The following is a 72,089-nucleotide window of genomic DNA, read 5'->3' as shown; positions in this document are numbered from 1 at the left end:
AATCCATAGCTCAATCTGCAGGAAGAGGCCTTCCTGAAAGGCCTCTGACTGCAAAATGCAGTCCAGAGCTCCATTCTCAGCTGCAGAGTAAAGCTGCTCCTTCGGGCGCAGAAGTGAGCTGGCTGGGTGGGGCTGTTGATCTCGGAGGTGAGTGAAAAAGACCCCTTCCCCCCAAAAATAAGACCTGGTGCTTATTTTTGGAGGAAAAAAAATAAAATAACATTGTGTCTTATTTTTGGGGAGGCATGGTATATACTCAGGCTGTGCATGCTTCAGAAATTATTTAGAAGAATTATTTCAGAAGGTATGTGTGTACTTTACCACTAGGTAATGCAGCCATCTATTTTTTTTTCAGGAATTCTCATGAACCTACAAAAAGGTAGGGCTGCTTTAAAGAGTCAATTAATCTAACCCTCAAAGAAACTATATCTTTTTTTCAGGCTTTATAAATGAATACCAAAGAAATGTTGTGCTCATGCATACTGTATATGAGCCCTAAAGCACTTCTGCCAAATCATTTTTGAAGCATATGTACCTCTAATAAGCATATACACGGAATTGTAGTTGTTTGTTGCATATCCCTTTTGTTTTGCGGAGAGACCTGGTGGCTCAGTGCTTAAAGGGAAGCATTGCAGGCAAATGTTGCCCACAGCCTGGAGTTTGATCCTGATGGAGCTCAAGGTTGACTCAGGCTGCCACCCTTCCAACATTGGTAAAATGATGATGCAGATTGTTAGGGGCAATTGGGGGCAATAAGCTGACTTTGTAATAATGCCACTGGGGGGGCCGAAAGCCCTAATAAGGAGGCATATACATAGAATGAAGGCTATTGCTAAGCACATTGGTTTGTGCTTTAAATTGTAAGCCACCCTGAGTCTTCGGAGAACGGCGGGATATAAATGGGATTAAAATAAATAAATAAATAAATAAATAAATAAATAAATAAATAAATAAATAAATAAATACTTCTACATTGCAAAATGCTCAGAGAGTGCTGTAAAGCACTATGGGGCGGCATATAAGCCTAAAATAACTAACCTGTTTTCTTTTGTTTTTCAAATTAGCATTGTGGGAAAAACAATAATATTTTTTTGTCTTTTTTATTGTAGGAAGCTTACTGGAAGCTTGAAAGTTAGAAATGTCAGTATGTAAGCTGAAATTTATAATACAGACCTTCTAATATATGTGGTTAGTGTTCAATATTTTACACAGAAAAATGGGGTAGGAGAATGTGTATACAGTATCTCTCTCTCTCTCTCTCTCTCTCTCTCTCTCTCTCTCTGTGTGTGTGTGTGTGTGTGTGTGTGTGGCTTATTTTGAGGTGCAGCCATGATAAACGAGAAAAACACTTTACATCTTGCTTTCAGTGTTTCCTTAACTATTCCTTTTAGTATAATGGCTGTTTTAATGTAGAAGTCTTACAACCCCCTCCCTACCCCTAGAAATATATCTCTTGGAGAAATGGATTGCATCCAAAGGTGATTTTTGAATGTTTAACAATTGTTTTACTTAAATGAGTATATTGCTCTCTCTCTCTCTCTCTCCCCCCCCCTTCGTGTGTGTGTGTGTGTGTGAGTGTGTGTGTGTGTGTGTGTGTGTGTGTGAGAGAGAGAGAGAGAGAGAGAGAGACAGAGAGACAGAGATCCCAGGCAGATGTTACTCTTTCATGCATGACACTAGCATGGTAAAATGATGAAAGGTTCCAAATATAACATTTCCATAAAGATTTCACACCAAGTGGGTAGATCTGTGGTAGGCAGCTGTTCTGGCTTCTGGACTGCAGCTTTTAACAGAAAACTCATATTAGTTACAGTGCATATAAAGCTTCTTCAAGAAAGTCCCACTGAGTTCATTGGGGATTATTTCTGAGATAATCACATTTATAATCACATTTACATATTAGGGATTATTTCTATGTAATATGCAAAAGAACACACTACTAAATTCTTAAATACTGAGTGTTATGTACTGAGCTTTTGGGAAGACCTTATCACGTGTACGCTGGAAAGCTAACGGTTCTCCAGTAACAGGGAGAACCTTCCAGTAACAGGGACCTTCCAGTCCAGGCTGCAGTCAACTTGGCAGGAATGATGGGTTCAACCTGATTGGTTGTTCAGACTATAGGAGACTATATAAAGACTGCATGGATACCCCTAACCCTCAGTACAGTTACAGTTATGAATAAAGCAACTATTCTTCTGTACTCATCTGCCTGGCGTCTTTCCTGCTCGTCCGAACCCGAAACATAACACTGAGGAAACAGATTTTAATGAGTTAGAAGCTTTGATTGCTGTGTATCAGATTATGGGATGCATATATTTGCTTCCTTTCTTTAAAACATGTGCTACTGTATATAATTTTAGCCGAAGTAAAATATTCAATAATCACCTGGTTTTTTGCAGAATACAGTATATCCTAAATAAGATATTAGTTATCACATATTACAAAATTTGTGCTCTATAATTTTAACAGAAGTAAAATGTTCAATAATCATCTGGCGTTCTGCAGAATATGTCCTGAATGAGATACTAGTCAGCATGCTAATCCATAAATCATTAGCAAAGTAATGACTCATCATCATAACACAGAGAAGTAAAATATATCAAAAAAATTTGTATGTACACCATTATATGCTTTTAATGTCTAATACTCAATAATTCAATATTTAGGGAATTCTAATCATTCTACTAGAATTAAAAACAATTCTTCTATTGTTATTTGTCCCTTTTCCACCTTCATGGGGATAGAGGGGAAATTGGTCAACTTTACTATTAAGCTACTCACTCCACTATCAGGTATGTCATCATGCTGAGTCCTACCAATTGCTCTCTGACTTCCTCAAGCATCCACTTTATTGTACCTAGGATACATAACTCTCCAGAATGGCTTTAAACCTGCTTACCACAATAAAGCTTGAAGGAGGTTGTCGTCTTCTTTTCTGAGAAGCTGCATTTTCTGATCCGTGGTATATATGTATGTAGGCAAGCGTATCTCAATGTGTGTAATTTTTTATGTACAGGTAGTCTTTGACTTAAAATCCCAATTGGGACCAGAACATCTGTAGCTAAGTGATTCAGCTAAGTGAGTCGCACCTGATTTTATTGTATTTTTGCCACAGTCATTAAGTGAATTACCACAGTCGTTAAGCAAATTACATGGTCATTAAGCAAACCTGTCTTCCCCCATTGACTTAGCATGTTGGAAGCCCCCTGAAAAGATTGCAGTTGGCAATCAGGTGACCCTGGGATACTGTAGTCTTCATGAATACATGCTGATTGCCAAGTTCAGGACTACCTGTATTTGTATGTGTTGTATAGCCGGTTCTTTGCAGGCAATAAGCGAGACGGAAGGTTGCAAACAGGAACATGCTTTATTGAGGCAAACAGGAACAGAACTGAAACAGTGGCTGCTGCGCAGCTACTTATATGATTGGCCACTTGGTGGCGGCCAATAGGTTTAAAGGAACCCATTCCCGCCCCAAATCATCCAATGATCTTCTTGGAGACAACAAGTCTGGCTTAGTCAGTGACCTTTACACAGACACACCACTGAGCAACCTTTAAGCAGCATTCAAACAGACATGTGAATCAGTACAAGTAAAAATCCCAATACATTACAGTATGTATAAGGTTATCCAACTCTATAATGCCTCTCAGTTGCTTGCAATAAAAATACTAATTTTAATGCAGCACATTCAAATCCTTTCCTGTAACTATTTACAAGTTTCCCAATAGAGCAGAATATAGGCAAGCCCTAAAAGGTAGATTGTGATTACTGTGAATTCTAATAATGCAATGTTCAACTTAATGCAAATTTTAAATTGATACCAGGCCACATTTAATGTGACCCCAAATGTAATAGTGCTTTACAGCCCTCTCTAAGTGATTTACAGAGTCAGCATATTATCCCCAACAATCTGGGTCCTCATTTTACCAACCTCAGAAGGATGGAAGACTGAGTCAACCTTGAGCCTGTCAGGATTGAACTCCTGGCAGTCAGCCTGCAGTACTTCATTCTAACAACTGCATCACCACGGCTCTTGGATGTTGGAATGCCTGAATCTAGGGAAGAATTTTGTTTTGCTTTATTTTTACAGGTATCCCTTGACTTACAACCATTCATCAGTGACCATTCAAAATTATAGTAACGCTAAACAAAGAGACTTATGATCTATACTTGAAGTTACAGTTGCTATACTGCCCCCATGATCACATGAACAAAATTTGGGCATTTGGTAATCTGCCCTCCCTTATGATAGACCCCACTCATCCCATCCCATGATACCTCTTGGATCTGCTTCCCATCTCGGTGGGTCCCCACAGGCCTTAAAAGCCTGCTTCCCATCCACACTGGGTCCCATACTTTGTCCTTCCTACCTCCATTTTGTCTTGCTTCACTTATCTTTTCCAAAGAACACCTTCTGAAAGGACAAGTGGCCGATCCACCACGCGGCCTTCCTACAGAGAGGTCACATGGTGCTGACCAGGAACGGGGAGTCATTTTAGGAATAGTTTCAATTCTCAGATTCCTCTCCCGTCCAATCACTGCCATCCTCTGACAGGTTTCTTAAGGTTCAGACAGGTCCATAACAAAAGCAGAAACTTCTCAGAAAATTAAGCAGAGCCATTTAAAGCTATTTAAGCCAACATTTTAAAATGGGCACTGAAATAAACCATTAGTGAGCACAAAATTTTCAGGGGACAAGGTGATGTGATCCCCAGTCCAATATGCAGCCGCACTGCAGCATTAATGTTGTAATGTAAAAAAAAGAGGAACATGGCAAAAATGAATAATTATAAAAAGCATGAATAAGCAAGAAACTTACAAGCATCACAGAATTAAATACTGTAAGACTAAATTTATTATATAAATATTTTTCATATTTCATTAATTAGGTTTATATAGTTGAATATATTGTTGAATTTATTGATAAAAACTGCAGATTTGGCTAAAATCCAATTAATTAATAGTAATAATACACTATAAATAAAAAAAATATATAAAAATACAGTAATCACAAGAGACAGGTTGATATTTAACAGATCGTTTAGAATTATCTTAGAATATTAAGATTTTATGTTAGGAGAAACTCAAATTTTGAATGAGGTACAAACCTATGAAAGGAATTATAACCCTAAAATCAATGGGACTTACTCTCTGGTCTATGTTCCTAGACCAGGTGTTAATGTCAGTTCTATTAGATTTAGCAATTAGAGTATTAGAGTAGGAAATGATGAAGTTAACCAATTATTGTAAAATTTAGACCTATTAATGATTAAAATACGTACATATTTACAATAATAATTGCATGGCATTATAGCAACAATTTATATCAGTTTGGACAAAATTGGATTCATGAAATCACTGATTCAGCTATAATATCATATATTACAATCAAAAACTTATTTAAGGAATTATGATTCTTATCTCATTGGAGGCCTCTAAAGCATCTGCTGAAATTGCTCCTTTATGAAATAATGAGCACATATGCAAAGATAAGGGGACTACTTTTTTGTGTATTAATTGTACAAATATTAAAATCTAAGTTACTATGTGACTGTGGGAGACTTTGGGATTTCCGTTATGAAAAATCATGAAACGTGGACTTTCATTGTCTCTCCTGCTTTTTACTTTGTTAATGAGCCTCTTGCTAAATGATTGTTTTCAAATGAATTCATGGTGTTAGAATTAAAGATAGAGAGCAACAATAATGCATTTCTGTAAGAAATAACACTTGCCTACACCAAGAATTGGTGGGACCACAAAACAGGCAAAATAATAAAAAAATGAAGGTATCCCCATTTGCTTCCTCAGCTTGGAGAAAAAATGGTTGGACTTTGGAAAACTACAGAGAACTTACTGTAAATGAAAGCCTGGAGAGCTGAGTTTGAAAAAAGAGTGGGGTTTACCATCTCCTCAGCAGCCTATAACTGAGGTGCAATCTTCCCCCAAATGGTGGAGGAAGTCTATTAAATGGAGTAGAGAAAATATTTGTTTCTGGAATCTTCCAATTTTGTTGCTGTCTAGCCAGAAATACGTACTGTGCTAAGTCTGTTCTGTTTTCTATGTGATTCTGAAGTTTCATTGTCTCATGTTATTATTTCCTTGTCCAGGTTAGGACGTTGCCTTTATTTCATACAGTACTTCAGGTTGTCCACGAAGCCAGAAAGATTTGTAAAATATTCTTGTAATTGGTCATACCAACTTGGAACTTTCTGTCTTGTGTTACTATGGAGCAAAACAGCACATTCTTGGTGGTATGCTGGAACATATTTTCTTTGGGGGCTTTATGTTTTAAGTCATTGATAAGCAGCTCATCGCAACTGAGTTGCTAGGTAATTTTTTTTTCAAGCACTGAATGGGTTTTAATAAGTAAAATATGATTTTTGTTAATTACTTTTGAGAGTAGTCTATTTTGCAAGGAGAGATGGAAGGGTGATACCTTGCCAAGATGTGATATTATTGAAATTATTTCAGTTTTTGTTCTTTGGCTTTTTATGGCAAAGACAGGCATCATGAGTTGCAGAGAGTCCAAAGTCTCTCACACACTAGGGTTAAGAATGAGGTGCCTGTCCAGCCACTCCCTGGCAGCCAAATTATCAACCATCTCAAAGCAGGAAGTATGGCTAGAATCTGAATCCCCAGAGAATTTCTGGTGAGCAAGATGTCTTTCACCATATGGGTTCAGCCATTTGCTATACCAGGGGTAGGCAACCTCGGCTCTTTTATGACTCATGGACTTCAAATCCCAGAATTCTTGAGCCAGCCAAGCTGGCTCAGGAATTCTGGGAGTTGAAGTCCATGAATCATAAAAGAGCCGAGGTTGCCTACCCCTGTGCTATACCAATATATTCCCTATACAGATTGTACAAGTTTTTATTTTTTAAAAAAAGTTTGAATTATTTTACAATGGTCTTGGGGACGAATAAAAAACTTACTTAAGCCATGCTGTAAAAAAAATAATTCGACTACTGGAACTCTTATTCTCCTCAGAAGCTCATCTTTTTAGTCTAGTGAAGGGGTAGGCAACCTTGGCTCTTTTATGACTCGTGGACTTCAACTCCCGGAATTCCTAGTTCAGGAATCTGGGAGTTGAAGTCCCCGAATCATAAAAGAGCCAAGGTTGCCTACCCCTGGCTCTAGTGTTTCTCAACTTAGCAATTTTAAAATGTGTGAACTTGAGCTCTGGCTGGGGAATGTGTGAACTTGAGCTTTTGGCTGGGGAATTCTGGGAATTGAAGTCCACACCTCTTCAAGTTGCCAAATCTGAAAAATACTGTATTGGCTGAGTCATGTGATCCAATTTACAGTTTCTCCTAAAATACATGTTTCTGTGCATAAATATATTAAAACTGAAGATGGAATGGAATTGCAATCCAAATAATGCATATTTGTTATCAAGAACTTTGATGTAGTCTGTTTGGGCAATTAACAAATATTATGTGTTGGCACTTGCGTATTGGTTAACAAAATCGGTTGACTCTCAGCTTTGGAATTAACTCTATCAGTAGAGAGAAAATTAGTCAATATGATTTAATAAATAAACTTCTTTAAGAATTAACTTACTGCAATTTTATAGAGCTGTAATAATTACAATGCTATTGTAATAATATGAAATAATTTTCTCCTCTTGTAACTAGGCTAGCTAATTTATTAGGATTGCTATATTTTATTTTATTTTATCTATGTTTTGAAAGGTATTAATATCTGTTTCCCAAAGGATCTATATATTTTTTTGTAGTTGTATCCATTGCACACTTATTTTCTGCAAATATTACAGGGGTAGGCAATCTTGGCTCTTTTATGACTTGTGGACTTCAACTCCCAGAATTCCTGAGCTAGCATCTAGCTCAGGAATTCTGGGAGTTGAAGTCCACGAATCATAAAAGAGCCAAGGTTGCCTACCCCTGGTTTAGGAGGTAATTTTTCCATAGAGAGTTAATTAATTTACAATAATTTAAAGCATGCAAAATAAATACTGCTTTTTCAAATGTCAAAGAAAAACTATAATAAGGAAATTCCTGGCTGGAAAGTAGTTCAGAAACTTCAGAGCAGCTTCCTAACAAAACGTTTTCAGGAGGACTTTGCATAGTTCAAAACACTTAAGTGTTCAAAGTAACTGTTGAGTTATTGTTTTTGTTATTGTTGAGTTATTGTTATTGTCGAGTTATTGTTAAAACAAAGGGGGATATTATTTCTTTCTGAGGTGAACTATTAAAAAACAGAAGGAGGTTTTCTTAAACTGTGACTAAATTGCTAAATGGATTATAAGGACACACAAAATTACTACCGGTAAATTGAAAGAACTACAAATGTTCTTACCATACCTTAGAAAAGATCTTCAACTAGTTCAAGAAGAAACACAGCGCCATCTAGCGTCTTTTATCCAAAATATCATCATGTAACTTGTTCTAAGAGAAGTTTGGTTCATCTGAAAGTGTGCCAGCAGTGTGCAGCTGCCACCAAAAAAGCTAATACAATCCTGGGTTGTATAAACAGGTATAGAACCAAGATCACGCAAAGTATTAGTACTGCTTTATAAAACCCTAGTAAAACCACACCTGGAATACTGCAGCCAATTTTGGTCACCCTATCACAAAAAAGATGTTGAGAGTTTGAAAAAAATTCAGAGAAGAGCAACTAAGATGATAAAAGGCTTGGAGACTAAAACATATGAAGAATGGCTGCAGGACTTGGGTTTGGCTAATGTAAAGAAAAGAAGAAATAGGGGAGAAATGATAGCAGCATTCCAGTATTTGAGGGGCTGCCACAAAGAAAAAGGGGGTCACGTTATTCACCAAAGCATCAGAGGGCAGGACAAGAAACAATGGTTGGAAACTGAACAGAGAGAAGCAACCTAGAATTAAGGAGAAACTTCCTGACAGTGGGACAATTATTCAAGGTGCTGGTGATGACCTATAAAGCCCTACATGGCATGGGTCCGGATTATCTTAGGGAGCACCTGCTGCCAGCATCAACTTCCCATCGTCCTGTGCGCTCCCATAGAGAGGGCCTCCTTAGGGTGCCGCCGGTTAGGGAGTGCCGGCGGGTGATCCCCAGAGGGAGGGCATTTTCTGTGGGCGTGCCTGCCCTTTGGAATGATTTACCTGTGGAACTCCGGACTGCCCCCGATCTGCGTTCATTTCACCGGGACCTGAAAACCTGGCTTTTCGATTTATCAGGCCTGGACTGAAGGGGTTTTAGTTTTTTAATATTGTTTTAATTGTTGGGCTTTAATTAATTTAATTCATTTTAATTTTATATTATCTTTTTATATTGTCTTTTATATGCTGCCCTGTAAACCGCCCTGAGTCCTTCAGGAATAGGGCGGTATAGAAAACTAATTAAATAAATAAATAAATTAACCAGTGGAATAACTTGCTCCCAGAAATCGTGGGCACTCCATCATTGGAGATTTTTAAGAAGAGACTAGACTAGTCACTTGTCTGAGAAGGTATAGATTCTTCTGCTTAAGCGGGGGGTTGGACTAGAAGACTTCCAAGGTCCCTTCCAGTTCTATTCTGTAATAAGATTAGATTACCTTTATTGTTATTTTTTACAATGGCACAAATTAAAAATGAAATTTAGTTTTTTCACATTTTTTTTTACAAATTTACCATTTTCAAACTCCACTAACTTTCTCTTTTATCCCTATCATCCTACTAAATAAAAAACTCTGGGTGAAAAAAATCAACAAATGTGGATTTGAGGTGCCATCTTGTGTTCATTTCATAGAATATCATTTATACTTAGTACACAAAATTCATGTATTTTCTATTGCTACACTAGAATTATTTCTCATTTTCCTTGACTGGCTAGGTTAATTACACATGTATAAATAGCCTATGTGATTAAAGTGTAATTAATTATTAAAGTCTTAATTTTTTCTTAATCTTTTCTTCAAATAAAATGCAATCAGATATGCATTTTATATTAAGTAGAGATTAAGATTAATTTTAAGATTAAGAAAAAATGTAATGATGATACAACAGAACAAATGACTGGACATTTTCTTTCTCTTCTTAACAGAACTGGCATTATTTTTCAGAGCTTTCGAGACTGATGTAACATCAGAATCTCAATATCTTTAAATATCTTTCATTTTATAGTTCATCTGTTAAGTGTTTTGTGCTCTCTTCAAAACATGAACATTTTTAAGCCTGGAGTATATCTTCTGGAAGGGACGCGGTGGCTCAGTGGGTTAGGATGCTGAGCTTGTCGATCAGAAGGTCGGCAGTTTGGTGGGTTGAATCCCGAGTGCTGCATAACAGAGTGAGCGCCTGTTACTCATCCCAGCTTCTGCCAACCTAGCAGTTCGAAAGCATGTAAAAATGCAAGTAGAAAAATAGAGACCACTACGGTGGGAAGGTAACAGCGTTCCGTGCGCCTTTGGCGTCTAGTCATGCCGGCCACATGACCACGGAGATGTCCTCGGACAAGCGCTGGCTCTTCGGCTTTGAAACGGAGATGAGCACCGGCCCCTAGAGTTGGAAACGACTAGCATGCATGTGCGGAACCTATCTCTTCTGGATCAACTCAAACCACATGAAATTCCTGCATTACTTTCTTTCCAATTGATGTATGAATTTCACAGCCCCACAGTTCTGATAGCCCCAACCAGGGCTTTTTTTTTTCATAGAACGTTCAGAATGGAGTTCTGGCACCTTTTTGGGATGGAACCTTGTAGGGTAGGCAAGGTGGGTTGTATGACATGTGTGAGTTCCGGCACCTTTTTCTTTTACAAAAAAAGCCCTGGCCCCAACCATGAGTTTTTAAAAATAATATTTTAAATATTTTTTAAGGGGAACCATTCTCATTCTCCTTAACTATTATTATGGTTGGTCACACAATCAGACAGATGTTCAGACTGGATTTGGCATTTTTAGCCACCTATCAAGTCCTTCCCAAGGACCTGGGATATGCAGACTTGGTTGTTTGATAGTGTTAAAAGGTATCCTTGCAGGATGTAAGATCTTCCAACTAAAGCTGCCTTTGCAATTGACAGGTGATGATATTATTATTATTATTATTATTATTATTATTATTATTATTATTATTATTATTATTATTATTATTATTATTATTATTATTATTATTATTATTGGAGTTTAATTCTGGAAGGCTGGTGGGCAGATCAATGCTGCTTGCTCTCTGTTAAAGAGAAAAATACAAGATTATACCGAGTTGTTGTTAATCTCATATATTTGACTAATCTTCAGGGTTTCAATCAAACCTATAGGCACAGTTTTCCTTGCACAGTAAGCCTCCCTTTAGCTTTTCCAATTTCCCACTTAAATCAGGGGGCATCAAACACGACCGCCTTGGGCGACATCATGCCTGATCCTTCTCTCATTTCCCTAAGCGACTTTCTGCTCAGTTTTGCAAGCTGAGCAACTCTCCAGCAAACGCTGCACGGCAGAAGCGGCGGCCGCTTCCGAATAAATTGCAATATAACGCAGCCCCTATCCCCCCCCGCCCCAAAGGGAAAAAAAAAGCCAACAAGCGTCTTTAAGGTGCCCTCGGAAGAGAGAGAACCTGAAGCGGGACAAAAAGGAAGGGAAGGAAATAGGGATTGGAAAAGGGAGGAGCCCATCAAGTCACTCGGCCAATGCGGGAAGCCAACGTAGAAAGGAAGGCGGGTATCCGGAAGAGAAAAAGTAGTCAGCTGTAAATCTTCCCTTCCGCTTGGAAGGGACGGGGAGTGACAGCTGGCAACCATGTTTCAGTTTTTGGTAAGACTTTGGCAAAGGGAGGGGCGGTCCGGCTGAGGGGAGCGCTGCAAAAAAGAGAAATTTTAGGTGGCGACGCCCGGCCGATTTTGGGTGTTGTTTAGAAAACTACGCAGGGTCAAGTCTAGTTAGCGCTTGAACGGGAATGCTCCAGGGACTGGAACTTTTTTTAAAAAAAACACCTTTCCGGAAGGCTTTCTTTGTTTTTGGAATCTGTCCAGCAAAAAAATAATTTATTTAAATGTAGCCTCCCACCTCTCATCGTTACTACTACTTATACTTGCTTGTGTTACTAGTCCTTCTTGTCAGATGTCATTAAGCCAACCTCCTGAAAATTGATGCGCTTTAGGGATGTTGGACTTTAAGTCCTATAAGCTGAATGGTATTTCTTCAGCTGAATTTCCATGCGACTCTTAACTGTGCAGCTTCTTTCCAAGGATAGGTGTAAGTTTGGATTGTAAGCATCCCTGCCTGTAAAAATAATTTTTCTTCTTCCCCACCTGCACCTCCTATATTTTGCATATGTTTCTACTTTTCAAAAAAATAAAAATAAAATGCAATCCTCATACAAACTTTTTTCTATCTTTTTCTTGGAAATCTCCATTGATGGAGCAACCACAATTTCAGGAAGCGGGGCTCTTCTGCTGCTTAACAGTTCCCACAGTCAGGAAATTCATCATTATTTCAAGTTTGGGTCTCTGTTAAGCTTCCACCCATTAATTCTTAATCTTAGGTGTTCTGGAGAATAAATCAGTGGTTTCTGCTCTGTGACATTCGTTCGTGTATTAGAAGATTGCTGTCTTGTCTCTCCTTAGACTAAACTAATCATTCACTATGGAATTTAATCTCCAAGCTCCTTACTTTCTTTGTTCTCTTCTCTACACTCTTTCCAGTTCGTCAGCATCCTTGTGCTATGGTGGCCAGAACTAGACATAGTAGTTTAGGTGTGGTCTGACTAGTATGATGTAGAGGAGTATAGTCACCTTCTGTAATGATAATACTATTTCTGTGGATGCAGCCCAAAACATTATGACTCTTTTGGCAACTGTGACACATTGCTGGCTCATGTTTCATCCCAGATACTTTTTGCTAGTACTATTGCTAAACCAGGTACCACTTATCTGTGCATCCATGCAACTTGGTTTTTCTGCCCAAGTTTAGAATAACTTATAATCCTGGGCAGGAAAACTTCTGCTACCATCATCCTGCATAATCAGTGGTTCTTGCTGTTTTGTAAAAAAAGATATTAGGATGGTTTGCAGAATTTTAAAAGCATTTGATTCTATGAAATACAGATTCTATGAAACTTAATGTGCTAAACTGTGGTTTGTTTAAAGTACAATGACTGGGTCTACCTGTAAGCCATTATAGGTTTCTATAATGCATAACGTATTTCTATATTTTAACAATATAGAAATACAACAAATAATACTACATTTTTCATAAGATCATAATCAGGTCAGGTTCTGGTATGAATTATTGAGATCCAGATATAAGGTTGATGTAAACAAGTAGTAGTAGTAGTATTTTATTTCTATTCTGCCTTTTTAATATGAATTCTTATTTTAAGAAGTATGGAGGTAATCAGGATTTGTGGATAATATTTCTTTACTCTATTCCCCTGGGGATGTTATAATTAAGATTAACTTTTGAAATACTATACAGTTTTGCTGAATTTATTTTTAATAATATGTATATAAGATATGTATTGGGCATAAAATCCACATCAAAATGCAATTTCAATTAGAATACACAAAGCCAGCTGCACTGCAATTCTCCTGGGACAAATTTTAGATGTGTGAACTTCAGTTCCCAGAATTCTTCAGGCAGTTTGGTCATGGCTAAGAATTCTCAAAATTGAATTTCATTCATCTGGAAGATGCCTATGTTGGAAAACATGGGGGTAGAGCATTTTATTTTTATATTTTTTTAAAGAAGAGGTCGGACAACAACTTGTTGAAATGGTATAAAGTCTTCTGCTTGGGCAGAGGGTTAGACTAGAAGACCTCCAAGGTCCCTTCCAACTCTGTTATTCTCTTGTCATCAGTGCTTCTAATTTTATGCAGACTTTTGTCCATAATCAAATTTCTCAACTAGTTCTGGAATATTAGCATTGAGTATAGTTTGTCTTTCCATTCCCAAGAAGCCAGCCAAACTGGGACAAACTTTGAGGAGCTGAAAGAAGCTGAACTATTTCATGATAAATTAAGAGAAAGGGGGAGTGTGAAATCATGTGGCAGAATAATAGAAATAAATAGGAAGTGGGAATACAGATCAGAGACAAAATAAATTCTTGTATTGTCAGAGTACGATGGATATAAGACTGTGTGTTTCATTTGTCAAAGCCAATTAAATAGAAGGCTCATATGGAATGATGAGGTTTGTCTTGCATTTTTGTGTAAAAACTGATCCCATTGCAAAATTCCAGAAAGCCTGCTAAAAAATACAAGTGCAGTCAGGTTTTCCATCCACCACTTGATGGAACAATTTCAGGGTGTATTTTATATTTTCAATGAGAGAGCCAAGTTTGCTGCAACAGGAACAAACTGGACTTATTGGAGAAGTAAAATACTTATCTCTAGAAAAGTAAACATTTCTTTATCCATCCTGAAAACAATAGTATGTTAGATATGAGGAGGAGGGCAAGGATGAGGATCGATGATGATGATGATGATGATAAATGGTCCGTGTTGGGGTTCTATAGAGAAATATGAGAAAACTCAGAATCAAGCATGTTTTTTCAGAATTAAAAGAAGCTGCTGCTACTGTAAATCTCTGGGTTTTCATGTTTTTTGCATGTCCAAGACAAAAATGTTTCTCATTTAATTAGTCTATAAATTATTCAGAGTGTATCTTTCTCCCCTCTCTGGCTGGAAGAAGACGGTGATTCTTATTCAGAAATCTACCTGATTCCTTGAGATTCTGCTAGGACGTTCTGATTACTATGAATATTTCCATGAGTCAGTCTTGTGGATATTGCCTTCCTCACTAGGGTTGTATCAGCACATGAATGGAATTACTGCATCATCGGGATCCTTGCTCAGTGGTGGAGTTTCCTGTGAGCTTCCGTAGTCAGTCTTTGGAATAGGTGATTGGGGAATAAAGTGTTCTCAAGTTTCTGGAAATTTAAGTTTCATTATTATTATTATTATTATTATTTTAATCCCATTTATATCCCGCCCTTCTCCGAAGACTCAGGGCGGCTTACAATTTAAGCACAAACCAATGTGCTTAGCAATAGCCTTCATTCTATGCATATGTCTGCTTATTAGGGCTTATTAGGGCCCCCCCAAGCGGCATTATTACAAAGTCAGCTTAATTGCCCCCAACAATCTGGGTCCTCATTTTACCTACCTTGGAAGGATGGAAGGATGGAAGGCTGAGTCCACCTTGAGCCTGGTGGGATGTGAACCTGCACTAATTGCAGGCAGCTGGTGTTACTTAAGGAGGCATTAGCCCACTGCTCCACCAAGCATAGTAAGTAATGCTTTATCAGAGAAGAGTGTGTGTGTGTGTATATTATTTTATTTTTATCCTTCCTTTATAATCCTAATATGTAACTCAAGGCAGCAAACATGCCTAATACTCCTTACTCCTCCTCTTGCCCCACAATAACAAACCTGTGAGATAGGTTGGGCTGAGAGAGAGAGAGAGAGAGAGAGAGAGACAGGCCCAGTCAACTAGCACAGTCCCCAACCTTTACGGCTTAGCCGGTGGCAGGGGGGGAAAGAGGGGAACCAACTTGCATGAGCTAGTTGAGCTGTGCCTGTGCATGCTGGGTGCAAATGCACTTGTGCATGCACTTGTGCAAATCGAGCTGCATGCATGCACGCTGGCCCACCACTCATGCAAGTTGAGCTGTGTGCATGCATGCTCCAACCAGCCACTCATTCCTCCTAATTCTAAACGTGCCACGGCTGGTAGCGGGCTGTAACCTGGGGGGGGGTTGGGGATCTCTGACCCAGCAGTCTTTCATGCCCTCTGTATCTTTCATATAGCTTCTTATATTTAAATATCTTGTTATATGCCCATACAGTATAGGTAGTTTTCTATATTATGTGGGTGACTTAGAGCCCAATTATTTTGCTTCATAAATGATAATGTTCAAAGATATTTCGAACAATTTATGAAATAATCCTTGGGGAGTCATAGAGATGCAAAAATACAAATTGTGACGGATGTTGTAAAATTAAGGGAAGATTACCATAAATGTAACTACCCTGCCCAAATTAATTCAGTGAATTGTTCTATTATTTCAAGATGTCTAGATGAAAAAAAAATGTCCATTGCTGAGGTCTGTTAAATGGGATTTGTTAGGTCAATATGTTACTGTCATAGCAAGCACACAGCTAGGCAAATTAGATTGGACTTCAGGTGCTTGGGGAGAAAATGGTGATTTCTAAATCTTTCCCATTTCCAAGAAAGTAAAGCAAACATAGGCTTCAAAGCAGCTTTCCCTAACCTGGAACCAGCTACAGTCATGGGAGTTGTAGTCCAGCATGTCTAGAGGGCATATTGTTGGAGAAGGCTAAATTAAATGAAGAATAAAAATTTAGGGTTACTGCTTCTCCAGATGAGGTTATGAAAATTAATATCATATTGTACATTATTTTAAATGGGGTTTCTTCCCTTTTTTTGAGCACTGCATCTATTATATTGTATATAGGAAGTGAGTTGTTAATGATTTACAATGGCAGACTTTTGAAAACAATCATAATTTTATTGCTCATATTTTTAATAGCTGTTTCTATTCCTGTCAGTAAAACCTGCAGTTCATTCATGGCTGAAGTGGAGATTCTCAAGTGCTAAAAGCAATTAACCTCTAGGCATTGGAATGTTAAAATAATGTTTCATTACTCTTTCAGTGTTATGAGATTTGAAGACTTCATTACCCAGATGGAAACCATTTAAGAAGTGCACATTTAAATTAGTCCAAAAATCTTGTTTTTGGAAAGTAGATGAATAAAATTGGATAAATCTGTATGCACAGGAATAAGCCACCACAAACTGACAGCAGTACATAGTACTGGACTGCACAATGGAGCTATATTAAGCAAAGGTTTTTTTATGTGAATTGGAGTTGGATAGTCATTCACCAACATTTAATCTGTTAGTCTGACTACTCCTCCATTTGGTTTTCCATGTAGGCATCTTTGAAATGCCCATGAAGGTGCTTAATGAAACTCCTGCTCTGTTTCCTTTGACATCATTCTTGTGATTATTATTTTTTTTCATCTAGGGACTTAATTATATATGTATTAATTTGCTAGGGTTTATATGCTGCTCCAGTCAGAATGGCCCAGTAAGCATCAGGAATGTATATACTTTGGAAGCAATTGATCTATAGGTGATGTCATTCTAATGCCCTCTTGATCACGCTATGGCATGATCATGGAATCATGGAATCATAGGGTTGGAAAGGACCATAGAGGTCTTCTAGTCCAATCCCCTGTGGTGTCCCACCAGGACACTTAGATCCCTCTCACAGATACTACTGTTGAGCTAGGTACTGTCTATTCTATACCCTTCCATTTGGTTTCTCCTGCCTTACTTTTCTTATAACTGAACATCATCTTTTGGATAAGGCCCAATGCTCAAGTCTGTCAAGGTCCTTCTGGAACCTGAGTCTCTCTTACAAAGTATTAGCAATTCCCCCCACCCCAATTTGGTGTCATCTGCAAGTTTGATGAGTGCTACTTTAGTCATTTATGAAGTCATCTTGTGTTGAAGAGCACTGGGCCCAAGACAAAACCTTGAGGTACGCAGCTGCATGCTTCTCTCCACATAGCAGTATTTTGGGGGAAGGGTGGCAAAATCAAGGTCCACCACTTGTGTGTCCAGTTCCCCTATTCCCCCCCCAGGTGGGCCGCCAAGCTGCAAAGGTTGAGGACACTGTTTTAAAAGAAGTATATGTTCTAGCCACAAAAAAAGTTACCCACTTACCACATCCCTCCATGGTTTGTCTTCTTGATATTATTTCACAGTAGAGAAGTAGAAACAACCATGAAAAAATGCTGGCAGCTAAATAAGTGGCAATGAAAAAGGCAGATCCCCTACCCCAGGAATCACCAACCTGTGGGCCACAGCCCACTACCAGTCCACGGCCTATTCACAACCGGGCCGTGCAAGTGGCTGGTGCACACACGTGCGTACACGCAGCCCAACTCATGTGAGCGTCGTAGGCGCTTGGGGCTTGCGGTCCCACACATGGGGGCTTTCAGGGACTCATGGGAGCACTCAGGGCCTCACTCGCATGAGCAACAGGAGTTTGTGCACGTGCACTTACCTGCCCTTCCCACAAAACCATCCCCTTTTTCCCCCTTATCCCTCCCCCTCCGGGTCACCAACTTGGAAAGATTGGGGAACTCTGCCCTACTCTATCTTTTTCCTGTCACACTTGCTACTAGGAATATGCTATTTGAGGTCTTCCCAAATCCTGGCCTGTCTGTTTGCACAACTCCAGTGTTTAAATTGCAAATGGTGAATAAAGGAATTATTTGTATGTAGTTTACATGGAATTCAGCCAAATGGTAGAAACCGTTTGGCAAAAACATTAGCTAAAAACATGATAAACACTTTAATGAAAGTCAGGTTTTGGCCTGAAATTGGCAAAACATGTGTTTTAAAAGATAGAATGGAAAACTAATTGCATTTCTAAATTGCATTTCATGTGTGGTGAGAGAGAGAAGTAAAATCCTCAATGTTATCCTTTTTGTTCTTTCTCCAGCTTGGTTTTGCAGTTGGCAATGTAGTTGGAATGTATTTGGCCCAGAATTATGATGTAAGTATTTTTGCTGCTTTTGAAATTATTTTAAGAATTGGAATTTGTGAGGATCGTAGAGTCTATCAAACACCAGATGAATCTGAACTCCAGTTCCCATTTTTTTCTAGAATGCAGTGGTCAAAAATGTCAAAGATGATGGGAGTTGTTGACTTGCAGTATCTGAAAGGCTATTGATTTCCTATTTTTGTATGTAACCATAGTCCATCAGCTTTTGATTTGTGTAATAAGGGGAGTCCAGATCAGTTTTACATTCCTTCATCCATTCCTTCATTTCATTCTGTTTCCACATTAACCTGCTCTTACTTATATGTATGAAATATTTGTGATATATTTTGACACTTTTCCATTGATACCTGCATTATAAGTTTTGGAATGCTAGTGTTTTCTTAGTGTTTGTCCTAGAAGGCACCAAAGTTTGCCTGTTTTTTCCACTGCTACTAATTCCAACAGTAAAGCTTGAAATGCAGAAATTAAATAAATTAATCTTTGGTCACTTGAAAAGACACTAGAGCAGGGGTCCTCAACCTTGGCAACTTTAAGCCTTATGGACTTCAACTCCCAGAATTCCTCAGTCAGCTTTGCTGGCTGAGGAATTCTGGGAGTTGAAGTCTATAAGTCTTAAAGTTGCCAAGATTGAGGACCCCTGCACTAGAGTATGGTGCGTATTAGAGTATAGAAGAAGAGACATTCCTGTACATATCATGGATCCAGAGATTACCTTGAATTGACTCTCCAAATTGCAGTGCTTCTTATATTCCTTTATATGTTTATAGGTTCCAAACATTGCAAAGAAGATTGAAGACATCAAGAGAGATGTAGAAGCTAAGAAGAAGCCTCCAAGTGATAAATGATGCTGATTTAGGCATCCTATTCTTCAACATAGACCATCCAGCCATAGGTGTCAAACCTTTATTGGCTTTAATGAATGCTGCCATGCCTGATCTCAGAAGGCCTTAAAAAGCATTCAGGCTTAGTGTTACTATATCCATGTGGCCTCCTTGCACTTGACTTTTTTCCAAAGAAAAAAATACCCCATACAGTATATATACAAACTAGACTTTTGTTCTCAGTTTATTGTTTCAGAAATACTTTACATTTAGTAATAATGAGTCAGGAACAGAATAAAGATATGCCATTAATTATTCCAATCTAAAAAATTATAACTAGAAATATTGGTATCTATTTGTAAAACACTAAATGTCTGATAAAAATGCCCACCTTGTTGCTGAAATATGACCTTTGTATTTGATTGTTGGGCATTCCTGCAGCATGTATAGTCAGCATGAATTGAATGTCAAACATTGAATAGTTTATAGAGGTATGATACCCAATATGCTTTATCCATTGTTTGTAAAAATCCTAAAAAATATTAAAATTTGAACAACTTAAATGAATTGTTCCAATGTATCAACAATATACTCATCTTCCAATTCTTAGTCGGTACTTCAATTTATAATATTTCTAAGGGTATAACTGGTATAATTTGGAACTGATGTAGTCCTGCACTTGCATTCTGATGATGAAAAAATGAATCAAACTATGCAGTTACTGGCTTGTATTTTTCCTGTTTTGTATCTGTTGTAGCCCTTTTTTGAAACAAAGAAAGATGCATTAATTTAAAGATGGTAAGAAACCTGATTCTTCATAACGTTTAAGAAAAGCCTGGATGATCATTGCTGACAGTGCAGGGGTAAGCATACCTAATTGTAGCCCTCTCCCCCCAAACATTTTTGTACCCTATTCTGATAGATCTCTCTATTAAATTTTGTTAATGGAACTGCTGAAAGTGGCAGTATGAAACAGGCTTAGTGTGATTTAAAAACTATCCCAAATTCATGCCGACTACTCTACTGAAACCCTTCCTCACCACAAATATCAAAGTTTTAAGTTTTGGCTTCCTAAGGTTTAATAATGGATTAGATAATATGCTTTTGGACAGATTAACTTGGAACCTAGAATTCTAGTTTTGTGTCATATGCTAAGTGGATTACCTGTATATTTATATGAGAATTACTTGCATTTATTGTTTTCTTCATTTGTTAAATAGCAAGTTTTGGTACTCATAGACTTGGGGTTATAACAATGCTCCTATACTCTGTTGAGTACAGCTTTATGGATTACCATGTGCATTCAAAAATGTGTGTATTGTAACAATAAATAAATACTAAACTATTGTGACAATTTCCAGCTTTTAAAGGGTGTCCAATTCACAGTGATGTCACTGAGAACCTTTTTCCCTTGACCTGACTTAGTTCTCTATGTGGAATTATATTCATCACATTAAACTTGATGTGACTTTTAGGATCACAATAGCAAAGATTCTTTTTGTATTATCATTTTTCAGATCTTGACCATCACATATAAATGCAGTGTTAGGGCATTGTTATCAATTGTTTTTTTCTACAAAATATGAAGTGTTTAGGTAAAATTGCTTGATTTTACCCAAACACTTGATTTTATCACAATTTCTTTCCTTCTTTCTTTCAGAATTTTGTCTATATGGGTAAAAGGAAAAGTGGACTATTATCCCAATTAATGCAAATTTTCAGAAAGGAAGAGAATTAGCTTTGAGAGATCAAAGCTAATTTTACATGAAGCAGCATGAATATTTTTTCTCTCCATTGCATATTTGTTACCATTAAATCAATGGAGCTATTGCCTTATATCATGGTCTGCAGAGTTTGTCTTTACGAAACGGTCTATCTTCTGAAATTTACAAATGGTATTTTGAAGAATTACAAAAATTCTTTCTCATGTCTGCAAAATATGTAGGTTTAAACAGTACACATGATGGTAGAAAGAAAAGTTGTTTATTCACTTCCACTGAGAGTTGTCAGTTTTTCTTTGAATTACATTCTTCAGTCCCACTTAGCACACACAGTTTCTAGGACACGTTTGCAGTGTAACTTATGGAAGGGATACAACAGACTTGAGTACTAGGAATTTTAGAATAAAAGTATGGGTTGCACATGAAATATTTTAATGAATTAGTGCATTATTTATCAGTATACTTTGTGAATTGTCCACAAATTATATTGTAAGAAAAGACGAAGTAGATCAATGTTTTTCAACCTCAACAACTTTAAGACATGTAGACTTCAACTCCCAGAATTTTCCACCCAGTATGTGAGGTTGTGAAACACTGAAGTAGATAAACAGAAATCCTTGTCTCATGCAAGGAAGTAACCATGATGCACATTTTATATCTAGCTGACTATCTACCTGTCCAGGAATAAGCATATACAAACTATGTAAATATATGCAGAGTTTGGAGAATTAAAGAATTCAACGTAGAATAACAGTTGATTAATTTCACACGTGTTAAACCATAATGTTGGTGTCTTAGTGTGTCTTTGAATTATGAATTTGAAGATAAGAATTTAGGAACGAGAATTCAGCCATTCTGGACTATATGCAGACTTATTGTTTATTTGATGTGATTATCTGGAATTACTGTAGAAAACTCTCATATTTGGGGCAGTGATTCAAGAAGATAAACATGTTTAGGAATGTTGAGGGAAGAGGAAGAAAGAGAAGGTAACAAGTAACATGGATTAAAATTACTGCTATGTCCTTTGAAAAACAGAAATCTCACTGGAGAAAGGTCAAAGTGGCAATTATTCATGCTATCAAAGGAGTTGAACATCAATTGATCGCATCAAAATAATTTTATATTCACAGGCCATAAAAACAATCAAATACAGTACCATAGCATGTATTGACAGTCCTTTTAATAGCAAAAAAAAAGTTTTTCCTTATAAGAGTTAATATACTTGGACACAAATATTGGCATCTGTTGCTAGACTTGTGTACCAAATTTTAATCTGGGAAATTATTTAAATTGGTATCCATATAATTTTTCAATAATCAAATCAAGTGTCCTAATTACACAATAAAGTTTTATTTTGTTCCCTTTTGTTTGCAAATTATTTCCATTACAAAACTTATTTATTTCTAATCACTCATTTTAATAATGATAGGGTATTTATTTTTCTTCCCTAGTCTTGCTGTGTATTATGGCTGAGTTTATACAATATACTGAATAATGTTCTGTTTAATCATATTTTGTTAAATTGGCTGGGTCCATGCATTATTATTTCAATTTATGATAAAGGAAATACTAACCAAGTCTATATTGAATACATGTGTTGAAAATGATACACCACAAAATGATTCCCTACCATCCTGTCAGAACTGATGAAGCTTCTTGAATGAGAAGCGAAATGTCTTTAAAGAAAAACACGAAAGTCCAGTTGCCTCCTGAAAAAGTACCTTTGGGATAACTATGACTGATTTTTATTTATTTATTTTATGACTGAGAATCGCCATAGACATTTAGATACACCACTTCCATATCACTCAGTTTAGCAGTTTGTTGCTGTTATTTAACTTACTACTTTGATTAGTTCTCATTGTAGGATAAAGGACAAGCACTAATAATGTCACCAGTAATAATACTTTTCTCAGCCCTGTCCCATTTTTATCTATAGTTAAGGGAATTTTAAATAGGATACAAATTTGCAGTTAAAAGACACTAGTGATATTCTTTGCCTACGTTCAGGTCTTCAGTAAGGTTAACATTTTATTTTTTAAAAATTTCTTATTATTAGAGAACGAAGAGCCTTTTCATATTAGAGAATGTTGGGGAAACTCTACAGCCCAACAACACACATACACTTTAGATTAATTCACTAATTAGGTTTGATGGGAGCCATATGCTCATGATTTTTTCCAAGTTCTTTCCTATATCAAGTAAATGAAAGCTAACGTGTAAGCATGGGCAAAGTTTGACAAATTCTCTCATACATAGGACAAAAGTATAATTGGAGGGAGTGTAAGAAAGAATGGATCCTATGTTATACAGTATCTAGCTATGCTCTGTTATGTGTGATACAGATTTATTTGTTGTCTGTTCCTCCATTTCTTTCAAATAATCTAATCCTTACAAGAAGTGATCTTGAAAACTAGGGGCTTGCACAATTCATCTAAAGCAGAGATCTCCAACCTTTTGGGCACCAGGGACTGGTTCCTTGGAGAAAGGTTTTTCCACGGACCGCAGAGTGCATGGTTTTGTGTGCTTCCTGCATCCCACGGATGGGGCTTTACTTGTTTGTGCAGACTGGTTGCTGGCATGCCGCGGACTGGTACCGGCCCGCAGACTGGGGTTTGGGGACCCCTGATCTAAAGAAATGATGGGGATCCGAATGTGTATCTTGGCAACATTTGGCCAATATTTCAATCAATACAGCAGATGGTCATGTTGTTGGAGCTGTGTGAGAAGCCATTACAGATACTAGCTCAGGTGCTACTTCAATAAAGAGTGAAATAGATACTTTTGTGAGTTTTTCAGTGAGCTCATCAGCTCTATACCTGGAAGACATTGATATACATTTAAATAATATAATAATAGCTATTATTCAGCAGAAGCCACTGAAGTCCACATTGAAGGTTCTATCAGAAAAGCACAGCTGGCAATCAACTTTTTTTGGGGGGGGTAGGACATTTATTATTATTACTGATTTCACCCTTGAAGGTTGCAGGAGAGTTGTCTGATGGAAAGGCAACATCACTAGAAAGAGATGAAAAATCATATCCTTTGCTTTTTTTTCATGGTGGGAGGAAATTTATTTTTAAGGGCAAAATGGATGTTTTGATCTGGACAAAGGTTTCCCACATGAGTTTATAGGGCAAAATAAAAGCAGAACATTTGTTTATTTATAGGTGGTTTTTGCCACTTCTATGGAAATTGTCCTTTGCTTAGCTAGCCAAATTAAACCCATCAATCAGAGGGGCAACAGATGTTACCAGGTCACCCTCATATCACTAGACTAGAGAAAAATCCTTTTGCCATTCTGTTCCCTGTAGTAAGAGCAGGCCTACATTAAAAACAAGAAGACAAAAAAAAAGAAGAAAAGGGGGAATGTTTGGACATTCCCACTACAATTTCTAACACAAGAATATCAACAGTTTTTAGACTTGGCTTTATTATCAAGCAATTTCTGCAGCAGAAGCATTAGCAATGGGAACAAAAGATGGTTATTGCTTTTCTTAATGGAAAAAAACATACAAAAGGTAATCAGGATATAATTATTACAGGTTATGTATCATCAGTAATAGGATGAGAATACATAAGCATTATGAAAATAATAAGTCTATTGTAAAAGCACTTAGTGCAGAATAAATCTGTAGGAATTCGAGCAGTCCCGACACAGGATCATTCTAGGGGAATGTGCCTGGTCCTTCCAGAACTCAGCAAAGTCACACTGGCATATTTGTGTGAATCTTGCCTATAGTCTGCAATTCCAGCAAGTAAAAGCAATGCTTTCAGCAAAAAATGTGTCATGTATGTGTCTCACTTTGAGAGTGGGCAACTAAATTTCATTTTTAATGTGCACCATTGTGCCCACAGTAAAAAAAAGATTATCTTATCTTATCATCTTATCTTATCTTATCTTATCTTATCTTATCTTATCTTATCTTATCTTATCTTATCTTATCTTATCTTATCATCTTATCTTATCTTATCTTATCTTATCTTATCTTATCTTATCTTATCTTATCTTATCTTATCTTATCTTATCTTATCATCTTATCTTATCTTATCTTATCTTATCATCTTATCTTATCTTATCTTATCTTATCTTATCTTATCTTATCTTATCTTATCTTATCTTATCTTATCTTATCTTATCTTATCTTATCTTATCTTATCTTATCTTATCTTATCTTATCTTATCTTATCTTAAAGGTTTCCATGAGGCAACCACACTCTTCCTTAAGCCTTGCTATCCTGAAAGATTTCCTCACGGGGCATCATTTTCTGCACAATAGTTCCCCCTGTTCTTGTGCTAAACTTTATGCAGAATTTCATGGAAAGGTAAAGCTGCAGGGCATCTGCTTTTATTGGGATTTCTCTGAAAGTTATTCTAGATTCTTAGCTTTGGCCAGTGCTAACAATGGCTCCTCCTCTTCAAGCTATTTCTCAGAGCTAAATGAGGATTAAGTAGCTTAAGTGCTTGTATTTACAGCTAACAATAAATGCAGATGCTTTTAAAATCCTTCCTACGCTTATCAATGGCATATTTCAACACAGGAAAGATTCCAATTCCCCCCCTCAAATTACAGGTTTAAATTGCAGGAAGCAGGTTTATCATTGCAAAGGTAATTCGGGAGACCTCTATATGGATTGAATTAGGAACCAAGCAAATTTTTTCAGTAAGAGAAAAAAAAATCATTAAAATGAGTTAGTCTATTTTACGAAATGTTTAATTGTGTTTGTTAATGATAATAGTGCAATACAAAAACACTCCACCAAACAGAAGAACATCTATCCAGCACATTTTGTGGGGCTTTCTTCAAGTAAGATATTATGTTGAATATTTTTGTGTGCTTTCAAGTCAGTCTTGATTACTGGCAATTGCCTGGACAAGTCAATGAAATTTTCTTAGCCAGAATTTGGAAATGGTTTGCTGTTACTTGCTTCCTAAGACTCATAGGGAATAAATGGCCTAAGGCACTCAGCTAGATTTGTACATAAGGTAAGATTAGAACTCACAGTCTCCTGGTTTCTATGCTGATGCCTTACCCGCTACACCAAACTGGCTTTCTTAATCAAAATTAGCGAAAGAAAATAAATGAGGGAGAGAGCTGGAGAGGGAATAGTAGAAAAGGAATATGAGCAAGACAGCATTTACTGAACTGTAGAACATCCAATTTAAACATTTAAAAAGAAAAGTTTAGAGATTCAAGAGACTGTATGTATAGGAGGGCTTTATGTTATGAATATGAATAGAGCCAACAGTTCCACTGAGATCATCAAAATAATGTTAAGGATCCTTTATAAGGATCCTTATAAAGTAGCTTCTATATACAGCTTTCTGCACAAACATTTACAAAGTTAACACTTAATCTTTAAATTTACAGTAGAGTACCATTAGTTACACACATCCCATCAAATAAAAATGAAAAAAAAACTTTTAGTGTCTCAGTGTTCATTTAACAGTTAAAAATAAAAATGGTAGCTGGTAGATGTAATATTGGGAGAACTTCAGTTATGTTACCTCTTACTTTATTCCCATTCCTGATACAATATATAATCGAGTCTCCTTGTTTAATATATATATATGTACAATGACGTTTGTCCACTTTCTGAGATTTGACAAATTTTGCCAATGTTGTCTATGATGGGACAGTAATGTTATTACTGGTTTGGGCCCAATCAGGAAATATGTCCAGTTGGAAGAGTCTAATTCCCCAAGTATTTATGGCCAATGTAACAATCACTAGTCCAATGATATTGACACCAAAGCCAGCTTTGATCTACAAATAAAAAGAAAAACAATTATGTGTATCAATTTGAACAAGGCTTTGCAGTTCAAGCACACCAGGTCTGGATAGGTTCTGGCATTTTTTTTTATAGACCAAATCCAGGGAGCATTTAGATCAACTACTTAATTGCATTAATTCATTTCCTTCTATTTCCTTATGCGTCCTTATTTTTACTTTACCAAACTACAGTCAACAAGGCAGTAACTGGGTTGAAATAACCCTAGATCTATCTCTGATCTATCTATGTCAGTGTTTCTCAACCTTGACATTTTTAGATGGATGGACACCTACCATCTTAAAGCTGCCAAGGTTGAAAAAAGCCCCTAATCTATATTTTATGTCTGAGATTGTCTTAATTCTACTCAATATTTTTCCTCAACTACTTTTTCCCTTTGACACCATTCTTTGAGAGTTGGGGATGGTAGTGGTAATAATAGCGGTACTGGAAATTATAATTTCAAAGCTCTTATAAATGTAATTTGTACATTACAAATAATGTAAATCTATTGTTATTGCATTACATTTGTTGAAGTGCTTAGTTGTTTTTGAAATTTACTTGATTTAATTGTGGGTGCTTAGTACATACCATATCTTTGATTTTACAATGCCCGTAAGTGAAGACAATGGCATTTGGAGGGTTGCCCACTGGTAGCATTACCGCAAAAGAGATGCACATGGTGACAGGGATCAGGGTGTACAGTGGGTTGATTTGAAGGCTTTCGGACTATAAAGAGAACAAGGAAAACTAATTCTTTTGGTAATATGAATAACAAAACAGTATTATTAGATCTAGTAGGCCATACACACTCTAGCCACGCCCACCCAGTAGGCCATGCCCACCCTGGCCATACCCACCCAGAACCCTGAGGGCAACCGCAATGCTGATGCGGCCCTCAATGAAATTGAGTTTGACACCCCTGATCTAAAATACAGGTTATCTGGATTCACATTTTTTTTCAACCACAGAGGTAGACTGCAAGATATTGAAGGAATATACTGCACTGTTGTTGATAAAATTGAAATCTACATGCATTCAAATGAGAATTCATGCAGAAAATATAAGAAGGAGGTCTACCATCTATAACCAATTGCCTTGCATTTTAGCATCCAAGATTGGCTAGAGACTTGGCCTCCTACCTCAATAAGTCATAGACAAATGGTTCTAGCATTATCTCTAGCAAATGGCAATGTGCTAAAGTGACAATGACTACACGGAGATGTCATCACGCAAATGTCCCCATTATGTGCTTGTGTTCCAAGGTCTGATGCAAGTATATAAATTACAGCATTGATGAGATGATAGCAACAGGATTGTGTCACCATTTCCCCCCCTCCTTTGGTGGCATCTTGGACTTCCTATCTCAGCTGACTTTAATTTTCTTCATGCATTTTATTAAGCATTAAATGAGGAAATGGCTTATTGCCTTTTAGCATCGAGTACATGAACAATAATGCTTTTGGTTCTTGCAGAGATTCCATCACATTCTTCCAAAAATGAAAAGGGTGAGAGTCTCTGGTTTGTTTGGATATGTCCTTACTGCCTCAGAAACACTGGCCAAAGTAATGAGGGGTCCTTGATGCTCTCTAAGCTTGGCTGTTTTCTTGCAGACATTTCACTACCCAAACTAGATAACATCATCAGTGCTAGTAGGGAATGTGTTTTGCTCTCATTTTATATTCTAGTGGATTGCCTTGTCAGTGTTTGAGGGGGTGCTCTTAGTGGTTGTTTGGTTGGACTGTTTACGATTAGCTTGTTTATGGTTAGCTTGTTTGGCAGTTCCTTGATTGCAGTATTGCTTACTTCTTGATCACTGGCCTGATGTTAATCTTGGACTTCATCTACACTCATCTGGGTATTGATTGCTGGTAAGGAGATATTTTGGTCTTTTTGTTTCCTTTTGAATTTGATTGTCTCTTCTGAATTGTACATAGATATCAAGGGCCTTCTTTGTAGTGGCTCCCTCGCTCTGGAACATTAAAGGTAAAGGTAAAGGTTCCCCCGCACATGCGTGCTAGTCATTTCCGACTCTAGGGGCCGGTGCTCATCTCCGTTTCAAAGCCGAAGAGCCAGTGCTTGTCTGAGGACGTCTCCATGGTCATGTGGCCGGCATGACTAGACGCCAAAGGCGCACGGAACGCTGAAATATTCTCCTCTATTGGTAACCAAAGTAAGCTTGGCAATATAAATTATTCTAAAAAGGTAGGAGTAATAATAAGAACAACCTTGTCTGTTTATTTTCAGATGTCTGTGTATCTTGTGACTAGTCCATGTAAATAGGAAAAGTGCTCTTTACAGCTCTAAATGTGCCCATTATCTTAAAGGAATGCCTAACCTTGTTTTTAAGAAACCCTAATCTGTACTCACCATACCACATAGAATTGGGAGAAAGATTGTTATGGTTGCAGGATTGCTAACAAACTCCGTTACTATGGACACCAGGAGACAGGCCAGCAGACTGACTGCCCAAGATGGAAGGCTACTCAGGGACAACATTTGCCTCCCAATCCATGTCGAAAGTCCAGAGGTCTGAGGGGACAAAGAAAAGATAGGCAGAAAAAAAACCAAGCAAATTCTAGTTCTTGCATTAGCTGTTCCAAGCATTAAGCCCCAGTTCTGAAGGAATAAAAAGATAGTTTTAATGCTTCCACATATTGGCGGTTAGATTGTTCATGAAACATGTGAATTCTCCTTTGCTTGCCCCACATCCAGTTTCATTTATTGTCTTATCCTTGAGACTCTGTTAAAAAAGAAATCCACGAAAGACTTTGAGAGGAAGTGAATCAAGTTGGTCTCTGTCTGCTTTATCCCTGGTGATTTGAACTCGTCTAGGCTGGACAGGTGCTCACTTACCATTTTCTTGCCTATCTTAACTTGTGTTTCTAATCTGTTTTTATGGTACTGTTTTTGATAGGTTGGACTGTTTTTTCCCTTTGTGTAAAGACAGATGCAAAAAACAAGTTAAATAGTTCTGCTTTCTCCCTGTTGCTTGTCGCTTATTGCCACTTTCCCCCACTAATGGACCAATCATTTGCTTAACTTTTTTCTTGTTTTTTATATGTTGAAAGAAGCTTTTTTTGTTATTTTAGACTTTGGTCGCAAGCCTTAGTTCATTTTGAGACTTAGCTTTCCTTACTTCATCTTTGCAGACACGGGCTATTTGCTGATATTCTGCCTTAATTATGTGCCCCTCTTTCCACTTTTTATACTTGTCCTTTTTAATCTTTCAATTTATCAGAAAGTTATGCAGCCATGTTGGTTTCTTTTGAGAGCTGTTAGTTTTCTTCTTTGTTGGTATTGTGGTAGACTGGGCTTTTATTATCTCACTTTTCAAAATTTCCCAAAATTTCTTGAGTTGTTTTCTCCTCAAGGATTCTCATCCATGGAGTGCTTCCCAAGCTCTCTCTAAGTTTATTGAAATTAGCTCTCTTAAAGTCCAAGACTCTAGTTTGACTGTGTTCTATTACTTGTGCTTCCAGAATGTTGAATTCCAAGATTGCATGATCACTTCCCCACAAGGTCCTGTGGCTTCAATACCTTCTATCATTTAATCTCTGTTAGTGAGGATTAGATCCAATATGGATTAGATCCAATAGTTCCCTTCTCTACTTTTTGAGAGATAAAGTTGTCTGTTAATTTGTCAGGAATCTGTTTGGTTTTCCACTTGGTACACAGGTTGTCTCCCAGTTGATGTCAGGGTAATTAAAGTCCCCCATTACTATTGTGATGTGCTTCCTACATACCTTAGTTAGCTGACTAGCAAAAAGTTCATCTATTTCCTCTGTTTGGTTGGGTGATCTATAGTATACACCTATGGCAATGTCATTTTCCCCCCTTTTATATTGACCCAAATGCATTCAAGACTGTTTTCATCATTGTTGTGCTCTATTTCTGTAGAGATGTAGTTATTTCTTACGTAGAGAACAACTCCACCTCCTCTTTTGTTTGGTCTGTTTCTTTTAAATACTTTAAATCCAAACTCATCAGTCCAAACTCATCATAAGTGAAAGAACAAACTACAGTCCAGTGCTCCCTGGCACATTAGGATCAGAAGCAACCTTTCAAATAAAAGAGATGAATTCTGTCTCTGTTGCATATTTCTCAAAAGTATGTTTCTCAGTGGAGAGTGGAGATCTGGCAGGCAGATTAGTAAGTGGTAAGGATAAATGTTAATAATTCAGTTATTTTAATTCCTCCAGTTTCCAACACTTTCCATTTTAGGTAGACCTCAACTTATGACCATAATGAACCCCAACATTTGTGTTGCTAAGCGAGACAGTTGTTTTGCTCCATATTAAAACCTTTCTTGCCACAGTTGTTAAGTGAATCACTGCACTTAAGTTTATTTATTTATTTGGAAGATTTGTATTGCTGCCTGCTTGCACATGATGACTCAAGGCAGCTTACATAAATAAAAACACCCTATAAAAGACTAAAATAACAAGAGGAAAAATAATATAATAACTTATATAATAATATAAGTTGTTAAGTTAGTTACATGGTTGTTAAGGGAATCTAGCTTTCCCATTGAAAAGGTTTGCAAAAGGTGATCACATGATACCGGAATATTGCAACCATCATAAATATGAAAGGTGCCAAGCATCTGAATTTTGACTATGTGACCATGGGGATGCTGGTCATAAGTCACTTTTTCCAGTGTTGTTGTAGCTTAGAATGGTCACTAAATGGGTGAAGACTACAGTATCTGTACTAGTTGTCATTAAACTGCAAACTTTAAAAGAATCGGCTTCAGAGCAAATTGTGAGTCTATTTTCTGAATATTTGGAATATTCTGACATTTGGAAAACAAGGATATATAAAAAAAGAAAGTTAACAGGTAAAAGGAAAAATAGCCGAGTGATAGGAATTCGGATATATGAGTGATTGTAGTCTCCTGTCTCATTTGAGAAGCTTTTTGCATGTGATTATTTCTGATTCCTGGATGGATTTCATTCTCTGGTAGTCACTGGGCAAAGAATATGGAAAGGGAAAATTGAATTGATAAGAAGTGGGGTGGGTCCAGACTCTTTTGGATTGGACTTTCTCACCCCTTTAACTTCTTTTCACTGTGCATCAAGGAATGAAGCTATTGAGGGGGAAAAGTCCCTCCCACTATCAGCATTTTAGTTTTGTAAGCAAGGTAGCATTTCGTCTATCGAACATTTCGTCTGTGAATGGTGCAGGAGTATGAACGGATTTCCAGAAAACATTGCAGGCTTCAGGAACCATGTGCACTTCAGGATGAGATGCAGACAACACAGATTTATCCCGAACAGCCTGCGCCTGTCTTCAACAGGGAAGGGACACAGGGCAGAAAACATCCTGCAGCCAAGAAGGCTGCACACACATTGACACTACTCTGGTGACCCTGAGGACACAGATAAACCTCCAAATGGCCACAACAACTCTCCAAAAGAATGCAAATGACCAGCTGTCTGCAAGGAATATAAATTGTTCATTTCCTCACCATCCAGTCAGAGCTGAAGAAGCTTCTTGGATGAGAAGCGAAACCTCTTCAAAGAAAAACAAAAAAGTCCAGTTGCCTCCCAAAAAAAGAACCTTTGGGACAATATAGCATTTCATTACATAGAGCAGGGTTTCTCAACCTTGGCAGTTAGAAGATTTGTGGACATCAGCTCCCAGCATAGCTGGCTGGGGAATTCTGGGAGTTGAAGTCCATACATCCTCAAACTGCCAACGTTGAGAAACACTGACACAGAGCATTACCAGAGTGAATATCCTGAGGTTAATTGTCTTACCTTACATCCAGCTGCTAAAGCATAACCTCCTCCAACCAGAACTACTATCTCCCATGGCATTGTTTTCTCAAAGTCCTTCCAGGTGATTATGGACTCTCCTGAGTTAACATCCATAGACTTATTATTAACATGACCTATGACAAAACAAAACACGCTTGCTTTGTTTCTAGATTCTTTTGCAGATAGGAACTGCACTGTCTAAAAATGTCTACAAAGAAATACTTTTTCAGCAGAATCTGGAAAGCGGCAATGTCTAAGGTAAAATCTGGTGCCTACTGGAGATATTAGAGCAGACATGTCAAACTCGCGATGTCACGTGACATCACGCAACATATCGGAGCCTTTTCACCATTGCCGGCAATGGGGTGGGCATGGCTTCCGGATGACGTGTCTGGCCCACGGGCTGGCAGTTTGACACCCCTGTATTAGAGGAATAAGACCAATGTACCTGGAAAGTATCAGGTTAAGAAAATCTAGATAGGAAAAAAGAAGAGATCTCTGTCAGAGAAGGCCATGATGTTTGGGCTGCTGAGTGCTAATATTGAGATCTGGCAATTCAATTCAATGTATTTGCAGGCGTAGACCAGTAGGTATGATAAACAAAATAAAGTTAAGACAGAATTAAAATAGCTATTTGAAATCTGCAGTTTCTCTATCCTGGTTTTTGCCCTTAGCATTCACAAACTAAGATTTGCCCTAGCCTAGGGTAAATTTGGTCTCGTGTCCAGCTAAACATCCACTCCAAGGAGACAATCTAGGCAGTAAAAGTATAATTGTGACAAACAATTGTGATGTGAATATGTGAATTCTGTTTTGGATACTGACCCCAACTGAAATAAAACAAATGTTGCTCCATATAGAAGCCTTCATACCTTTCACCTTTTTCCCAAAGGATGGCTTCTTTGCTGGAATCAAAAAGAGAAGGAAACCAAGGAAAACAGAGACAGTGGCATCTGTCCGATAGCCTTTCCTAGGAAAACCATTGAACAGTTTTACAACAGACACTGGCTGTAATCAGCAGATAGATTTATTTTCTGATGCATCTCCTTTTTTCCCTCACTGGCTCCATACACATGCAATTTCTTTTACGAATCATGATTTGTTAAATAAGCCAAGGCATCCTGTTCTTCACATAATTCTGGGATATAATGCCTGGATCCTCATTGTATTACAACTGAGTCAAACTATGTCTTAGCACTGTGGGCAAAGATTTGCAAGAACTTTCTATAATACATACTGAATAATGCGATTTTATCTTGCATGGTACAGAAATGATTTCAGGAACAAGAAAATAGATAAAATAAGTGTAGGAATACTGATAATGCTCTGTATTATTGCCTCCACAACCAATGAGAAAGTGTGGATGGTGGTTTCCAGAAGTAGTAGAGATGGTAACTTAATTACCCCCAAAATCTGGTGGAAGACACATTCGGCTTAGTATGATTCTTCCAGGAAATTCCTAACTTGTGCTGCTGTTGATTTTCTCATTCAAAAGATGGAGAAATGAACAAGAAGATCTAATGTTTATAACAGTAAAGGTAGTCTTTGACTTATGACCACGATTGAGCCCATAATGTTTATTGGTAAATGAGACAGCTGTTAAATGAATGTTGCCCCATTTTACATATTTAATTTTTGGCTTACTATTTCATATTTACAGAGAGCCAATTTGATTTCATGGTTAAATCCACTTCCTCTCAGCCCTAAGAAGGAGGCAATTGGGAAAAAAAATCTAGAAAAACCTGCCAGCAGAAAATTGCAGACAGTCACCAGGAGTCAAGTTTGATTAAAAGGCACAGTCCCCCCCCAACACCCCGCTTCATATTCATTGTTTGTGCTTTGCATAACTTTGCATACCTCACTGTCTGGCAGTGGAGGAGCAAAAATATTGGACTGCAGTTATAGGATAGTAAACTGATTAAATTTTGAAAACAAAAACTCCAAGCATAGTCAGATACTGGTCTGCTGTTAAGATTCTAATATAACTAAGAATCTTTTGCTAAGTGTAGCTAACAGTCAAACTAAGCCATTATATGAGATGAGATCTATGATTTACAGTTGAGTCCTTATCAGGAAGCCTGACATTGTGCTTCTAAGTAGATACTTACTGTTCAAATAAGGAAGACCAGCCTGGAACAAACCCAGGCTCTCTTGTAAACCAGAGCAAAGCCATCAAGATGAAGAAGAATGCAGTCATCATCTCAGGATAGCTAGAAAAGAAATATTTATGCATATTTTAAAAGAAGCATTTAGAACAGAATCCCACAACCCAATACTTTGTTGATTAGTTCTACTCAGAAAGTAGAAGGCAGCTCCTCCAGGTTGACTTCATCCATGCTGTTTCTTGGATCTTGGTCCACTGATATATAATTGAGTGGTCTTTCTCAATCTGGCCCTTACAAATGTACTGAAACAGTAATAGCTGGAACTTTAAGCCGGCTATCATGTGTGAAAATCATAGGAGTTCTAATATGTCTGGAAAATGGCAGACTGATTATCTGTATACAATAAGCAACATGGGAACCCTATTCCTTACCTAATATTTCCCAGCTTCTCGTATTCTTCTTGGATTCTCTTCTCAGACATTTCTTCCCTCTTGGTCTTCTTCTTCTTGCTTATTGAACAGGTTTCTTTGAAACTGAAAATAAATAAGAGATGGGAAAACAGAATGCAGTTAGAGTATGCAACTGCAGAAAGATTTGCAGCAAATTTATACTGGTCCTGACATCTGCACCCTGGGGAGAATTGAATTAATGTCAGAAAAAAGTACTCAGTTTCCCAAATGAGTTTGTTCCTCCGTACTCATAAAAAGGAACAGAAGGGGGTCCTTCTGTGTAGATTTAGTTCATAAAGTATTTAAAGTCCTTTGTGGATTTTTCCCTGAAATGAAATGGATTAACACCATCGTTCATTTTGGAATTGGTGTTTCTAAGCACAGCAATTGAAGAAGAGTTTTTTCTGAAGCAGATCACAGGAGTATATAAGCCAGCATCTGACCCACATTATTTACCATCAGTGCAAGTAAACAATATATACTGTACATATCTTAAGTCTACCTCAGTTTAACCAAAGTGTGAAGGTCAAAACCAAACAACTGCAATTTACATCTCAGTTTGAACTTGCATCTGATCAGCGAGATCCCTTTTTTGATGCAACATTAAGCATTTTGATTTAAACAAAGTAGTTTCAAATTTTTACTTTGCTTTCCAATCCTTTTTTGCTTTGAGTTTGCATTTTATATCATACCAGAAGATATGGGCAATGGCACTTACGGCTCTTGTCATCCAATTCTGAAAACTATTACTACTACATTCCATCACAGTTTCACTTACTTGCAAGCAAGGAAAACCCAATGCATACAGAACCAGGTTAACACCAACATAATGAGAGAGATAGGAAAATTGAATAAGATCAGAATCATGGGAAAGAAAATTCTACTGTCTTGGGAAACTCTCCTTTGATAAGAATTGGCTTTTTGCTTGACTTCTGTTTGGTGTGCCATCTTATTCCCTCTTTCAGCTTCCGGCTTCCTACTAACATATTTTTCCCATTACTTGTAACAGACAGCCTAGCTTTGGGCTTCTTTATAACTCCAACTTTCGGCTCATTGCTATGTCAAGTTTTCAATATAATACATTCTTGAATATATTGCAGTAAACAGAATTACAGATTAATAAGCCACAAAATGTACATTTTGTAATAAAAAAACATTTGAAGTTGGCAGTGCCCACAGAATGTAACTGTTCATTGTGCAAAAATCATGTTCAGACCTGTTGCAAGAGTATACATTATTTCTGATTTATTATATCTTATTTTTATTAGGAAACAAAATGTCTCAAGCGATTAATTGGAGCCCTTCCAAGATAAGGCCAATGTTGACTTGAGGTCATTGCCAGCTTCCAGCTATTTGTCTACTAGCATGGAAACAATTTCTTTCTTTATAATAATCCTCAGGATTGCAAAACAGGCTCCTTTTTAAAAGATTTAACTAAAACAAATGATACAAAATCTAAAACAGTTGAACACAAAACCTGCTATTAGAAACAGAAGAATACAAGAATCATTCAGGTTACCAGAATTGGACTACAAAAATCTCAACATTAAATTGTTTCCATATTCTGTGCCCTCATCTACTGGTTATCTGGATGTTTGCAACCCAATTCTTTTAACTGTAACTATGAATATATTATCTGATATTTGCTGATGCTAGTCCTTGGCCTCCATTTCATAGCTTTGATGTTCCATAGTGGACACTGGGATATTGTTGGTGTAATACCAGCATGTTGTAGCACTTACTATAGACTGGGAATGTTGGTAGATAGGGCAGGTTTCTGTCAGACTCAAAAACCAAGAATAACATATGGTAATTTTTCCAAGTCAAATTCTTTATTGTTTCCATACCCATAGACAGAATCTTACCAGACTAAGCACTCTATTATCTGCATCTCCCATATACTCTGGGAACTATTAGGGAGGGGCTGTCTTTCAGTCTCTTTCTCCTACACATAATATCTGGACTGAATTGCCTCTAATTCCTCTGGAATGCCCACCCCCCTAGCCTGGGAATCTAGCCTACTACATTCCATCACAGTTTCACTTACTTGCAACCAAGGAAAAGCCAATGCATCCAGAACCAGGTTAACACCAACATAATGAGAGAGATAGGTAAACTGAATAAGAACCAGGTTCCAAAATTCACCACATCAGAATTTGGGTAATGGCTGGGAAGAAATTAAAAGAAATATATTCATAATCAATTTATATATAAGCTTCCATAAGCATCCCCAACTCACTACAATTCTTACTCTACCTTACTGTGGAAAAACTTATGAATTTTACAGTGATTCAGTTATACTGTTTTAAACTTGTTTTATCAGTCCAAGGAAAGAAGATCAAACGGGGAAAAAAGACAAGAAAGAAAAAGGTTGAATGCAGAACCTATTTGTCAGGTATGTCCTTTCTATGCCACCGTGAGTTGTCTAAGCAAAGGCTTATACAGCTTTGGGCCTTTGTGAGAACATGACTGCTCACAGCATAGTTTATGAACAGTAATACATACATCTAGATTTGGCATGCTACACTCATGACAGCCCTACCTAGAACTGTATCAATGTAGGGAAGAATATAAGAATATTAAACAAATCTTCAGTTCACAGGTTTCTTGCCTCCTCAAGTACTCTCTTATCTTCCATCAAACTCAGCCTTCCATTGACTCAGCCTTCCATCCTTCCGAGGTAGGTAAAATGAGGACCTAGATTGTTGGGGGCAATTAAGCTGACTTTGTAATAATGCCGCTTGGGGGGGGGTGCGAAAGCCCTAATAAGCAGGCATATGCATAGAATGAAGGCTACTGCTAAGCTTGTAAGCCGCCCTGAGTCTTCGGAGAAGGGCGGGATATAAATGGAATTAAAAAAACAAACCAACTCATGGTCTTAGATGAGAACTTTTCCATGTAGATGAGCTTCATTTGATACTTTCTCACCATTTGCAGAAAAGAATTGGAAGCGATTGTATAAAATCCAACTTTTTGCTTGATGCAAGATTCCAGATTAAATCATTGGCAAACAACAACTGTCTAATCTCTCTTAGAACATATCCATCAACATAGGGCTTGTCTATTCTCTTATCATTAGTTCCACTGCCAGACTGTTATCTTTAGGATCTGTTCCCTATGATTCAGATGGAATCTGCCATTTTATAACCTATAGCTATTGTTTTGTCTTCTAAGACAATACCCGCTAAGGGAAAAAATCTCAGCCCTTTTCTAAGCAGCACTCTTTCATGTGTGAATCTATCCCCTTCAATTTTCTCTTCTAGAGACTAAACACCCCCATTTCCTCAAATTCTCCTTCTAGGATATAATTCCCAGATCATGATGTGATGCAAATTTCTTTAGCCACTGTGGAAAGAACATCATGCCTGCCTGTTTCCTTAATTTACAGTAAATATCTTGTGAAACTTATGGATAAGAACAAAATATGCCTGGGGTCAGGAAAAACATATGGTTTCCCATCAGTTTCACTCAGTGTATATTAATATGAGTGGCAGCGGCTGGGCGGAGGTCTGGGACACCTATTTATCCTCTGTTAGATCCTCCTTACTGACTGACTATCAACTATGGACTGCCTTCTATCTGGACTACTCCTTATGCCTTCCCTTAAATATTCTTGCACGGACTTGTTCGCCCTCAGGGGTGCTCCCCCTTCCTGGGTGCGACCCGCCTTTCTAGCCGCTTATGATCTCGAGGAAGGGCCCATTTATTGGGACCCCGAGAGATGGCTGGGCACGGGTAGGGGCCTTCAACGGAAACCCAACAAGAGGCCCCTGGTTAGTTTTCTTTCTAAATTTTTTAGGGGGTTAGGGAGGGGGGAGGGTACTCTTTTTGGTTGTCTGGACAAGGGGGGCAGTCCAACAACCTCTGTGCAGGCCAGTGCCAAGGTAGATCGCGGGGAGGAGGAGCGGGGGTCGGTTGCCTCTGGGGCCCCAGGGCTGGTCGTGGGATTACCTATTCCCACGACGTTAGGGAATGGCAGCAGGTGTAGGATCAGAGGGCCGTATCGATCTCAGGGAAGGCCTCTCCGCTGCTTACAAGCGGTGAGGCACTCCGACCCTCTGGCTCCGCCCCGAGGTCCCGGGAGTGAGGATGTGCAGCCTCCTGAGCTCCGGCTGGTGTATTTGAATGCCAGGTCTGTCGCTAATAAAGCTCCTCTCGTCCGTGACTTGGTCGAGGGTGAGCAGGCGGACCTGGCTTGCATCACGGAGACTTGGTTGGGCCCAGAGGGCGGGATTCCTCTGGTTGACCTTTGCCCACCAGGTTTCTGGGTGCTACACCGGCCTCGGGCTCAGGGTAGGGGCGGGGGTGTGGCTGTTGTTATGAGGGAGACCTTGTGTCCGCGGGAGGCCACCGTTCCCCAGATAGTCGGGTGTGAGTCTCTCTTTTTGAGATGCGGCCCTGGTGTGCAGTTGGGCTTGCTGCTGGTGTACTTTTCGCCTAGTCACATAGCAGCAGCCCTGCCTGAGCTTCTCGATGTCCTCTCTGGGTTGGTGATTGAGTTCCCGAAACTTATAGTTTTGGGGGACTTCAATCTACCATCTCTGGGAGGATCATCTGAGTTGGCTCGGGAGTTCATGGCTTCCATGACGGCCATGGACCTGACGCAAGTAATTTCGGGACCGACTCATGAGGGAGGCCACACCCTTGACCTAGTTTTCTTATCTGGACGGTGGTTAGATGATCTTGGTGGGGGCTCCCCAATTGTTATGCCCCTGTCATGGACCGATCATCATCTCCTGTGGCTGGTCTTCCGTTTTGCCCCCCCCCCGCTGTGGGTGCATGGAACCAATTAAATGGTACCGCCCCAGACGCTTAATGGATCCCCAGAGGTTCCAGGCGGCGCTGGGGTCCCCACCTGCCTCCCTTGCTCACAGCTCGGCAGATGCCTTAGTGGAAGCCTGGGAAAGGGCAGCCACTGAGGCTCTTGACCGAGTTGTACCCTTGCGGCCCCTGACCCGGTGCAGATCCCGTCGAGCTCCATGGTTCTCCGCGGAGCTCCGGGAGATGAAGCGTCGGAGACGGGGCCTAGAGAGCGGTTGGAGATCCAGCCGATCCGAATCCGACCGATTGCGACTAAGAGCCTATACTAGGTCTTATCTCGCTGCGATAAGGGAGGCGAGGTCTAACCACTTCGCTACCCTTATCACGTCCGCAGATAATCGCCCGGCCGCCCTGTTTAGGGTGACTCGCTCCCTCCTGAATCAAGAGGTGAGGGAAGAACCCTTGCAGGGTCGTGCCAAGGAGTTTAACCAACATCTGTCGGACAAAATCGCTCGGATTCGGACCGGTCTGGACTCTGACTGGGCAGAGTCTGGCGATCAGGACGCGGGCGGTCTTGTCGATATTACCTGGGAGGAGTTTGATTCTGTGACTCCGGAGGAAGTGGACAGGATCATGGGGAGGCTGAGCTCCACCACATGTTTATTGGACCCGTGCCCTTCCTGGCTGGTTTATGCAGCCCGGGAGAGGACACACAGCTGGTTCCAGGCAGTTATATCGGCTGAACGAGGGTAGCTTCCCCGCCGTCTTGAAAGAGGCGGTGGTGAGGCCTCTCCTCAAGAAGCCTGCCTTGGACCCAGCTGTATTGAACAACTTTCGTCCCGTCTCCAACCTTCGCTTTCTTGCGAAGGTTGTTGAGAGTGTGGTGGCGCATCAGCTCCCTCTGGTCCTGGATGAAGCGGATTATCTAGACCCGTACCAATCGGGTTTCAGGCCCGGGTACAGCACGGAGACGGCATTGGTCGCGCTGGTGAATGATCTCTGGAGGGCTCGGGACAGGGGACATTCCTCTGTTCTAGTCCTATTAGACCTCTCAGCGGCTTTCGATACCATCGACCATGGTATCTTGCTGCGGCGTCTCAGGGGATTGGGAGTGGGAGGCACGGTTTTACAGTGGTTCTCCTCCTATGTCCAGGGACGTTCGCAGTCGGTGTTGACAGGAGGGCAGAGGTCGACCGCGAGGTCTCTCGTTTGTGGAGTTCCTCAGGGGTCGGTCCTCTCGCCTCTCCTGTTCAACATCTACATGAAACCGCTGGGTGAGATCATTCATGGTTTTGGAGTTGGGTATCATCAGTACGCTGATGATACCCAGCTTTTCCTTTCGATCCCAAACCACCCCAGTGATGCCCTCAACGTGATGTCCCGTTGCCTGGAGGCGGTTCGGGTCTGGATGGGGAGGAACAGACTTCAACTCAACCCCGACAAGACTGAGTGGCTTTGCATACCTTCATCCCGGGTTTATTCGGATATTCCACCTCTTTCTATGGGGGGTGAACTATTACCCCCCGTAGATAGGGCTCGCAACTTGGGAGTCCTCCTAGATTCACGGCTCACCTTGGAAGATCACATAGGGGCTGTGACTAGGGGGGCTTTTGCCCAGGTTCGCCTGGTGCGCCAGTTGCGGCCCTATCTAAGCCGGGATGATCTATGCACGGTCACTCACGCGCTCGTGACCTCTCGGCTAGACTACTGCAACGCTCTCTACATGGGGCTGCCCTTGAGGACCACCCGGAAGCTCCAACTGGTACAGAATGCAGCCGCGAGAGTTGTGTTGGGAGTCTCCCGATACTCCCATGTTACACCTCTGCTCCGTGAGCTGCATTGGTTACCAGTTGTCTTCCGGGTGAGATTCAAGGTACTAGTAATGGTGTTTAAAGCCCTTCATGGCAGGGGTCCGGAGTACCTTAGGGAACACCTGCTGCTGGCATCAACTTCCCTCCGCCCTGTGCGTTCCCACAGAGAGGGCCTCCTCAGGGTGCCACCGGTCAGAGAATGTCGATTGGTGGCCCCCAGGGGGAGATCCTTCTCTGTGGGAGCCCCGGAGCTATGGAATCAGCTACCGGTTGAGCTCCGGACGGCGCCCGATCTTCGCTCCTTTCGCCGCGACCTAAAAACATACTTTTTTGAACAAGCTGGCCTGGCCTGATGGGGGACTGGGGGGGTCGTTATTGTTATTTAATTGGGGTTTTTAAGATGTATTTTTAGTATATGGGCATGTATTTAATTATTTTTTAACTTTTGTAATCTTGTATTAAAAGAGTCCTTCGGGAGAAGGGCAGTATAGAAATATTATTAAATTAAATTAAATTAAATTAAATACTTACTTGTTGAAATACTCTAGGAAGATTAGGTTGGTAGAAGTACCGATGATGGTTGTGAGTCCACCAATAGTTGCTGCATAGGAAATGCTCAGTGAGAGGCATTTGCAGACCATTTGATCATGCTTGGATGGATATTGCTGTTTGCTGTCTTGATCCAAATTTTGAGGCTGAGGTGGCAGAACAAGGATTTGAGTCTGGAAAAAAGCCACATCATGTATGTTTGTTCATATACTGCCTTTAAAAAACCATAGAAACTAATCTTCATTCTTCATTGTCCAACCTAGGGTTATGGAGAAATGTTGAGATTGCAATTCTCAGAATTCCTGATCAGCATGGAAAAGTTGCCCTTGCTGTTTCGGAATTCTGATAGCTGAATCCCCAACAAATTTGCTGAGTGCCAAGATGGGACAAATTATCATAAACAACTTCAAACTGAAATCACACAACTGCAATAATATTCATCGATAAAAATAAATTATTTACAAGATTATTTACTAATAGCCAGGGAAAAAAACAAGAGTAGGAGACTGATGTGCAGTCTTTTTGTACTTAGAAAAGACTCTGTTGGACTGGAAAGACCCTGGTTCAAATTGTTCCTGAATTGTGCAATCCAGGAGTGACACTATGAACAAACACCATGCCCAACCTACTTCATGGATTGGTTATTATGAGGCTAAATTGAAGGAAAACATCAGGTGCTCATACTGTGCTCTCAGAGGAAAACTGAATCAAAAATGTAGTACGGGACAAATAATGTACATCTGATTGACTCTCCTGTAACATAGAATACTGGATTAGATAGTTGTTCCATTCTGACTTCAGAATGGGACAACTCACTGCCACCATCTCTCCACCACCAACTCACTGCCACCATCTTGCTGTGGGACACCTTACCCCCATCACCCCAACCAACTTGCTGTGGGGATAACTCATTGCAAGCTTGCACCTTCCAGTCTGTTTTCCAAAGCTGACCTGGCTTAAGTGAGTTAAGGTACCCACCAGCCCTCACTCCTTCTCCAAAGGCTTCCTTGCCTTGCTTTCCTGCCCCTCCACCCCGAGAAACCTTAGCAATGATACATTCATTTTTTTATTGGAATCCACCTGAACATTTCTTCAAAGAGGTATGTGGAATTTGTAGCCCACTAAGTATTGGTAAATGATAAATCCCAAGAGCCCATCAGAGAAGGATCAGATAAGAGAGTTGCTGTGTGTTGTAGTTCATCAACATCTGGAAGGCCACAAGCATACAGACATAGGATTCTACCTACGAGCAGGAAATATTCTACATAAACTGTTGCCTTCACTTGTATTTATTACTCCAATGTATCCTGTTCGAACTGCTGTTTTGTTGTTCAAGCTTATTTTTAAGAACTCAATGAATGCTGTTTATTTTTTATATATTTTTGTTATTTATTAGACATTTAACAGAGAGACAAGCAACATATTTAACAGAGAGACAGAAGAGATGAATAGATAAATAGGGTTGCCGTAGTTCTATGAAAGGAAAGGATTGTTTTTTTCCCCTGTTTAGGAAGAAAATCTTTAAATACAAAGTTGAAAGCTGAAACTACATCTTGTTCTGGCCAACAGCTTGTTGAATACACTCTGATTGGAAACTTTAAAAACATGTTTATCTTCAGTCCGTCAATTTGTTTTTCAAGCCACTGAGTTCCTAGCTCCATTTTCTACTTATAATGCAGTTGATCTAGAGCTGCACTGCCTAGTCATTGCACAGCACAATAGTCAACTGCCCTGAAACAACCAATCTAGTTTTCTATAAGAATTAACATCTGGAGATGATTGTCTTACTATAGCATAGGAAATTATTGTGGTTAACCATAGAACTGCAGCATGTTTGAATCTGATCCTTTTCCTGGAGCAGGCTGTTCAATTCAATTTTTAGCTAGCTAGAGTCACACTATCCCAAAAATAAGCTATGATGTGACTAGTTAAGTTCAGAAACTAATTCATATTGAACCTAGACTTATAGTTTGTATCCACACAAAATAATGACCTCACCTGGGGTAGATGTTGCCCATTTGTCCTGGAATTCACTGTTCCAATCGTATTGGCTATCATGTGTACCCCATTTATGTTCTGAGGGACCAGAAATATTTTATTAGAAAATATCGCTTTTCATCATCTTCAATTATCATACCCCCACCCCAAATAGGTTCTTCTAGGAATATTTCCACAAGTTCAATTGTTTGGCAACTTGGTTAAAACCACTGCCTAATCTACGAAGAACAAGTGTTAAAGTGTTAAAGCAAGTGTTTTCCTGAAAAATCAACATATGCAGCATGACTGTTTCCTTTTGTTTCTTCTGAGTAATTAATATTTAGAAGAACAGAGATTGCATTAATCGTATCCATGAAGTGGGGGGGGGATGCATTTTTCCTTTTATTAGTATTGCTTAATAAAGATTTGCTTTCATCTGCTGCCAGAGAATCAGAGGATTTTAGATGACTTTAAATAGATTTGTAGCTAGAGATTTCTGTCCCGTCAATCCAATAGCCAAAGAACAGTTGGTGCCCACAGAAAGAATAATCTATTGATTATATATTATACTCAAAGGATTTTAGATGACTTTAAATAGATTTGTAGCTAGAGATTTCTGTCCCGTCAATCCAATAGCCAAAGAACAGTTGGTGCCCACAGAAAGAATAATCTATTGATTATATATTATACTTAAAGGAGCCTTGGTGGAGCAGTGGGCTAATGCCTCCTTAAGTAACACCAGCTGCCTGCAATTAGTGCAGGTTCGTATCCCACCAGGCTCAAGGTTGACTCAGCCTTCCATCCTTCCGAGGTTGGTAAAATGAGGACCCAGATTGTTGGGGGCAATTAAGCTGACTTTGTAATAATGCCGCTTGGGGTGTGTGTGAAAGCCCTAATAAGCAGGCATATACATAGAATGAAGGCTACTGCTAAGCTTGTAAGCCGCCCTGAGTCTTCGGAGAAGGGCGGGATATAAATGGAATTAAAATAAATAAAAAAAAATAAATATCCTATTGAAAGACTCAGTCAGATTAATGATAACCACCCATGTATAAAACTTGAAGGATGGGGAAGAGGATTTGGCTTCATTCCAAACAACAATATACATAGCTGACTCAAGGAAAAAGGATTCTAACAACCAAGTTGCTTTGAAATACAAATCCAATATCATCAAGCTGTCTTCATGCCCGAATAACTGAATACCTTAGAGAATATTAAGGCCAGTGTCCTAGAACTGTATAGAATCTTAAATGAAACCAGATCAGCATTGTAGATATGGCTACCAATTTTAATAATGCAGTTTAAGCTTATATTAATATAGAATACGGAAAGGGCCCTTTAGGTTTCTGAATCTAACCCTTGTTCAATCTAACCCTTGAATCTAACCCTAGGACTGCAAATCAAAAAGTCTCCAACAGATTATACTGGTGTAGACTTTCATGACCAGTAACTGTTGGACAGTATTGGGCTTCAGGGTTTAGTTACTGTTGTGTCAAGAGTATATTTCCTGATCTGGCAACTGTGCTGGAATCTTCAGGGGTTCTATGGCCTGTTATGAAGACCACAGACCACTGAGCAGGGACTGATTGGGTTTGCATCTGGGCTTCTGTCAGGACATTTGGATATAAAGACCTGTGATCTAGATCATGGTTACTGAACTTTGAAGGCCAGCATTGTCTTCCTCAACAGATTCTATATCTGCCATGGTTCCATTCTATGAGATTGTGTTTTCATTTCCACTCACTAAACAACAAAATGTGGCTTAATTTTGCACAAAAAAGGAGAGGATTGTTCCATCATTATTTTACTATTCTAAGACAGTCCTTGTGAAAGACGTAGAGAATTATTGAAGCACAAATGCATGCTCTAAAAATACCTTGGACTGCATCAGAGAGCTGAAATCAGCAGTTGTAGCACTACAGATAACAAGGGGAAATAAAAAAGGATAAACATTAATAATGAATCACAGGTGTGTCATAGCATACAGTATACTCCCAGGAAATCATGGTGCTCTGTATCCAGTTTTGTTATCCCAGCATTCCTGCAACAAAAGATAGGCTGATGCTCAGATTCATGCAAGTGATGTAAGAAGGTCAAACAGGTTTTTAGCACGTCTGCCTGGGAGAACAAAAGATGAGAGCAGAGCAGTTTCATTTACAGCTTGGAGAACAGCTGTGCCATTTGCATCTGTCCAATAAGCTGCCATTAGCTTCCATGCTATTGCAGTGCTGGAAGAGAACACTGTGATAAAGAAATCTCTTTGCAAATGCAGTTTTTAAAAATCCATCTCAGCTTTGTTTCATCTTACAGAGAGGTCACTGGAGATTTGCATCCCAATGCAATTCTGCTTATTCTAGTTCTGGTTCAATTTCTAGTTCTGAGTTATGCAAAAGGAATTCAGTATGGTGGAAGCATGCCAGGGATAGAGAAGGAAAGGACAGGTCAGGTCTCTTGGGCGGGAAGTTAGTTGATTCTCTTTCTCATTGGTGATAATTCTAGTGAAAACTGGGGGGAAGGATTATCTATTACATTAATTAAAAGCTAAGAATGTGCAATGTAGCAAAAATATGCTTGGCTTTTATCCTCATGGAGGAAATCCATAATAATAATAATAATAATAATAATAATAATAATAATAATAATAATAATAATAATAATAATAATAATAATAATAATAATAATAATAATAATAATAATAATAATAATAATAGCAGCAAATCTTCATCATTTTGAGTATCCTTCTATTTCTAGAAATAATGGCAGTGTCCATTTATTACTACTTTTGGTTTCCTTCCTTCCTTCCTTCCTTCCTTCCTTCCTTTCTTCCTTCCTTCCTTCCTTCCTTCCTTCCTTCCTTCCTTCCTTCCTTCCTTCCTTCCTTCCTTCCTTCCTTCGATAAACATCAAAGCAATACATGTCATTCTTTCCTCTCTTAAACCTCTCCAACTTCTAAATCTCTCTTGATATAATATCTCATTTTCTGCTCCTGATATGTTATCTCATTGTGACCTGAAAGGGTTCAAATGTCCATTAGAGCTGGACAGGCTTCATTCTTACTCCTCGTTGATGAAAATGAGCTCCAGGGAGCCTTGACCATGTTTGTCACCGAGACCTAAAATAAAAGAGACAAAAAATAAAAGTGATTAGGTTCGGTCTCAAGCATTGCTTGATTATCCAACAAAGCTTCTGGACACCACGTAGACCTCAGAGATCTTCTCAAAAAATAAAATGATGGTTGAAAACCCCTTTTAGAGAGGTCCTTTAATGTGCTTCCAAAATTCCAAATGTGTTGACTATCTCAAGTTAATTAAAGCTCCTGATAAGCTTTTAATAACCTTGTCTTCCATGATAATTAAGGAGGATCATGAAAGATCTTTGTAATTTTGGAGCATTGATTTGTTTTCTTCCAATCTGTTACTAATTTGTAAAACAACTGAAATCAGCTGCTCATCAGATATGCTTCATTTATCTGATTTGCTTCCTCTTATCTGGGTCCCGAGGAGCCAGGACTGAATGAAACAATCTCTTCCAGCCAGTTTAGTCCTGATTATGTATTCAGCTGAAGATTAAAATTGGTCATGTATGTTGACTATAATATTTCCTCTGCCCAGTTTTCATGTTTGCTGCTGGAAAGCCAAAGAGAAGCTGAGCTTGGAATGCAAGTCCAGGTCTTTGTGCATTCTGGAGTTTGGTTTGCTGGGCCTCCAGATCACATTCAAGCCAACTTCATCAATGGAGAATAGACTGGACACCCATTTGACTGGGTTGGTGTAAGTCTCCTGCCTTGAGCAGAGGATTGAACTAGAAGACCTCTGAGCTGGCTTCTAGCCTATGATTCTGTGAAAACTCCTTTTTGAGTTTTTAGGCAAAGGCAGAGGGCACATGTTGGTATGACTCGCCATAGCAACTTGAACTTTGCTCATCTCTTTCTAAAAGAATTTAAAAGAGCAATGAGGATGATCACATACTTATTGTCTCTTTCTCTTCCCGGATGATGCTTCCTGCAGTGCCATTCATCTCATGATCTTCCTCAGACTTCACAAGTTCCTGAAGAACTGCCTCTACAATGGGCATCACCATAGCTGTGGTGGATGTGTTGGAAAGCCACATAGATAAAATAGTGGTGCAACACATAAAGCAAAGAAGCAGCCTAGAGTTCAAGAAAGAAGAATCATTTGGGAGGCACAGTTAAAAGCTGATTTCCCCCTCTTTATAATTTAACTTTTTTTAAAAAAAATAATAATGATTTCTACTTCTTGCAATTAAAAATGATGCCAGAGTGGAGATTCAATTTCTGTGGTATAAGTAATCTCCTGAAGATAAAAGGAACTTTCGTATATACATTATTATAACAGAATCAATGAACTTTGATAGTTTCTGCAAAGGTAAAACAGAACCATCAGAGTAGACAGGAAAGGGGCATTAAGAAAATAAGCAGGAGCAGAAATAAAGATGAGAATGATTTCTAAACTTATGTAATGTACTTATACAGATAGTTGTTGACAAAACAGTTCATTTAATGACCATTCAAAGTTACAACAGCCCTGGAAAAAGTTTTTCACACTTACAACCGTTTTAGCAACACCATGGATATGTGATCAAAATGCAGATGCTTGGCAGACCACAGACCAGAACAAGCTGATTCACTCACATGCCTGGTTTTGCTCCAGCCATCATAACCATGCGCAAGGCAATCCGTTTGTGCAAATTCCACTTTTCAACAGAAGCTGCCACACAGATAACCCCAATGAGAAGCAAGGTGGTGTTCTTGACATACTCAGCAGCTACCTATGGACAATTGAAGTCAGTGGGTAAACAGAGTAAATGAGGCACATATTATTTACAGTCACCTAGAAATTGGGTCTATGTAATTTCCCTATTTTGATGCATTCCTGGGGAACAACATTTAATCCCCACTTCTAACTATGTCTGTGAGTACCAGAGGTTTGCTCTTGAAACTGTATCACGGTCTTTTTTTATTGGAGAAGATCAATGATGTTAAGGAGATTGCACCAAGTAATTTGCTCTTCTCAAATTAAAAAACACCATTGGTTTTTTCCAATAAAAAGATTTCCAATAAAAAAAGACTTGGATTAAACACTATTTGGCTGCTGAAGTGCAGGGCATGGAATAGATCTTTCTTAATGTCTGTCTGTCTGTGTATCTGTCTGTCTGTCTGTCCGTCTGTCCGTCTGTCTGTCTGTCCATCTGTCCGTCTGTCTGTCTGTCCGTCTATCTATCTATCTATCTATCTATCTATCTATCTATCTATCTATCTATCTATCTATCTATCTATCTATCTATCTATCTATCTATCTCTATTAAACTTATTTACCACCCATCTCATTTCAAAATGACTTGTACATGCATCCACTATGAAATTTCCTTTATTCACAGGTCCAATCTTGTTGTAGGTTTTATTAACATTATGTCAGATTTTGAAATATTTACTTTGTTTTGAAAACATTTAAGGGGAAGTGGTTTTTAAATCCGATATCTAATTTTAGCATTTTTTTTAATGCTCTGTCTTGCCTTGGAGGTTCTAGCAAGATTTCAGTCTTAAAATAAATAGGCAAGTCTCCTTATTTGCTAAATAACCCCCAATGGATGTTTTCAAACTGCCATGCAATTATCTTGGTTAATTTTTTTGTTTTTGGCCTATTTCCATTAGTCCTTTCTCCTTTTCCTAAGTTCCAGCTCCTGCCCTACACTTCACAGTAATCCATGCAGATTTTTTTTAAAGTGGAAGAATTCAATTTAAGAATCGAAAAGAATCCCTTAACAACACAAAACCTTGCTTATTCCATTTTATCCCTTTCACCCTTTCGCAGGGTGGCTGAAACAAAAGCTCATATTCTTAAAAGCCAAAGACTCCGGGGAAGCGTCAGCAGATTTGACCTACTAGGAAGAAAAATTACAGTATGGTTTCTAAGAAGATTTAGAAAGCACTTGGAAAAGATCTGAAGATTTGTTTTGCAGTTCCTTGGGGTTAGCTAGTTGAAGTTACGGTAGTTAGATTGTCATTTTTTTTACCTATCCTTGATTATAAACTGCTTGGAGTCCTTTGTTAAAGTGGGCAGTCTATAAATAATTGCATAAATAAATGTGCCAGAGTAACTTAACTCTGTTCTTTTAAACTAGGGACATCCTAGTGTTACTAATTTGTTATGGGAAGTGTTAGTACAAGGATAAATATTTATGCAGGCTAAGGGCTAATTTATATTTCACCAGCGGTGACATGAGGATCTACAGTGCTGTAATGTGACAGTTCCTATATCACTTTAGATGATTTTCCTACTCCCTAAAGCAGTGCCTGCATTTCATCCCAGGAAATATGAGAAGCAATGTTGGAAGTGTCATAAGGCAGTATTTCTTACACCATTGCTGGTAAAGGGTGAACTATCTTTATTGCAGCCATTCAAATACATCTGTGTTGAGGGAATTTGAAAGACATGTTATTCTATTAGGCTGCTATCAATTGTCAAGCTGTTTACTCAACAGTATTTTCTCTTCTTGCTCAATAGTATCCAGCTTGGTCATGGTAATAAGAACCATCATTTTAAAGGTGCTTTTTTTTCTTCAAAAGGCAACTGGACTGTTCTTTTCCTTGAGGAAGAAGAAGAAAATGTTTTGCTTCTCATCCAAGAAGAATTTGCTTCTCATCCAAGAATAAGACACTCAATGATGCAAGTTCATCAGATAATGAATTGGGGGAATGAACAAGGTATGACAGACATTCATCTCCCATTGCAGGATATTTATCAGGTGAATCTTTTTTTCCACTCTGCAAGTATTCATAGTCATAAGAATAACATAGTATGTGCCATGGACTCACATGGTCATGTCACTGCTTTGAGATTCTTCAATGGTCATGTTTAGTAGTGTTAAACTGAGCTAGTTATTAATTATGCGATGAACGTCTATTTCCTATATAGGCAGATACGATTTGTTTTAAAAAATGAAATCTGCATGACACTATTTAATATTATGATGTCTGAAAAGCAAAGAATCCCACTTCTAAGTTTTAAAACTAGAGGTCTCAGTGAGTCCTGTATTAAATTAGAAAGCTGTAGGTTCTAAAGCCTAACAGAATAAAAAGGAAAAAAAGACCTTGCCCCTATACAGTACTGTTAAAGAATTTTTATTGCATTTTATAGCAATAAAAAATTAAAAAAATTGAAATGAGGGTATTGTAGCAGGTAGTAAGTTGGTTATGTAGTTTTACTGCCCAGAATTGGCCATCAATCATGAATTATAAATTCATGAATGACGTATCTATTCAGGTGAATTATCTTAGCCAACTGTTGCTGATTCCAAAAAAGCTAAGCAAGGACAGACCTGGTTTATAGTTAATTGGGAGAAATCTCTGGGATCTATACCAAACTAGGAAGTTGGAAAAAAATCCCAGAAGAAAGCATAGCAAGCTTCATTTGCTAAGAAAATGACATGGCGCTCCAAGAATCAAGTGTGACTCTTGGATACTTGACATTACCACTGGAAGGAAGGAAGGAAAAATACACAACTCTGACCTCACTGGACTTCATGACACCAAACAGTGGATAGAGGAAAGCAGGAACAAGGGCTGCTGCTCCAAGGGGCACTGCTTCAGATACCCAATATATTGCTGTGACAATCAGCACATAGGCACAGGAGGCTTCCTAAGGCAGAAATACAGGAATAATTAGGGTCACATGAACTTTCAGAGCTGCAAGTACTGGCTGATGATATGATACAACTGAGATGTCTAAATGTTACGGACTGCTTCTTCAGTTGGGCAAATTGGTTGTGTTCAAGAGACTCAGTATAACTGATGAGTTTTGTCCCCAAACTGATAGATAGCATCGCCCAGTAGTTTTCTATAGATGTTAAACACGACGTTTAAGCCTGTGGGACCCCACCCTGCTGGACTCTGGGTATAACATCTCCCCCTGTCAACCACAATTAAAACTGGCCTCAGGAAAAGGAGGATAATAATTACCACAAAATGGGGCCTTCCATTCCCAACCCCTGAAGCTGGTCCAAAAGGCTGCTGTGATCAAAAATATTGAATCTGGCTGAGGGAATCAAGAAACATCAGGATGAACTCACCACTTAATCTCAGCTCTGCCACAGGTCATTAATTAATACAACCATTTTAACATCTGATGGTTTTCCTAATATAACATCTGTTTATAAACAAAAAATCAGATAACATTTGTTTTTCCTAACAGTGAGAACAATTAACCAGAAGAACAGCTTGCCTCCAGAAGTTGTGGGTGCTTCATCACGCATAACTGAAGGCTCTTGAGAAGGGACTGGACAACCTGAAATGGTATAGGATGTCCTACTTGAATAGGGGATTGGACTAGAAGACCTTCAAGATCCCTTCCAACTCTGTTATTCTCCTATTCTGTTAATTTTTAATGCTTTAATTCTGTAGTTGTTTTAATCTGTTATTTGTAGTATTGTAAACTGCCCAGAGTAACTTGGTAGGGAGGTGGGTGGCATACAGATTTAATAAATAAATAAACCAATGCCGTCTCCAAAATGAACCCTGAAATAATATTGATATTTGGTTTCCTCCAAGGAAGCTCAACCACCTCCTCCAATAACTTTTCTAGAAAGGGGAGGTTGGAGACTGGACAGAAATTGTCCAGGATGGTTAGGTTGAGTAGGGTAGTACTAACTAGGGTTAAGTTAAGGCTGAGAGGACCATCGCTCTTACTAAGAAGTAAATATACTGCATGGATCCAACAAAGGACACTTCCTGGGTGGCTTTAATCATGCAAAAAGGACCTGAACCTAATAGACAAATGGCTGAGATCACTGATTGGATTTTCTATTTCCTCAAGAGTCACAAAATCAAACTTGCTCCAGATAACACTACCAGTTAGAAGCTAGGAACAAATTCCAGTTTTTAATGAGTTGACCTGTTTCTCAGCTCCACTCTGTAAATATTACTTTATCAGCCAGTTTGAACTATGTTGCATGTATTGTATCTTTTCACTTACTATTTTACAATCTTTTCCTATTGAGGGCTGAATGCTGCTGTAAAGTAGCATATCTCTATACCTTGGATAAATCTTAATGTACTAAAATAAAGTGCTTCTGAGAGGTTCATTATTTTTATTTACACTGAGGTAAGAGAATGATAAAAAGAAATCAAGATCATGATGGTACAACTGAAACTTCAATTGACTTTTATGTGTTACAGTATTGGACTTATAGAATAGCCACTTTTTTCACCATAATTTGCAAATACTCCAGTTCCTACCATCGTTACCTACTTTTGATCAGATCCCTTTTGTCGGGAGAACTTCCCTATCTCATCAGTTTTACACACCGATAAAATACTTAACCACAGTGAATGAGAGTGGGAAAGATGAAGTCCTAGACAGAGAAAGCACTGCATGTCCTGCCTCTTAGAAGGTTTCTTTTGAAATGAAACATTCCAAGGACAACAGGACTTTTGGAATCTGGGTTTGGATCAATCAATAGGCTCTACAATAAGTGTTTCTCAGCCTTGACAACTTTAAGATCTATGGACGTCAACTTCCAGAACTGAAGAAGAAACTCTGGTAGTTGAAGTCCACAGATCTTAAAATTGTCAAGGTTGAAAAACACTGCTCTAGTACCTCAGTAAACACATGCACACATACACACAAAAAGACCTCAAATACACATACATAGATGCAAGCACACATACACAATGCCAATACCATTAGTCATTCAAGAACACTGTTTCAATAGCTACACTTAGCCAAGCGGAAGCTGCATGCTAAATGTGGATTTGATGGAACAAATGCTGCAGATCTTCCTATCAGTGTGAATATAGCGCTTAGAAAGCATGAACAATAAGATCTCAAAAAGTGTGTTTCATTTTCATATTTCAGAAATGGACAAGGAAGCCAAAGATCTTGAAATGCCTACTCTCCCCCCTCTCTTCTTCCCTTTCTCTTTTGTTTCTTGACGTAATTCCAAGGTTGTTACTCATGCACCACAAGGTAACTTCTAAGTGAACATCTATGTAAGAAAGAGAATCATTCATTAGTAATGTACTCCACCCCTTGCTTCTCCCTGGACTGAAGATTCTGACATACTGTAGATTTCCTGGTGCAAAAGCTGTCTAAGTCACTTTGGGTTGCTTTAAAATAGTGGTTTTCAACCTTGGCAACTTTAAAATTTGTGGACTTCAACTCCCAGAATTCCGTGTTGTAATTCTTCCAAATATTCAATCCACAGAAAACCTCTTTAGAGTGTTGCTTTGATAACACCACGTAACCCATCTTCTTTAAGCTTGAGAAAAACAGTATTAAGAAACAGAGCCTCTCAAGCTTCTCAAGGATGGGATGCAAAGAGAAAAGCTGTTGTGGTTCCCAACTACAACTCTCAAATGCATGCACACATATACAACACACGTTCTTCCAATTCTGCATGAAAAGCATAGACTGTTCTGTTTTTATAAGTGGAAAGGAACATCAAGTAAATCAAGAAGTTTGATTTTCACTGAATGTATTGTGGGAAGTCATTCCCCCCCCTCCAGAGAAGGAAATATTTTGGGTGGATATTAAAAGGACAGAATATTATTTTTTCCTCATAGGAATAATGAAAAATCATAGGCAAAGACAGCCACAAGTTTCCCTCCCCCAAGCAGAAACCAAAGAGGCCAGCTTTCAGAAATGCAGATTTGATAATTCCATTCAGAAAGGTTGGGGCCAGGAAGCTTGGAACTGATGAGATTAGAAAGACAAAGATCCCTAGCATCAACAACCACTCATCCCAAAAAATCCAACATAGGACATATCCATTAGCCACAGCCCCAGGGAAGCAGGATATGACCTTTAGGACATAATAGGATTAACCCACCACCATCAGGATACCAGAAAGGCACACTGAACCTAAGGTCAAAGTTCATGCCACAGGAACAACTCCAAACACAAAATCCCAAGAAGGTATAAAAACCCACCACTCCCAGCAACATGTGGTTAGCTTTCCCAGAGCAACATGCTTTGTGGTTCTGCTCTTCAATAAACTATAAACTAAGATGGCAAAGCACAGGCTGGGAAAAGGAGAAAGTGAATGCTATTGAAAGAGCTGCATGTTGAATACAAAGAGCTGTTTTTACTTCTTCAACCTGTGAAACACAATGAAAACAGATATCAAAATGAGATTAACTGCAAATATGGGCAGTTTGAGAATATGAATGGAAACTCACTGTAGAGAATAGAATAGAATAGAATAGAATAGAATAGAATAGAATAGAATAGAATAGAATAGAATAGAATAGAATAGAATAGAATAGAATAGAATAGAATAGAATAGAATAGAATAGAATAGAATAGAATAGAATAGAATAGAACAGAACAGAACAGAATAGAATAGAAGCTGGAAGGGACCTTGGAAATCTTCTAGGAGAACCTTTATCATTTCAGACAAGTGACTGTCTAGTCTCCTCTTAAAAACCTCCAATGATGGAGCACCCATGATTTCTGAAGGCAAGCTATTCTACTGGGTAACTGTTCTCACTGTTAGGAAGTTTCTCCTTAATTCCAGGCTGCCTCTCTCTTTGATCAGTTTCCAACCATTGTTTCTTGTCCTGCCCTCTGCTGCTTTGGAGAATAGTTTGACCCCCTCTTCTTTGTGGCAGCCCTTCAAATACTGGAATACTGCTATCATGTCGCCCCTGTTTCTTATTTTCTTTAGACTAGCCAAACCCAAGTCCTGCAGTCATTCTTCATATGTTTTAGTCTCCAGGCCTTTGATCATTTTAGTTGCTCTTCTCTGAACTTTTTCCCAGGTCTCAAAATCTTTTTTGTGACCAAAATTGGCTGCAGTATTCCAGGTGTGGTCTTACTAGGGTTTTATAAAGTGGTACTAATACTTCATGGGATCTTGATTCTATGCCTCTGTTTATACAACCCAGGATTGTATTAGCTTTTTTGGCTGCTGCTGCACACTGCTAGCTCATAGTTAAGTGATCATCCATTAGGACAAGCTTTTCATTTGATTTAGGCAACAAACTAATTAAAAAGGGTTAATATATAGAGTTAAAACATAACTTTTGAGAAACAAATACATGTTAAGTGTGGTTGACTGGATTTAAATCTGAGACTTTTGGCTAAGAAAGCTTGTATTCAACCTTCCAGTTTCCTGGCAGAAATCAGTTTGCAAACTATTTAGCTGAATCTTATCTTCTTTCACAGCAACACAAAAAAACAGGGAAGCAGAAGGAAGAGAATCCTGAGAAATGCAGGAGATTATAATCAACTTTTCTGTGGATACAGAAATCTCATAGTAATCTTTTAATCAACTTCTACTTAGTGTCTAAGACTTTAGCTTCAAGCCATGTTAGTCAAGTGGTGTAATCTCTCCTAGAGAGACCATCCTGACCTTACTGAAATAATTGTTTGCTTTTTTTTCCAGAAGTACTTATAACTGGCACTTTAGCAGGGGTCTCCAAATTTGTCCCTATCTTGTACTGTGGAATCCTTCCATGCTGGTCTTAATAAGTGTTCCTTGTCTTAACTGAAAGTATTCTTATTTCCCAAGCTTTTGTCCAAGTTGGATCTCAGGCAGAACCACCAGATTTTTAAAACACGAGGACAATGGCCAAAATTGATGAAGGTGATTATGGTGGTCAGCAAAGTTAACAGATTGAATTTCAAGAGAAGAAACAGCAGAAAAGTACTTTTCCTAATACCATAGCACCCAGTTACAGTAAAATGTCCATATTGCCAGCCGTGCTAGCTGGGGATGATGGAAATTCTAGTTCAGTACATCTCAGTTGGAGAAGACAAAGGAAAAAGGTTCAAAGTGCAGAGGTGACTAATGGCTCAACAGACCTTTGAAACAAAAATGAATGGAGATGGAGATGGAAATCTTCAGGGTTTTTTTTGCAAGATGGACAGTTAAATAAAAGGCAGACAGTTTGCACTATTCAGAAGGGCTGAATACAAGCAGGGTCAAAATATTCAATTAGGAAATCTCAAAAAGGGTGCGTTTTGGCTTAAGCAAGCCTGATTGGCCTACTTTATACAGCTAGCTAAATAAATCACCTGGTTAGCAGAAAGTAGCTAGAAATACTGATTTCTACCTTCCTTTTGATCAGACTATGACCCAGATTCTAACTGAAAGGAGAAAAGGAATGAAAGAATACCTCAGACTTTTAAATGCTAACTCATTCTTTTCTCAAATAGTTTAATAAATAGTTTCCCAGTTTAAAAGTAATTCTAAATTCAGTATGTGCATGCTATTACTGCCAAGAAAGTATGCCTGCAATTCTATGCACAATTAAATAAGAAAAAAAAAATCCTACACTTAATTGGATTTATTCCTAGTATATTGCAAAGCATAGAACTATTGATTAGAACCCTCCGGCTCCCAGATTTTATTTCCTGAGTTACTACCTTGAATATAATAATGAAAGGAGCGACTCACTTTATTGTGATAAGACTCATAGTGATTATAATAATTATATAACAGTAATTATAACAATTATATTCAAAATCTACAAACACCAAACTATTTTCATCTAATTTGTGGCTATTTCCCCTTTAAACTACACCTGTGTTCAGATTACACATAAGAAAAGAGCTCAACGTGTTAAACCAAATTTAAAGTTTGTGTGAATGCAAGCCATATGTTATAAGTTGATAGGGAAATTAATTTAAAAACCTAAACTTCATTGTTTCCCCGGTAAAATAAAAATAAAAATACTGGCAACCTCAATATATCCAACTGGAGAATTCTTAGTCCTCTACCAAGAACTCTTTCCATGATTCAGGTTTTTTAAAAAATAGAATTGAAAGTGCTTTGAATCCTACCTCCCAAAGGGGAGAAATACATAATTCCACAAAATGCTGTGAATGTCTATTGGTAGTTCTGCTAATGAGGGATGTTTTACTGAGAAATCCCCATACTGTCTGCGATATGAACCTTCTATGAACCAGACCATGTGGTTTAATTATGTTTAAAATTTAACTCAGTGTGTGAACCTAATCTTAGAGTATATCTAGTTTATTGCATTGATTTTTTTTTAAAAAAAATATTTATTACAACGGTTTTTATACCATCCAATTCAGAAATCCACTTGCTCTGTATCATTCTTTTACATTTCAATTCTGATATCAGACTATAGATTTACCACCCATTCTAGAGATTGTATTTCTGAAGAGGGTGATTTTCTTGCAGACTTTTCATTACTGAAACAAGGTAACAGCACTGCTAGCATTGATGATGTCACTTGGTTTGGGTAATGAAACACCTGCAGGAAAACAACCAAACTCAGAGAACACCAAGGACCCTACATCTCAAACCTGAGGTTCAAATATTCACTTTTACTGAAAAGGGTTAAGCAATCTGGCAAGCTCTGCATATTTGGAGCTTATCTAATGGAATCCCTTGCCAATAACCTTGCTACTTGTGATTAATTGGATTTGAAGACCAAAACATCTCAGGGGCATTAAGTTGCCTAGGCATTTTCTAGTGGCACTTGGCTAACAATTTAGCAATTTAAAACATATTTAGTATTTGAGAGCTTTTGGTTGTAGCAAATAGAACATTGGCCTAGAATTGTACTAACCCAGAATCACATTCCTATAAAAGCAGGAAATTCACTAGTCATAATATCTTGGCCTGTTCTGATTCAGAGAATCATTTTTTGGTGAAGATAAAGAGGGGAAATCAAATATATCACCCTATTTTGACAGAGAAGTCAAAATATAAATATAAAATAAACAGGGAATAACAGGAAACATAACAACTGTTAAACATGTCTACATAAGGGATATTTTTTGAAAGCAAATTCTGAAGATTAACAATTCCTTATTTTTTAACCCTGAGTTGGAGAGGAAAAGAAGAAAACAATAGTAAGATCATTTCAGAAAAAAATAATTCATAATGTACTTATAATTATATGACACCATGTCATATAATTTAGCTAAATGGCTATATTGGTCACTAAAAATTCCTTCAAGCTGAGCTCAGCTTGACTACATACAAATATTTTTTTAAAAAAATCCCAATTTAGCCCAAAGCCTTGAGATTTCCTCAAGAAATGTGCTGCAGACTAATACTTTCTAACTTAGCAATGCAGGTCTTGGAAAAGAATCATGCAGACAATGTTTTTTCCCTGTGACACTCTGTGGAAGTGAAAGTTAGTCTCTGAAGAAGCAGGATATACGTTGTATTGATCTTTCTGAACTTTCATGCTGGAGAAGAGTCTTGAGAATACCAAGGATAACTAAGAAAACAAAACAAAGAAAAAAGAATCTCTGAACAAATCAATCCAGGATTCCCATTCAAGACTCAAATTATCCTACTTCAGACATAATATATGAAGATTTAGCTCTCTGGAGAAGATTTTGATGCTGGGAAAGGTGGAAAGAAAGAGAAGAAGAGGACAGTCAGCAACAAGATGGATTGACTCAGTTACCACGGTGATAGGTGCACTTTTGGAAGACTGAAGGACAGAACCTTCTGAAGACCTTTATGTGGTTACTAAGAGTTGACATTGACTCTTATATATAAACTATATATGCATGCCTGCATCCCTCCATCTATCTATCTATCTATCTATCCATCCATCCATCTATCCATCTATCCGTTCATCCATCTCAGGAATTTCTAGCTTAGTCTCTTAGCTTAGACCTTTTCAATATCAGCAAAAACCAACTATAAAAGACATTGTGCTGTTGACCAGGTTTGCCTAGTATACACAGACACAGTAATCAGAAAGTTTTGGAATATCACTTTCTTCTGTTTAAATGTGATATATTAATGTACTTCAAAGGACAAGATAAAATATACATGAGACCTTCAGAATATACTGAAGAACGGACATTTGTATTTCCTAACATGCTAGCATTAGCATTTCAGCTGGATTCTTGTTTATAAGATTTCCCAACCATTATTTCACCTTCTGCTAAATAACTATAATTAAGGATAGAATAGAATAGAATAGAATAGAATAGAATAGAATAGAATAGAATAGAATAGAATAGAATAGAATAGAATAGAATAGAATAGAATAGAATAGAATAGAATAGAATAGAATAGATAACCTTTGTTATTTTTTACTGTGGGCACACTGGCACACATTAAAAATTAAATTCTGTTGCTTGCTCTCAAAAGTGTACACATATATAACACACATATAAACATGCTATATACAACATATGTATATACCCAGTGCTTTTTTTTTCAAAATAAAAAGGTGCCGGAACACACACATGTCATACAACCTGCCTTGCCTACCCTACAAGGTTCCATCCAAAAAAGGTGCCGGAACTCCGTTCTGAGCGTTCTGTGAGAAAAAAAGCCCTGTATATACCGACACCCTTACATATAAATACATATAAATATTAATCACTGTCTATCTTGAATACATAGCAGAAGGAGAAAGGTTGAGAGTACACAAGGTTGATACTGTACGGAACAAAATTGTGACTGAATCTGAATAGTATTTCTTGTTAAGGTTTGGAGAGAGAGAGAGAGAGAGGGAGGGAGAGAAGGAGAGAGAGACAGACAGAGAATGAGAGAGAGAGAGAGAGAGAGAGAGATTGGTCATCATGCAAATCTTGGTCATCAGTAAAGCCTTTGAGAAGGTTTTATTGTTATTAGCACTTTGCAAATTTATGTATTCAAAATGCTGGTTAAAATATTATTTGCTAATCAAGGTTATCCTCAAAACCCAGAGGATTTGATATCAAAATAATTTACTGCAAACCTTAACTTGGTGTTGTTAAGAGTTAATAAATATAGAAGGCATGTTTCTGAAAAGCACATGGCTAAATCTGAGTCTGCTGCTGTGGGTTGTGTTTATTTTCCAAACAGCCCGTTCTCATTGTGTTACATCACAAGAAAATCTTGAGATTGGAAGGATTTCTAAAGCACCTGGGGCCTGTGGAGTTGAAGAGGCTAAGATGCAGAAATGGCTGTTTGGAAAGCCAAAAAAGACAAAAAAAGAAAGAAAGGAAAAAGGGAGCCAAGGAAAAGAAATCTGAAATTAAAGAAAAAAGAAATGTGTTGAGAATATAACCAGCTATATGTCTTTTTCTTAGCTATTTTGTACCATTAAACCTTTATGTATTATTCTATATAATCAAATGCAGAAATAAATGCTATCAATAAGTATTTTTATTACATCAAAAGCAGTAATTGTCTGTTGGCTTGCAAGGAGAAAGGAAATTGTAAAAAGAGACATAAAGACTGTACAGAAATCGAATGAATTCTGCTATTCTTTACTACAGAAGGTCTTACTCTATAAAAAAAAAGGTAAAGGTTCCACCACACATGTGTGCTAGTTGTTTCCAACTCTAGGAGGCGGTGCTCATCTCCATTTCAAAGCCAAAGAGCCAGCGCTTGTCCGAGGACGTCTCCGTGGTCATGTGGCCGGCATGACTAGATGCCAAAGACACATGGAACGCTGTTACCTTCCCACCGTAGTGGTCCCTATTTTTCTACTTGCATTTTTACGTGCTTTCGAACTTCTAGGTTGGCAGAAGCTGGGACGAGTAACAGGCGCTCACTCTGTTACGCGGCACTCGGGATTCTACCCGCCAAACTGCCAACCTTCTGATTGAAAAGCTCAGCGTCCTAACCCACTGAGCCACCGCGTCTTACTCTATAGCTTATACTAGAAGTTGGGAAATAGAGCTCTATTTCCCTTTTTCCATAAGTCTAAGTCTTAAGTGTTATAATGAAAGACCAGATTGTGGACAGATATAGATACGGTTGCTAAGAGTTGATACTGACTTTATGACACAAAATCAAACAATCCATCAAACGATTTTGTTGGAGGGTTTCTGAGCTTAATAGTATTCAATATCAGTCAAAGTCAACTATAAAATGCATTGAGGTCTTCCACTGTCTGTTCAGCTTCCACTGTCAGTCATCTTAAAGTGGTTTTCTTGGCTTGTTTAATGTGTTGTATAGCACATACAACACATTATGGGTTACAGTGGGTTATTAGAGCTTACTGTTACATGTAAACCCAGACACAGTGGCTTCATTAAAAAACCATAGTTGAGCAAATCATGGCTTAGCATGTGTGAACATGCTAAGAATGATAGAAAAGTAGCTTGTAAACAATTAAAGAATGGAATAAAATAAAAAAGTAAATATAAATTTAAAGTACATGATCAGGATATTTGTATAGGGCTTCCTCAAAGTTTGGCCCTCAAAGACTACATTTTCCAAAATTTTCCATCATTTTCCCTCCAATCTGGGACTTCCAGATGTGAATGATAATGCATCACATTCCTATGAAAGCATGGCCCCTGGTATGTAACACACCTGGAAGGCACCACAGTGCTTGATCAGAAGCTCCTAAGAGGCCACAGCCCATTTCACCCTTATCCATTCATACCCATTCTGTCTGTGACCTTGGGGATTCCAGGTGGATGCCGACTAATTTCATGTGGCAAAGTGGCAAACAGAGAAAACCCTCAATCACCTTTGCCAGTTTATTAATCTCAGTTAAAATGTAATTGGTTTCTGTTGGGTTATTTAATGGTCAATAACTAGGGCAGTTGAATAATTAAGGCATTTAATTATGAAGTATTTAAAAACCAATCTGTCTTGACCGGGCACAGTTAGAATCTCTTTCAATTTCTCTTGATCTGATGTAAAATTGCCAGAAATAAAGAAAGAGTGGAGCAGTTTTGCTTTGCTGTATAACATTTAATTACTAGCTGTCCTTTCATTTTTGACACAGAATTCAAGATTAATGAGATTAGTCAAGCTGACCTGGCGATTTAAACTCCTGCAAAAATTGAATGGAGTCCTAAACTGATTTCCTATTCAGCCAATTAAGTCAAACATTTTAAGGAACTATATAGCATCTATGGGACCTATGTGAATTAAGATGCAATTATATCTGTGGAATCATGAATCTGATTTAGTAAATCAGGTGGATTCAACTAGGAAATGAAATGAAATGAAATGAATTTGGACATGTTAACTACTGTACAATTTGAATTTCCAAACTGAATAACTGATTCAACCTCATATCATTTATCTGACTTGGACTCTTGATTCAGTCCAGAAAAGTGAGTTTTGGCCATGTTCTAAATCCTATGGAATCAACAAATCAATTCAGTGACATTTGTTTTTAGGCCACTGAATTGATAGCTGGCTTTTTTTCTTTCAGAATGTCAGATTTTGTCAGGTCACAAGAAACCAAGAAAAACAAGTGGAAATACTTCTGACCAGTTTCCTTTATTTTTCCTCCCCTATAGACAGAATCTAAAGCAGGGCTCTTCAAACTTGGCCCTTTTATGACTTGTGGACTTCAACTCCCAGAATTCCTCAGCCAGCTGGCTGAGGAATTCTGGGAGTTGAAGTCCACAAGTCATAAAAGGGCCAAGTTTGAAGACCCCTGATCTAAAGCAACTATTTGCATCACTATAGATATGAGAATGGCTAGGGAGGATCCTGCTTAATTCTTTTTCTACTGACCAAATTATTTAAGCTTCACTCTCTCTTTGCCATCTGGAATGCAGCACCTCCCTTCTGGAAATTCAGACTACATTCCATCTCAGATTTGGAAAAGCAATGAAACCACTGCAAATCAAATTTTAAACTAATATTTCTACATCCCTAAGCATTTACTTGAAATGAAGGTTATATTTGTTTTTGCTTTTTCCCCCAATTAATTTACTTTTAAAAGTAAACTTAGTTTTGGATTTTATTGAGAGGAAAAACTAGATGAAAATACCTGCACAGAATAATTCTAAAGTTCTCTTCTTCTACTATTTGTCTGCATAAACAAGGAAGCAACAGGGTGGAATGACTCTCATTTCTGTCATTTTGTACGACATAAGCACCAATTTGTTTACAGTTCCTATTAATCTGATCAATGTGATCTTATTTTCTTAACATGTTTATGTTTTGTTCTACTTTTTGTAAAACACATCACACCTTGACCATAATAATTTTATAAGTAAACTTTTATGGGTTTTATTGTGGTTTTTGTCTCCAGTTTCACATATTTTCTTTCTGTTTTTGAACTAGTCTCTGATTGTAATAAAAATCTAGGTTTTTTTAAATATAATTTAGGTAAGAACCACCAAAGTGGCATAAATGGTCATCTTTCAACTGATGCAGAATGATGGTGAAAACTACGCAGAGAGTAAAGTTTATCTCTGCTGGGAAACTCACAAAACTTTAGGATTCTTAGGTTTGTTACTTCTGTGCTGCTTTTCTAGGGGTCAATAAAATCAAGATGTATGCTAAGAAAGCCAACAGTGAAGAAACACAAACAAGGGCAGCACTTAAACTTAGAAGCAAGTATACAACAAATTAAATGGCACCAAAAACCGTGAAAAAGCACATTAAAGCCAATATTTTAGAAACAATGTTTGCAGTCTTGTTAATCATCAGGAAGTATGCAATGACTGAGCCAGAGACTTTTCAGTTGAGAAACGTTTGCACATCTCTGTACTAAAGACCTTTTGACATTTGCTACTAAACTTGACAACACAGAAGTCTGATGGACAATTTCTCATTTTTTCACCCAGCAGAAAGCAATAATAATAATAATAATAATAAATCCCTGTAATAATTTCTTAAGAGCAGAACTTCCCTTAAAATGCTTCTGGAAAAGCTTAATTCTAACAGAACAATCCTTGGGTATTTCATAACAAAATACTTTCTAGATCTCCACCCATGAACATCTGAAGTTCTTTTGTCCACTGAAAGATTTCTAAAGCTTCAAGTGAATGAAAACAAGTAGAAATACACTACAATCAAATACTCCTGACTGCTTGAGTAGCCATGACAGGCAATAGCCCCCAAGATTCCTCACCCTTGGCTGTAACAGCTGAGGGTTCTGGAACCTAAAGTTTCATGAATTCCTCACATCTATTCCACTGTTGCAGGACATTGTCTTGTACTGCAGACATGGGTTAGAAAATACTTTACTTTTTCAGATTGATTAAGGGCTGGAAGCTCAAACACCAAGCCCTTGAATTAAAGTTGGAGACAAGCTGGTAACATATTTGAGGAAAAAAATCTGAGGCAATATAAACTGTTCTGTGTTTATCAGCAAAAATTCAACAGCTTTCAAAATAAATGCCCATTGAAATAATTTACAGCTGATAAGGATTCCTTTTTCTCTTTTAAAAAGATAGATTAAGCAAACAGAATTATGGGTACATATGCAATGTTATAGACTTTTAATAGCATTTTTATTAATTTACTATTTGCTGATTGTTAATGTTTGTATGACTTTCTGTTCACTGTGTCTTAATCCTGTCTTCATTATTTTATTTTATCTGTAGCAAAGAAAGAATCTCATTACCTTTCTTTGCTTCCCTTGTTTAATGAGGTTTAAATTAGTTTTAGCTGACTTCTACTTTGTTTAATTGCCTATTTGTTCACTATAACCTTGATAGACAAGAGGATACTGTTACTTAGCATCTCAGGTTTGTCTTTCTTTCAACACACACCAGGCTTTGTCTGATCAGTACTAAAATTAAGACAGACTGTCTCAAATGCGTTAGAAATTCTTGTTACATTTTATAGATAGACTGACTATTCTTGTTCTTTTGACTGGCTTATGCATAGCATCTCTGTGCCTCTCTTTTAATTTTTTTCTCAGCATGCAGTTACAACTTCTGGCTTATAAAATAGTGGTCATAATCTATTGGAAGGTTAATGAAGATTAAGCCCAGGATCACTTCTACATCTGTAGTGTTTAACTGAGACAATTAAATGACAGGGACTCTAACATAATGGCTATTGCATTATATAACCAAACCCCACATTTTCTTAGTCCAAACAGCACAGTCTTCTTACTTGAGGCAATTTTTCTTCTGTCCTTCTCTCCAATTCAGTTTTTAAATAATCACCAGTAGCTCACAGCATCTCTGTAGATGACAGATCTGTCATTTTTTACTCTATGTCTTTTTGTCTCTGTGTCTGGTATACTACCTCTGGACAGTGAACTTCAATTTACCTGTTGCATCTAATAGCCAAACCAGGTTGCAAAGTTAGAAGGCAATAAGGCAAATGTTGGAGAAAGCTCAGTGTTTGCTGTCTTCCATGGTGTCTAAAGACAATCTCCCCATCTCAGAACTGCTAGTTTCATTTCACTATGTGAGAAAAAACCATTTCAAGAAGGCCTCTGCTTCTCCTTGGGTTCCTCCACTTCCATACTTGGTTCCCCAAATCTAGTGCTTTGAAGATAACAGAATAGCACAGTTAGAAGAGATCTTTGAGTTCTTCCAGTCTAACCCTTGTTCAAGCAGGATACTCTACACCATTTCAGACAAAATTCCCACAACTTCTAGAGGCAAGGCGTTCCTTTGATTAATTGTTCTCACTGTCAGGAAATTTGTCCTTATTTCTAAGCTGGATCTCTCTCTGATAGGCTTCCAACAGATGAGATGTTACATGTCATGTCATCCCAAGCTAGCAAGTCTGCTTTTTATTCAAGATAATATTCTCCATTGCTTTTCACCCACTGAAGTAATTAGTCCACTAAAAGGGAATGTGTGCCCAAATCCCAATGGCTGGAATGACTTTTGGAATTATATTTAAATTATTTTTACTGCCTGAACATTTTCATCCACCAGATCATTTCACATGGTTCGTTCCTCACTTTGGCAAGTGAACGTTCCTTTTGAATCTTCCTCATTCCCTGAAAAAAAACGACTTTGAATAGATACTATTTTTTCCTCTCAAAGACAGGAAGGTTGTTTCTTTCCCTATATCTATATTGAAAGACAGGTATGCTAACATTTAGTTATTCATTTCACCTATTTGATCTATAGCTCATCTAGTGGCTCTTCCATGGTTCATCTCAGTCCCCAATTCAAATTGCAATGAAGAACATATAGAAATACTTACACTTGTTGGGTGCAAGAGTGGCAATGGAAGCAGCAAAAGTGGAATTAAAACAACCAGTAGTAGGTTTCTGGCCCAGAGAAATTCCTTGGCTACTGTCATCTCACACTGCATATTGTTAGCTTGTTGGTTTTCTGATGAATATTCCCAAATGGACTCTTCCGGCCAATGGTTTCTTCTTTCCCACTGGAGAATTTCCTTCCTTCAAAGATACCTCATTCAATGCATTAAGAGGCTTGTGATTTTTAGGTAGGGCCGACTAATGGTTCTTCACAACTATCACACTGTAAGTATCTGAAGAACATAGTGCTCTTTGGCTTTTGGGTGATCAGGAAAATCTCCAGGCTACTTCCTTGGTGCAGAATGTCTTTCCACCTTCCATCACTATTTTAAAGGAATGCAAATTGCACCTACAAAGATACAACTGCTTTGTTCCCAAATCACACACTGCCAGGGGTGCCCCAACTGGGTATTCACCCTGCTAATTAAAACTTAGAAGAAAACTCACAGTTCTTCAGATTTTCTTCCTCCTCTTTCTCCTTTGTGCTCTGTTGTGTTTTTTCCTTTCTTAACTGCTTAGGGATTAGCTTTCTGTTACTTTCTTTTTCACCCCCCACTGCTAGGAATTTCACAGCAATTCTTGCAAAGATTACCTTGACTTTCAGATAAAAACCTGAGTCTCAGCCTACCACAGCTCACCAACAGGCGAGGTGGAAGAGTCTTTTCCCCTTTAGGCAAAACTTAAGGAGCTTTCTGGGAAAGAAATCAATGTCTTTCTGTAGAAAAGGCTATTCCCACTCAACCACCCTGCAGCTTCTCTAGCTCCAGCCCCAGAGGCTGGACAGTGTGGCAATTTCAAGGCCAGATAGCTGCTGTGAAAATATGAATCCCTGTTGTCAGTATGAAATAATTCATTGATTTCCTTCTCTTTCCTCCCAGCACCTTTGTTTCTGAAGAATGCATATACAGTATTTGAGGCATTTACACTAAATCAGGGGTGTCAAACTCAATTTCATTGAGGGCCGCATCAGCATTGTAGTTGCCCTCAGGGGGCCGGGTGGGTATGGCCTGGGTGGCTGTGGCCTACTGGCTGGGCGTGGCTAAAGTGCGTATGGCCTACTGGCTGGGCATGGCCAGCTCTACATCGTTCGCATAAAGGGTGCCTATGGGGGCCCGGGCAGGAGTGGGACAGATCTGAGGGTCTCTGGCAGAAGGAGGGTCTCTGGGCCGGGGCCAAGGCAGTAGGGGCCGTTTCCTCACTGTTTCCAGGATGGCTTTGTGGGCCGCATGAAACCACTTCGTGGGCCGGATCTGGCCCCCAGGCCTTGAGTTTGACATGTCTGCACTAAATGGTAGAAGCTATTCAAATGTGGTGGATAAATTCAGTGTTGGATTCCAGCAGTATATGATAATAGAATAGAATAGAATAGAATAGAATAGAATAGAATAGAATAGAATAGAATAGAATAGAATAGAATAGAATAGAATAGAATAGAATAGAATAGAATAGAATACTTTATTTGGCCAAGTGTGATTAGACACACAAGGAATTTGTCTCCAATGCAGAAGCTCTCAGTGTACATACAAACAACAAAGTAATATAATCCCAAGACACCAATAGGAGAAAATAGTAGGAAAGATGAGAAGGATAATAGTAATACAGCCATACTACATGGGTAAATATCCTTAGGCATAAGACAGTGCTATGGAATTAGGTGTAGTGTACATGCAAAGCAACAGAGTAACAATAATCATAATAATGATATCAATAAGAGGGGGGTAGTAGAGAAGATGACAAGGATAATAATATACAGCCATACAACATGGGTGAATATGCTTAGACGTAAGACAGCACTGTGAAAATTAAGCATTCAGCAAAGTGATGGCATGAGGGGGAAAAACTATCCCTGTATCTAGTTGTTTTGGCATGTAATGCCCTATAGCAGCGTCCTGAGGGGAGGAGTTGAAACAGTTTATGTGCAGGATGTGAGGGGTCCGAAGATATTTTCTCAGCCCTTCTTTTGACCAATGCAATATACAGGTCTTCTATGGAAGGCAGGGTAGTTGTAATTTTCTTTCTGCAGTCTTAACTATCCATTGGAGTCTGTACTTTGCTGTACCAAACCAGACAGTTATAGAAGTACAAATGATAGTTTCAGTAATTCCTCTTTAGAATTGTATCAACAGCTTCTGAGGCATCCAATGCTGGATTCCAGCAGTATATGGATCGATGCTCTTGTAGCTTCTCACAATCTTACACAATTCCAGGAATTTCTCACCACCCCGATCGGGGTTAGAGGAAACGTGTGACCAGGCACAGCTTGACTTTGCATTAAGTTCTGCTGGTGTGATCACATTTCCAAGTCATGTGGATGCTGTACTATATTTTTCTTGGTGGGTCTCCAACTCTGAGTTTAGCTGTATGACATGCAGAAAGGCATTTTTTAACTATCACCAGACTGGAGATGTTAACTACTGTGTCATGCTGCTTCTCTGCTTTCATTATGGGGTAACATAAAAGTCCTGTTTGCTGTAGTAATATCAAGAATTAAAAGAGCCTTGTAAGGACTTGTTCACAAACAAAAGGGGAAAAAACCCTTTGGTAACAAGAGAAAATGTGGCACTCTAACATAGAACATCTGTTAAAACAGAGGTCCCCTTGTCCACTTTATGACTTGTGGACTTCAACTCCCAGAATTCCTCAGCCAGCCATGAAGTCCACAAGTCATAAAGTGGACAAGGTTGGGGACCCATGTGTTAAAATATTCAAAAATGGCAGCCATTTTGAGTTTACAGTATATGGCAAGCTTGATAGCTTGGTGAAAACATGGCACATGAGAATGGTGCCACATAGGCAGTCTTTACAGGGCCAGCTAATTAAGGGCAACTGATTTTTTTAAGTACAGTCTAACCATGGACTCCTTGATGAAAGCAAAACTCTCACGCCGTAAGAGGGAAAAGATACATTTATGGTTGGAGAAGATGATTAAAAAACAAATAGAATTTAAACCAGAATTGTTTCTCTTAGGAATGATAGGCCCCAACTATGACAAGGAGAGTGGATACTTAATGTTACATGTATTGACAGCAGTGAGAATTATGTATGCCCAATACTGGAAAAATGAAAAGTTACCAACTGAAGAAGTATTTTTTTTTTATTGAAAAGTTTTAAAGTACAATTTTCCTTTAACAATCCCCCCTTCCCCCTCCCTCCTCCCCCCCCTACCTCCCCCCCTCCCCCCCTCCCCCCCCCCGACTTCCCAAAGCTAAATACAAGGTATATATATAAAAAGCAATCATAAACAATCATATACTAACAACTATAAACTCTAAAATCCAACACTCTCTAGCTTATATAGGATAAAACAAGCCTTAATAATATTGAATATATATAAAAAGAAACTAAAATAAGAAAAAAGAAAAAAAAACGAAAGAAGACTTATTCAAATGCTACATAAAATTTCTTAACCCTATACTTGTTCTGGATAAACTCAATCCATTTTCTCCATTCCATAATATAGCGTTCTTGCGAGTGATCTTTCAAATAGGCCGAAATCTTTGCCATCTCTGCCAGGTCGGAAACCTTTAAAGTCCACTCTTCTATAGTCGGCAGTTCCTCTTTCTTCCAATATTGGCCTATCAAAAGTCTTGCTGCCGTAATTAAGTTCAACATCAACTTGATGTCCACAACTGTAGCGTCTGCAATTATTCCCAACAAAAAAAGTTGCGGACAAAACTTTATCCTCTGTTTAAAAATCTTCTGCATATTCCACCAGACTTTTATCCAAAAAGCCTTAACCTTCTTACATGTCCACCATATGTGAAAATATGTTGCATCTTCATCTCCGCACCTCCAACATTTAGGCTGATAATTCGGATACATACTTGCAAGCTTTTTAGGATCTAAATGCCATCTATAAAACATTTTGTAAAAGTTCTCCCTTAGATTTTGAGCTTGAGTAAATTTTACGTTCCTCACCCAAATCTTTTCCCAGGTGTCCATTGTGATAACTTCCTGGATGTTTTGGGCCCATTTTATCATACAATCCTTAACAAGCTCTGTTTCTGAGTCAATCTCTATCAATGCAAGATATATCCGTTTGATATGTGCTGGTCCCTGATTTCTAATTTGCTTTATCAAATTTTCATCAGTCATTGTAAATCCATTTTTCTGGTCTTCTTTCCACCTGGCCCGTAACTGAGTATATTGAAACCAATTTTGAACCACCTTCTCTTCTCGCAAGAGGCTATATGATTTCAAACACCAAACATTCCTTTCCAAGCTAAGAATCTCCTTGTACGTGGTCACATCATGTTTGAAGCCAGCATGTATATTTTCTATTGCGTGTTTTGGAATTGCCCACAACGGTATCTTACAACTTAACTTATGTCTATACTTCTTCCAAACTCTCAACAATGCCTGTCTTAAAATATGCACCCTAAACACGTTGTCTACCTTCTTATCATACAACAAATATGCATGCCAGCCAAACAACAAATCATGGCCCTCAAGATTTAATAACCTCCCTTGCGTCAAATTAATCCAATCACTTATTCCTACTAATGCAGCAGCTTCATAATATAGTTTAAGATTGGGCATTTTAAGCCCACCTCTCTCACGAGTATCCTGCATAATCTTAAGTTTAACTCGTGGCTTTTTCCCTGCCCACACAAATTTATTGATACCTCGCTGCCATTCCTCCAAATTAGAATCTTTCTTAAGAATCGGTATCATTTGAAATAAAAATAAAAATTTAGGCAGGACATTCATTTTTACTGCTGCAATCCGTCCCAACAACGACAATTGCAATTTTTCCCAACTCTCCAATTCTTTTTGAATTTTCCCCCATAGTTTTTCATAATTATTCTTATATAGCTTTGTATTAGAGGGCGACAAAATCACCCCCAAATATTTAACCCTTTTAACAATCTCAAATCCAGTTAATCCTTCTAAGAGAGCCTTTTGCAAAACTGTCATATTTCTGGCCAAAATTTTGGTTTTCTGTGTATTA

At 38.3% G+C, this 72,089-nt stretch overlaps 2 protein-coding genes and 1 long non-coding RNA gene across 4 annotated transcripts; 2 read left to right on the top strand and 1 right to left on the bottom strand.

Moving 5' to 3' along the window:
* Nucleotides 1-18,429: 18,429 nt before the first annotated feature.
* On the top strand, nt 18,430-20,686 carry STMP1 (short transmembrane mitochondrial protein 1; the record flags this gene model as incomplete). Its single annotated transcript, XM_081331726.1, has 2 exons — nt 18,430-18,510; nt 19,287-20,686. The coding sequence occupies 2 exons, from the start codon at nt 18,430-18,432 to the stop codon at nt 19,362-19,364; spliced, it is 159 nt and encodes a 52-aa protein (XP_081187852.1). The 3' UTR covers nt 19,365-20,686.
* A 6,005-nt stretch (nt 20,687-26,691) lies between these two features.
* On the bottom strand, nt 26,692-67,206 carry SLC13A4 (solute carrier family 13 member 4; the record flags this gene model as incomplete). The annotated part of the gene is made up of 16 exons (XM_081331725.1): nt 67,081-67,206; nt 51,780-51,908; nt 48,902-49,038; nt 48,219-48,400; nt 47,308-47,362; nt 46,127-46,166; nt 44,272-44,349; nt 42,256-42,446; nt 37,200-37,319; nt 35,135-35,236; nt 34,707-34,808; nt 33,471-33,568; nt 32,599-32,732; nt 29,207-29,368; nt 27,428-27,565; nt 26,692-26,832 (listed from the first exon to the last, which is right to left on the bottom strand). Exons 1-16 carry the CDS (start codon nt 67,189-67,191, stop codon nt 26,692-26,694), a joined length of 1,920 nt encoding a protein of 639 aa, XP_081187851.1. The 5' UTR covers nt 67,192-67,206.
* On the top strand, nt 37,391-53,347 carry LOC308670288. Of its 2 annotated transcripts, none has more exons than XR_014026980.1 (3): nt 37,391-37,547; nt 50,837-50,974; nt 52,461-53,347. It is a non-coding gene; the product is annotated as an uncharacterized lncRNA (long non-coding RNA). The 2 variants fall into 2 exon arrangements; XR_014026981.1 differs by having other exon boundaries at nt 50,837-51,015.
* Nucleotides 67,207-72,089: the final 4,883 nt, after the last annotated feature.

The sequence above is a fragment of the Vipera berus genome (assembly GCF_964194415.1).
Source record: "Vipera berus genome assembly, chromosome: 6".
Lineage (NCBI taxonomy): Eukaryota > Metazoa > Chordata > Lepidosauria > Squamata > Viperidae > Vipera > Vipera berus.
This window is presented reverse-complemented; position numbering and strand designations above follow the sequence as displayed.